The sequence below is a fragment of the Arachis stenosperma genome, chromosome 3 (genome assembly GCF_014773155.1).
Source record: "Arachis stenosperma cultivar V10309 chromosome 3, arast.V10309.gnm1.PFL2, whole genome shotgun sequence".
Lineage (NCBI taxonomy): Eukaryota > Viridiplantae > Streptophyta > Magnoliopsida > Fabales > Fabaceae > Arachis > Arachis stenosperma.
This window is the reverse complement of record NC_080379.1, coordinates 144,681,760-144,753,848: the sequence shown is the minus strand read 5'-3', so window position 1 is coordinate 144,753,848 and position 72,089 is coordinate 144,681,760. Positions and strand designations below refer to the sequence as shown.

General features: G+C 39.7%; 3 non-coding genes across 3 annotated transcripts; 1 reads left to right on the top strand and 2 right to left on the bottom strand.

Annotated features, from left to right (window-relative positions):
- Window positions 1-10,657: 10,657 nt before the first annotated feature.
- LOC130971509 (small nucleolar RNA R71) lies at window positions 10,658-10,765 on the top strand. The gene has a single exon (XR_009082724.1). It is a non-coding gene; the product is annotated as a small nucleolar RNA R71 (small nucleolar RNA).
- Window positions 10,766-24,995: 14,230 nt separating this feature from the next.
- LOC130972056 (small nucleolar RNA R71) lies at window positions 24,996-25,103 on the bottom strand. Its single transcript, XR_009083257.1, has one exon. It is a non-coding gene; the product is annotated as a small nucleolar RNA R71 (small nucleolar RNA).
- Window positions 25,104-32,035: 6,932 nt separating this feature from the next.
- On the bottom strand, window positions 32,036-32,143 carry LOC130972734 (small nucleolar RNA R71). The gene has a single exon (XR_009083897.1). It is a non-coding gene; the product is annotated as a small nucleolar RNA R71 (small nucleolar RNA).
- Window positions 32,144-72,089: the final 39,946 nt, after the last annotated feature.

The following is a 72,089-nucleotide window of genomic DNA, read 5'->3' as shown; positions in this document are numbered from 1 at the left end:
GCAGAGGGGGAGAAGAGAGAGACGGTGCGGTGGGTGCCACTGCCACCGTTGCCGCCGTTGCTACCCGAAGGGAGAAGAAGGGATCTATTCGCACCGTCACCACGCGGTTGTTGAGCCGTGCTGTCGCCGCCATTGTCGTCCTGTCCCTAGAGCCTGAGCCGCGCATCTGCCACCACCATGAAGCCGCCATTTGAATCGCAATCAGGAAAGGGAGAAGGTGCGAGCCGTGGCCGAAGGGGAGAAGGCGCCGTGTGGGAGCTGCGCTGCCGTCACCATTGCTGAGCCTCAATGTTGTTGTTGAGCTGCTCTCACGCACCGTGGCTGAGCTCCGCCACTCCCTGTTCCTCGGGCCAGTGGAGTTGCTGCTACCGCCATCAAGAGAGATGCACAAGAAGGAGTCCGACGTGCGTGAAGAAGGAGGATGAGATGGTTTTTGTTACTGCCACCTTCCTCCACCACTGCTAGGGTTCGCCGCCGGCGCGCGGTTGAAAGGAAGGCCGTCCAGTCACACTGAGCAGGAGAGACAGAGAGATCTGAAGGTGTGCTGGGATCCCAACCACCGTGCCCTGCCGCCGTTTGCGTTGCCGGCGCCGCCTCGGTCGGAACTGCCACCGTCAGAAAAGGGTTCTGGTCGCCAGGAGTGGTACTGTGACTCCCGGAACTACCACCGGAGCTTCTAGCTACTTCTGCCGTCGCTGGAAAAGTTGCCGGTAAGGGTTTCATTTGAGGTTTCTGCCTTTTTGGTTTTCGAGATGGTTTTGATGCTGCGCAGTTTTTATAGTTGATCCACCGGAGCTTCTGGCCGCCGCCGGAGTTGTTGTCGGGGCCGGTTCGAAATCGTAACTCCTTCGTATTGTTATTACAGTAAGAAATTATGTTTCGAAAAGTCTCGCGTTAGTTTTCAGTTGTGTTTGATTAATAAATGAGTTTTGATAACGTGGGATCGAGTCTTTATTATTATATGTTGCGATTAGTGTTGCTATGGTTATTGCAAAAGTGGCTGGGAGCTAAGGTTTTGGTTCCCATCAGTTTGGTTTGAGGCGGAAAGGGCTTGATGAGGCATTTAGGTTATAGATTTGCATTTTGAGGTAGGGGTACTTTCCAAAAACTATACTTTATGTATTGGAATTATTACATATGGATACTAATGTGAGAAAATGTGTATTTGGTGATTGTATCGGCCTTATGTATGGTTTGAATTGTCTCGATTAATTATGAACGTTTGTTTGTTGGATTTGTTGTGTGGTTTTGTGAAATGAAATGCTTTTGAAGTTGATTCTTTTAAAGCTTTGAAATCGAGTTTAATCCATTGAGGATTGATTTGAGTTAACTTTCTTGAGAATGTGAAAAATAGAATACACTCTTGAATTCAGTCTGGTTTGCTTTAAATGATCTAGTTTGATAAATGATTATTGCTGAACCGTTTCTTTAAAGCTTTAGAAATGAGTTTATTCGGCTGATAATGATTTGATTTTAGAACGATTTTCTTGAAATATGGAATTGAAATGATTGTTGGATTTTGGCTTGCCTTAGATTGATTTTGAAATTTGGACTGCTGAAATGGATGGTGAAACGGTTTAGTTGGGACCCGAACCGGGTGGCAAAGTCCAAGTTTTAGGGGAGATGCTGCCGAAATTTCTATAAAATCCGAGTCCTTATTGAAATGTTGTTTGGAAAAATGATGAGTTAAAGACTTCTACTATTTTATTTGAATTATCAAGAAAATGATTATTCATGCTTTGAAATGAATTATTAAAGAGGAAATTGTGATTTAGTCTTGCTTCTTAAGAAAGGCATTATATCTCTTTCAGGAGAAAGTTATTTAGATGAAACTTATGTTTTAAAGCTGTTTTAAATGTGACAGGGGCAATGCCTTTGAATTTGACTTGAGGGTTTCAATTAGAGGAGTTTCAATGACTTCGAAAGAACCTGAATGTCTATTGACAAGTTTCATTTTAAAATGTTTTGAGAAAGGTTTTAAGTACTCTTTGAATTCTGTATTCTTGCAAGACTAAAACAATTTTGAACGGTTGAAACGTTCTAGAATTTATCATGGGGTTGAAGTTGGTTTTGCCTAAGTAAAGGAAATGGCTTTGTAAGAAGTAAATGATTATGTGACTCGGTTTGGCTTAGATCCTATTTTATTACTCAAATAAAAAAGCCAAGGTTTTAATGATTTTAAATGAATTTGGCAAAATGAGTTATGTTATTCTCCCCTAAAGACTTTGGACTCTGCCGAGAAACTTTGTTATAAAATCCCATCGTTGGGTGGATGATTTTGATTGTTTCAAAGTGAATCTTTAACTTTTCATGGTTATGGAAGTTTTGGAAAGAGGATGCCGAGAGTGGCATTGTTTTAAAAGGGGAATTCACCTTGAGTAAAAGTGGCTTATGAGTCTGAGATGATTTGAGAAATGAGATCTTTAAAGCCAAGGCTGAAAAGAGTTGAAACTCGATTTCAAAATGAAATAAATTTGAGAAAAAGTGATTTATGGCTTAAATGCCAATTTTATGAATTTAATGATGTTGAATGGTGGAAGTGATGTTTTGTTTAGGCTTGAATGGCTGTGTATGATTATGAATATTGGCTGGTTCTGGATTGAACCGTGAGCCGGAATAACTGTGTATGATATGAATATTGGCTTGTTCTGGATTGAACGGTGAGTTGAAATGGTTGTGTATGATATGAATATTGGCTGGTTCTGGATTGAACCGTGAGCCGGATGGCTGAGATGGATGTGGATCCATGGCTGAGAACGAATGCATGTATATGCTGAATTATTGATAATTGTGATTTGCACTTCTACTATCAGAGGCACGAGATCCCTAGGAGAAAGCAGTGGCTAGCCACCACGTGCTCCAGGTGGAGGCTTGAGACTCTGCTGACCCTATGTCGTAAGTGTGGCCGGGCAATGTGAAAGTCCCGGATGAGCTTGCCCCTGTAAATATTCACCAATGAAGGTGATGGATATGGATAACTCGAGTTGGGGATACGCGACAGAGGGACAGTCCAAAGGTTAGCTACCAGGAGTTGTCAGGTTGGCTTTATAACTGACAGATGATATCATCAGCCACTAGGAACATGCATGCATCATATGCATCTATGTGACATTGTTTAGGTGTGCATATTATTCTTGGTTTGCCTCTGTGATTAACTGCTAATTGTTCTACTTGCTGTAATTGTTTGTTTGTGCTTGAACTTCCTATCTGTGTTTGTAACTGGGACTCTATTGGATTGTGGTGAATGGTTGATGGTTGGATCGTTTGGGCCTAGGGCCGTGGTTCAAATGAGATGGACCGATGGTTGGTTTTGGTTTTGTGTTTCTGGTTTTGAAGAATATGAAAAGGCTATTTTGGTTCAATATAGATAAACTTTTTTGAAAGGCTTTTGAGTTTTTGAGAATTGAACGGTTCCTCTTTCAGAAAATATTTCCGACTTTACTTTTATTGTAAATCATTGTTTTTGAAAAGAGGCATAAGATGGTTATTAATCACTGGTACGGTTTATCTTCATGTATCCTATTACAGTAATTCCCAAAAACCCTCTACTAAGAACCCTTTCGAGGATAATGTTCTCACCCCCCTACTTTTTTCCCCTTTCAGGACATGGGTGCAGAAGTCACGAAGAGTTTATTTAGTTGTTGTGGAAATGCTCTGTGTTACTTTAGATTATTATTTATTGTACCCTTGCCTTTTTCTTGATATATTTTGTAAGAGAGATAGGGATTGTTTTGGTTAATGTCTATAATATTATTTATATATGTATGTATATATATGGATGTACTCTTTATGAGTTTCTATAAGTTGTATGGTATGTATGGATGTACGTTGTATAGGAAAAGTATTTTCGGGAGCGGTTTTGCGGTTTAAAGTTTTAAACAGGTTCATATTTTAGTATTAAATAGTAAAAGTGTCGTCGTAATGTTCGCGCTATCAGAGTCGCGCAGCCGGAAGCGTGAGCTTTGGTAGTTAGGGTGTTACATTATGGTATCAGAGCGATCCTTCCTGTAGAGCCTGAGGAATGGACCGACTATGCTTCAATTGCATACTCTGAGCGTTTGTCATGTACTAAGTCTTGTCAAATGATGATGATTAGAGCTTTATGCACATGACGGTCTATTGATTAACGCTGTTAGTCTTGCATTGCATAATTCTTGGTATTAAGTTTGGCCGGCTTAATACTAGTGAATTTTGTATATGAAAGCACTAATGGGTTATCATAGATGATATACGAGTTTTGAGTAAAGCGAATCGCAGGTTTTAGGAGTGTTAGAAACTATTTCTCGAGGCTATTCAGTTGTGTATCTTGGATTTTGTTCGAGTCGACCTGTTCTTTCATATCCTAACTTGAAGTTTTTGTTTGCTAATCCCCCTAAAAAGTAGTTTGCTTTTTCAACTCTATTCTCCTATTCATATGCATTCTTGTTTGATCTTAAGTGCATATGTGGTGCGCGAAATTGTGATCACTACACAACTTTGCACAACTAACTAGCAAGTGCACTGGGTCGTCCAAGTAATACCTTACGCGAGTAAGGGTCGATCCCACGGAGATTGTTGGTATGAAGCAAGCTATGGTCACCTTGTAAATCTTAGTCAGGCAGACTCAATTGGGTATAGATGATGAATAAAACATAAAGATAAAGATAGAGATACTTATGTATATCATTGGTAAGAACTTCAGATAAGCGTATGAAGATGCTTTCCCTTCCGTCTCTCTGCTTTCCTACTGTCTTCATCCAATCCTTCTTACTCCCTTCCATGGCAAGCTTATGCAAGGGTTTCACCGTTGTCAGTGGCTACCTCCCATCCTCTCAGTGAAAACGTTCCTATGCTCTGTCATAGCATATGGCTAATCATCTGTCGGTTCTCGGTCAGGCCGGAATAGAATCCAGTGATTCTTTTGCGTCTGTCACTAACGCCCCGCCTGCTAGGAGTTTGAAGCACGTCACAGTCATTCAATCATTGAATCCTACTCAGTATACCACAGACAAGGTTAGACCTTCCGGATTCTCTTGAATGCCGCCATCAGTTCTTGCCTATACCACGAAGATCCCGATTAAAGAATCCAAGAGATAAACACTAGAGCCTCATATGCTTGTAGAACAAGAGTGGTTGTCAGTCACTTTGTTCATGAGTGAGAATGATGATGAGTGTCACGGATCATCACATTCATCAAGTTGAAGAACAAGTGATATCTTGGACAAAGAACAAGCGAAATTGAATAGAAGAACAATAGTAATTGCATTAATACTCGAGGTACAGCAGAGCTCCACACCTTAATCTATGGTGTGTAGAAACTCCACCGTTGAAAATACATAAGAACAAAGTCTAGGCATAGCCGTGAGGCCAGCCTCCCAAAGAGGGTTCAATCATAAAAACATGATCAAAAGATCTCCAGATTGAAAGATCTAAGATTGAAAGATTTAAGATTGAAAGATCTAAATACAATAGTAAAAGGTCCTATATATAGAAAACTAGTAGCCTAGGGTGTACAGAGATGAGTAAAAGACATAAGAATCCACTTCCGGGCCCACTTGGTGTGTGCTTGGGCTGAGCATTGAAGCATTTTCGTGTAGAGACTCTTCTTGGAGTTAAACGCCAGCTTTTATGCCAGTTTGGGCGTTTAACTCCCATTTAGGTGCCAGTTCCGGCGTTTAACGCTGGGAAATCTGAAGGTGACTTTGAACGCCGGTTTGGGCCATCAAATCTTGGGCAAAGTATGGACTATCATATATTGCTGGAAAGCCCAGGATGTCTACTTTCCAACGCCGTTGAGAGCGCGCCAAGTGGGCTTCTGTAGCTCCAGAAAATCCACTTCGAGTGCAGGGAGGTCAGAATCCAACAGCATCTGCAGTCCTTTTCAGTCTCTGGATCAGATTTTTGCTCAGGTCCCTCAATTTCAGCCAGAAAATACCTGAAATCACAGAAAAACACACAAACTCATAGTAAAGTCCAAAAAAGTAAATTTTAACTAAAAACTAATAAAAATATACTAAAAACTCAACTCAAACTACTAAAATCATACTAAAAACAATGCCAAAAAGCGTACAAATTATCCGCTCATCACAACACCAAACTTAAATTGTTGCTTGTCCTCATGCAACTGAAGATCAAATAAGATAAAAAGAAGAGAATATGCAATGAACTCCAAAAACATCTATGAGGATCAGTTTTAATTAGATGAGCGGGGCTTTTAGCTTTTTTGCCTCTGAACAGTTTTGGCATCTCACTCTATCCTTTGAAATTCAGAATGATTGGCTTCTTTAGGAACTCAGAATCCAGATAATGTCATTGATTCTCCTAGCTAAGTATGATGATTCTTGAACACAGCTACTTCATGAGTCTTGGCCGTGGCCCAAAGCACTCTGTCTTCCAGTATTACCACCGGATACATACATGCCACAGACACATAATTGGGTGAACCTTTTCAGATTGTGACTCAGCTTTGCTAGAGCCCCCAATTAGAGGTGTCCAGGGTTCTTAAGCACACTCTTTTTGCCTTGGATCATAACTTTATTTCTTTCTTTTTCTTTTCTTTTTCTCTCTTTTTTTTCGTTTTTCTCCTTCTTTTTTTTTTTGTATTCACTGCTTTTTCTTGCTTCAAGAATCATTTTTATGATTTTTCAGATCCTCAGTAACATGTCTCTTTTTTCATCATTCTTTCAAGAGCCAACATTCATGAACCACAAATTCAAAAGACATATGCACTGTTCAAGCATACATTCAGAGAACAAAAGTATTGCCACCACATCAAAATAATTAAACTGTTATAAAATTTAAAATTCATGCAATTCTTATCTTTTTCAATTAAGAACATTGTTTATTCAAGAAAGGTGATGGATTCATAGGACATTCATAACTTTAAGGCATAGACACTAATGATCATAAGACACAAACATGGATAACATAAGCATGAAAATTTCGAAAAAACAGAAAACTAAAGAACAAGGAAATTAAAGAACGGGTCCACCTTAGTGATGGCGGCTTGTTCTTCCTCTTGAAGATCCTATGGAGTGCTTGAGCTCCTCAATATCTTTTCCTTGTCTTTGTTGCTCCTCTCTCATGATTCTTTGATCTTCTCTAATTTTATGGAGGAGGATGGAATGTTCTTGGTGCTCCACCCTTAGTTGTCCCATGTTGGAACTCAATTCTCCTAGGGAGGTGTTTAGTTGCTCCCAATAGTCTTGTGGAGGAAAGTGCATCCCTTGAGGCATCTCAGGGATCTCATGATGAGAGGGGTCTCTTGTTTGCTCCATCCTTTTCTTAGTGATGGGCTTCTCCTCATCAATGAGGATGTCTCCTTCTATGTCCACTCCAACTGAATAACAGAGGTGACAAATGAGATGAGGAAAGGCTAACCTTGCTAAGGTAGAAGACTTGTCCGCCACCTTATAGAGTTCTTGGGCTATAACCTCATGAACTTCTACTTCCTCTCTAATCATGATGCTATGGATCATGATGGCCCGGTCTAGAGTAACTTCGGACCGGTTGCTAGTGGGAATGATTGAGCGTTGGATAAACTCCAACCATCCTCTAGCCACGGGTTTGAGGTCATGCCTTCTCAATTGAACCGGCTTCCCTCTTGAATCTCTCTTCCATTGAGCGCCCTCTTCACATATGACTGTGAGGACTTGGTCCAACCTTTGATCAAAGTTGACCCTTCTAGTGTAAGGATGCTCATTTCCTTGCATCATGGGCAAGTTGAATGCTAACCTTACATTTTCCGGACTAAAATCCAAGTATTTCCCCCGAACCATAGTAAGCCAATTCTTTGGATCCGGGTTCACACTTTTATCATGGTTCTTGGTGATCCATGCATTGGCATAGAACTCTTGAACCATCAAGATTCCGACTTGTTGAATGGGGTTGGTAAGAACTTCCCAACCTCTTCTTCGGATCTCATGTCGGATCTCCGGATATTCACTCTTTTTGAGTGAAAAAGGGACCTCGGGGATCACCTTCTTCAAGGCCACCACTTCATAGAAGTGGTCTTGATGCACCCTTGAGATGAATCTCTCCATCTCCCATGACTCGGAGGTGGAAGCTTTTGCCTTCCCTTTCCTCTTTCTAGAGGTTTCTCCGGCCTTAGATGCCATAAATGGTTATGGAAAAACAAAAAGCAATGCTTTTACCACACCAAACTTAAAAGGTTTGCTCGTCCTCGAGCAAAAGAAGAAAGAAGAGAGTAGAAGAAGAAGAAATGAGGAAGAAGGGAATGGCTTTGTGTTCGGCCAAAAAGGGGGAGAAGTGTGTTTAGGTTGTGTGAAAATGAAGGGGTGAAGAAGGGTTTATATAGGAGAGGGGGGCTCATGGTTCGGTCATGTATGGGTGGGTTTGGGAGGGTAAGTGGTTTGAATTTGAATGGTGAGGTAGTTGGGGTTTTATGAAGGATGGATGTGAGTGGTGAGGAGAAAGATGGGATTTGATAGGTGAAGGGTTTTTGGGGAAGAGGTATTGAGGTGATTGGTGAATGGGTGAAGAAGAGAGAGAGTGGTGGGGTTGGTGGGAATCCTGTGGGGTCCACAGATCCTGAGGTGTCAAGGAAAAGTCATCCCTGCACCAAATGGCATGCAAAATCACGTTTTGAGCCATTTCTGGCGTTAAACGCCGGGCTGGTGCCCATTTCTGGCGTTTAACGCCAGGTTCTTGCCCTTTTCTGGCATTTAACGCCAGTCTGGTGTCCCTTTCTGGCGTTAAACGCCCAGAATGGTGCCAGACTGGGCGTTAAACGCCCACCTGCTAGCCTCACTGGCGTTTAAACGCCAGCAAGTTCTCCTCCAGGGTGTGCTGTTTTTCTTCCTGTTTTTCATTCTGTTTTTGCTTTTTCAATTGATTTTGTGACTTCTTATGATCATCAACCTACAAAAAATAAAATAACAAAAGGAAATAGATAAAATATAATATTGGGTTGCCTCCCAACAAGCGCTTCTTTAATGTCAGTAGCTTGACAGAGGACTCTCATGGAGCCTCACAGATACTCAGAGCAATGTTGGAACCTCCCAACACCAAACTTAGAGTTTGAATGTGGGGGTTCAACACCAAACTTCGAGTTTGGTTGTGGCCTCCCAACACCAAACTTAGAGTTTGACTGTGGGGGCTCTGCTTGACTCTGATTTGAGAGAAGCTCTTCATGCTTCCTCTCCATGGTGACAGAGGGGTATCCTTGAGCCTTAAACACAAAGGATTCTTCATTCACTTGAATGATCAGTTCACCTCCATCAACATCAATCACAGCCTTTGCTGTGGCTAGGAAGGGTCTGCCAAGGATGATAGATTCATCCATGCATTTCCCAGTCTCTAGGACTATGAAATCAGTAGGGATGTAATGGTCTTCAACTTTTACCAGAACATCCTCTACAAGTCCATAAGCTTGTTTTCTTGAGTTGTCTGCCATCTCTAGTGAGATTCTTGCAGCTTGCATCTCAAAGATCCCTAGCTTCTCCATTACAGAGAGAGGCATGAGGTTTACACTTGACCCTAAGTCACACAGAGCCTTCTTGAAGGTCATGGTGCCTATGGTACAAGGTATGGAAAACTTCCCAGGATCTTGTCTCTTTTGAGGCAATTTCTGCCTATACAAGTCATCCAGTTCTTTGGTGAGCAAAGGGGGTTCATCCTCCCAAGTCTCATTTCCAAATAACTTGTCATTTAGCTTCATGATTGCTCCAAGGTATTTAGCAACTTGCTCTTCAGTGACATACTCATCCTCTTCAGAGGAAGAATACTCATCAGAGCTCATGAATGGCAGAAGTAAGTCCAATGGAATCTCTATGGTCTCATTTTGAGCCTCAGATTTCCATGGTTCCTCTTTGGGGAACTCGTTGGAGGTCAGTGCACGCCCATTGAGGTCTTCCTCAGTGGCGTTCACTTCCTCTCCCTCCTCTCCAAATTCGGCCATGTTGATGGCCTTGCACTCTCCTTTTGGATTTTCTTCTGTATTGCTTGGGAGAGTACTAGGAGGGAGTTCAGTAACTTTCTTGCTCAGCTGTCCCACTTGTGCCTCCAAATTCCTAATGGAGGATCTTGTTTCAGTCATGAAACTTTGAGTGGTTTTGATTAGATCAGAGACCATGGTTGCTAAGTCAGAGGGGTTCTGCTTAGAATTCTCTGTCTGTTGCTGAGAAGATGATGGAAAAGGCTTGCTATTGCCAAACCTGTTTCTTCCACCATTATTGTTGTTGAAACCTTGTTGAGGTCTCTCTTGATTCTTCCATGAGAAATTTGGGTGATTTCTCCATGAAGAATTGTAGGTGTTTCCATAGGGTTCTCCTAGGTAATTCACCTCTTCCATTGAAGGGTTCTCAGGATCATAAGCTTCTTCTTTAGATGAAGCATCCTTAGTACTGCTTGGTGCATTTTGCATTCCAGACAGACTTTGAGAAATCAAATTGACTTGTTGAGTCAATATCTTGTTCTGAGCCAGAATGGCATTCAGAGTATCAATCTCAAGAACTCCTTTCTTCTGACTTGTCCCATTGTTCACAGGATTCCTTTCAGAAGTGTACATGAATTGGTTATTTGCAACCATTTCAATTAGCTCTTGAGCTTCTGTAGGCGTCTTCTTCAGATGAAGAGATCCTCCAGCAGAGCTATCCAAAGACATCTTGGATAGTTCAGAGAGACCATCATAGAAAATACCTATGATGCTCCATTCAGAAAGCATGTCAGAAGGACATTTTCTGATCAGTTGTTTGTATCTTTCCCAAGCTTCATAGAGGGATTCTTCATCCTTCTGTTTGAAGGTTTGGACTTCCACTCTAAGCTTACTCAATTTTTGAGGTGGAAAGAACTTTGCCAAGAAGGCATTGACTAGCTTTTCCCATGAGTCTAGACTTTCTTTAGGTTGTGAGTCCAACCATGTCCTAGCTCTGTCTCTTACAGCAAAAGGGAATAGCATAAGTCTGTAGACCTCAGGGTCAACCCCATTAGTCTTGACAGTGTCACAGATTTGCAAGAATTCAGCTAAGAACTGATGAGGATCTTCCAATGGAAGTCCATGGAACTTGCAATTCTGTTGCATTAGAGAAACTAATTGAGGCTTAAGCTCAAAGTTGTTTGCTCCAATGGCAGGGATAGAGATGCTTCTCCCATAGAAGTCGGGAGTAGGTGCAGTAAAGTCACCCAGCACCTTCCTTGCATTGTTGTTGTTTTCGGCTGCCATGTGTTCTTCTTCTTTGAAGAATTCGGTTAGGTCCTCTACAGAGAATTTTGCCTTGGCTTCTCCTAGCTTTCGCTTCAAGGTCCTTTCAGGTTCAGGGTCAGCTTCAACAAGAATGCCTTTGTCTTTGTTCCTGCTCATATGAAAGAGAAGAGAACAAGAAAGTGTGGAATCCTCTATGTCACAGTATAGAGATTCCTTGAGGTGTCAGAGGAACAGAAAAATAGAAAGAAGAGGTAGAAGAATTCGAACTTAATTAGATAGAGTTCGAATTGTGCATTGAGAAGGAGTGGTACTCCATAAATAGAAGGATGTGGGAAGAGAGGAAGAAATTTTCGAAAATTAAGTGAAATATTTTGAAAACATTTTTTGAAAAACTCTAATTGATTTTCGAAAATCAAGAGTGGGAAAAAAAATCAAGTAATTTTTTTGAAAAAGATTTTTGAAATTAGAAATCAAAAAGATATGATTAAAAACTGTTTTGAAAAAGATGTGATTAAAAAGATATGATAAAAAAAATCATGCTTTTAAAAAGATATGATTGAAAAGATATGATTTGAAAACAATTTTAAAAAGATTTGATTTTAAAAATTAATGACTTGCCTAACAAGAAAAGATATGATTCAAACATTAAACCTTTCTCAACAGAAAAGGCAACATACTTAGAATGTTCAATCAAATCATTAATTGTTAGTAAGTATCTTTGAAAAAGGAAAGAAATTGATTTTGAAAACATTTGATTGAAAAGATATGATTTGAAAAAGATTTGATTTTGAAAAACTTTGAAAACTTGAAAAAAAATTGATTTTGAAAACAAAATCCTCCCCCTTGTGCCATCCTGGCGTTAAACGCCCAGAATGGTATCCATTCTGGCATTTAACGCACAAAATGCTACCTTTTTGGGCGTTAAACGCCTAACCAGGTACCCTGGCTGGCGTTTAAACGCCAGTCTGTCCTTCTTCACTGGGCGTTTTGAACGCCCAGCTTTTTCTGTATAATTCCTCTGCAGTATGTTCTGAATCTTCAATTCTCTGTATTATTGACTTGAAAAGACACAAATTAAAAATATTTTTGGACTTTTAATAATGAGGAATAATCAAAATGCAACTAAAATCAAATAACAATGCATGCAAGACACCAAACTTAGCAGTTTGTATACTATTGACACTAACAAAATGAGAATGCATATGAGAAACAACAAAACACTCAAGTCAAGAGAATTCAAAGATCAGAGCAATGAAATCATCAAGAACATCTTGAAGATTAATGAAGACACATGAATGCAAGAAGAATAGAAACATGCAATTGACACCAAACTTAAAATGAGACTCTATACTTAAACAAGAAATATTTTTTTGGTTTTTATGATTTTGTAATAATTTTTTTTTGTTTTTTTCGAAAATTATATGAAAGTAGAAAATAAAGGTTTCAGAATTCTCAATTTGGATTCCAGGAATCATTGCAATGTTAGTCTAAGACTCCGGTCCAGGAATTAGACATGGCTTCACAGCCAGCCAAGCTTTCAAAGAAAGCTTCGGTCCAAAACACTAGACATGGCCAATGGCCAGCCAAGCCTTAGCAGATCATTGCTCCAATAGCAAGATTGATAGAAATCAACAAGATCTTGTGATGATAGGTTGAAACCTCGGTCCAATAAGATTAGACATGGCTTCTCAGCCAGCCAGACTTCAACAGATCATCATGAAACACTAGAATTTATTCTTAAGAACTCTGAAAAAAAAAATACCTAATCTAAGCAACAAGATGAACCGTCAGTTGTCCATAATCAGACAATCCCCGGCAACGGCGCCAAAAACTTGGTGTTGTTGCCGGATCAAAACTTAGCACTGTTATTGCAGGGAACAAATGCGAAACAGTAGTTAGGACATTTAATTCCCCGGCAACGGCGCCAAAAACTTGGTGCGCGAAATTGTGATCACTACACAACTTTGCACAACTAACCAGCAAGTGCACTGGGTCGTCCAAGTAATACCTTACGCGAGTAAGGGTCGATCCCATGGAGATGGTTGGTATGAAGCAAGCTATGGTCACCTTGTAAATCTTAGTCAGGCAGACTCAATTGGGTATAGATGATGAATAAAACATAAAGATAAAGATAGAGATACTTATGTATATCATTGGTAAGAACTTCAGATAAGCGTATGAAGATGCTTTCCCTTCCGTCTCTCTGCTTTCCTACTGTCTTCATCCAATCCTTCTTACTCCCTTCCATGGCAAGTTTATGCAAGGGTTTCACCGTTGTCAGTGGCTACCTCCCATCCTCTCAGTGAAAACGTTCCTATGCTCTGTCACAGCATATGGCTAATCATCTGTCGGTTCTCGGTCAGGCCGGAATAGAATCCAGTGATTCTTTTGCGTCTGTCACTAACGCCCCGCCTGCTAGAAGTTTGAAGCACGTCACAGTCATTCAATCATTGAATCCTACTCAGAATACCACAGACAAGGTTAGACCTTCCGGATTCTCTTGAATGCCGCCATCAGTTCTTGCCTATACCACGAAGATCCCGATTAAAGAATCCAAGAGATAAACACTAGAGCCTCATATGCTTGTAGAACAAGAGTGGTTGTCAGTCACTTTGTTCATGAGTGAGAATGATGATGAGTGTCACGGATCATCACATTCATCAAGTTGAAGAACAAGTGATATCTTGGACAAAGAACAAGCGGAATTGAATAGAAGAACAATAGTAATTGCATTAATACTCGAGGTACAGCAGAGCTCCACACCTTAATCTATGGTGTGTAGAAACTCCACCGTTGAAAATACATAAGAACAAGGTCTAGGCATAGCCGTGAGGCCAGCCTCCCAAAGAGGGTTCAATCATAAAAACATGATCAAAAGATCTCCAGATTGAAAGATCTAAGATTGAAAGATTTAAGATTGAAAGATCTAAATACAATAGTAAAAGGTCCTATATATAGAAAACTAGTAGCCTAGGGTGTACAGAGATGAGTAAAAGACATAAGAATCCACTTCCGGGCCCACTTGGTGTGTGCTTGGGCTGAGCATTGAAGCATTTTCGTGTAGAGACTCTTCTTGGAGTTAAACGCCAGCTTTTATGCCAGTTTGGGCGTTTAACTCCCATTTAGGTGCCAGTTCCGGCGTTTAACGCTGGGAAATCTGAAGGTGACTTTGAACGCCGGTTTGGGCCATCAAATCTTGGGCAAAGTATGGACTATCATATATTGATGGAAAGCCCAGGATGTCTACTTTCCAACGCCGTTAAGAGCGCGTCAATTGGGCTTCTGTAGCTCCAGAAAATCCACTTGGAGTGCAGGGAGGTCAGAATCCAACAGCATCTGCAGTCCTTTTCAGTCTCTGGATCAGATTTTTGCTCAGGTCCCTCAATTTCAGCCAGAAAATACCTGAAATCACAGAAAAATACACAAACTCATAGTAAAGTCCAGAAAAGTGAATTTTAACTAAAAACTAATAAAAATATACTAAAAACTCAACTCAAACTACTAAAATCATACTAAAAACAATGCCAAAAAGCGTACAAATTATCCGCTCATCAATATGCTTGTTTGAAATCCTTGTTGTATATATCTTTTTCTGTTTGAGTTCTTCTTGATTCATGTGTTCTTTGATACAGCTTTGAACTGGTCTTAATGCGCGGTGCTTTTAACTCCAGATTCTTAGCCATTATTAGAGAAATTGTTGATTCAGTTTTTCTCTTATTTGACAGTGAGCACAGCCAATTTTGAGATTTTATGAAAATTGCTGTTGAATAGATATATACTTATCTATACATGAAATTTTGAAGATTACTCATACTGCTTAGCAACTATCTATTTTTAATACCTCGCCTGTATTTTTACTGGTATATAGAACTGCATTTACCTTAAATTATAATTTGACTTTCTAGTAATTTTACTATAGTTCCAATGCACACTTCATTTGATTATGTATTTGGGGGTATTTTTCAAAATTCTAGAAAGAAAGGATTTTTTTGCTCTTGCCTCGATTGAGTTTCGTTTGATAAACTTCACCTAACTTATTTTGATTTGAGCTTGATTTAGCATACCACATTGTTTATGCCATTACTGTTTCTTTTGAAAATGTTGGACTCATAGCTTTCTCCTTATGAACGGACTAAAGTCTCTCTTAAGTCTTCCATCTCCATGAATGTCATACTTGACTTTGTTTTTAACTAATCTTTTACATTTTGTGAACATTACCATTGATCTTAGTTTTTCTTCTCTGGTGAATCTCATTCTTATATGAGTCAGTTTGATTCGTTTCAAATTAGTGCATCGTTTATTCTCTCATTATCTCTACAAGAGTTTTTAGTCAAATATTTATCCTTGAGAAATTACTAATGGTTGAGTTGTCTTTTTCTATGACTTTTGTATTCTTTTGAATCAATTGAAAGCTTGTTTGATGTCTCATGCCTAGTGGATCTTGTTTGAGCTATCTTGGTTTAAGATCCTTTCTTGCATGGCTTGACTTCTTTTTAGTACATCTTAAACTTCTTGAATGTTCTTCTGAGATGGTGATTTCAAGAACACTTTTGGAGTCTTATTTTGAACCTTTTAAAGAAGTTTTGAATTCTCTTGTAAGAAGTTTTAAACGGAATTTGTTTTCTGTTGCTTGATTGAGATTGAAACCATTATTCAATTTTGGTGAAGTTAATTTAAAGTTGGCATGTGCTATTCTAAATGAGGTTTTGGAAAGCTTCCTTGTTTAGTAGAAATGTAACACCCTACCATACAGAGTGTTATGCTTAAGTCATAATTCAGAGATGGCAAGGTATTACGACCTCTAAAATAAAAATTTAGTACGTATAGTAGTATGAATGATTGATTATAACTAGGAGCCTTTGTAGAAAAAGGGGTAAACAAAAACCGCAACTCAAAAGCGCATCACTTCGATCGATAACGTAACGAACAAGGATAAGCCAACGCGAGATTGTATATATACAAGGGAGTGTCAAAAACAGGAATATCAAGACTCAAGATCCGGCTGCGAAGATAACCGGTCCGAGCATAACAATATATACATATGATAAAATAAGGAAAACCCCAAAGGAAACCCAAAGGGACACAAATACATAAAACCTATTCTCCAAAATCTCCCATAAGAGGAGTCATCACAGTTTGTATTATTTAATGGAGATAAAAGTATCTAAGCACAACATATAAACCAAAAACATAGTCCTGAGGACAAAGGATCTTCGCAAATCTAGAAGTCTCCAGCATGCCTCAGCGGGAAACCTCACGTACTGCATCTGAAAACCACAAAATCCGCATGGGTGAGAACCAGAGGTCTCCAACATGGTAACAGCTTCCACATATATAATACATAATAATAGAGGAAAGCCAAAGGCAATCCTAGAACTTCCTCCAGATAATATCAAAGCTTATAAACAAGCTAAACCGTATAAGGGCATCTGACTAAAGATTCTTCAGTCTAACTAATACTTCCCTTTCCAATTCCTTCAAACCTCCCAACCACCAGCAAGAGTATATTATAGCAAACACAATTATATCAGACAAAGAATATACAAATAGGAGCAGTTAAGACATTTAGACAATTAGCAAGTAATATGTAGTCAAATAGGCAATCTCAAACAATTCACATAGTATGCATATGATGAATGCCTGTCCCTAGTGGCCGATGATATCACCTTGTCGGTTATAGAGCCAACCCGACAAGTCCTGGTCGCTAACCATTGGACTGTCCCTCTGTCGTGCATCCCCAACTCGAGTTATACTCGTTATAAACTTGATCATAAACATGATCCATATCCATCACCCTCACTGGTGAATATTTCGGGGGCGAGCTCATCCGGGTCTTTCACAGTGTCCGGCCACACTTACGACATAGGGTCAACAGAGTCTCGAGCCTCCACCTGGAGCACGTGGTGGCTAGCCACTGCTACTACCCAGGGAAACTCGTATCTCTGATAATGGAAGTGCAAATCTCAATTGTCAATAATTCAGCATAAACATGCATGAATTCTCATCCATGGATCAACATCCATATCAGCTATTCCGGCTCACGGTTCAATCCAGAACCAGCCAATATTCATAGCATACACAGCTATTCCGGCTCACGGTTAAATCCATAACCAGCCAATATTCATAGCATACACAGCTATTCCGGCTCACGGTTAAATCCATAACCAGCCATTTCATTAACAATTACAGCCTTTCGGCCCATGGCATAACAAGCACTTCCACCACCATCCTCCGCATCTCACATAATCATCTTTGATCCTCATTGATCATTCATTTTTCCCTTGCTTCACTCGCAAGTTACTTCATTCACTAGCTCCTTTTCTAATAGCTAGGCATATCATAATGATTCAAGACATACATGGTGAGATCGGAGGCTTAGAAGTATGAGATTTGGCTTTTAAAACTCAAAAATCAACTTTGGGATGAAAACAGGGCCACGCGTACGCGCACTCCACGCGCACGCGCGGATGGCCTCAAAAACTCATCGACGCGCAAGCGTCATGCACGCTAACGCGTGGATTACAAACTTGCCAATCGACGCGCACGCGTCAACCACGCGTACGCGCGGGTGTTCTCGTGCCCCAGGCACAACACCGGCACAGTTCTGGCATAACTCTCTGTAAAATGGCTGGGCATTGGGTGCAGCACAATCGGCGCGCTCGCGCACATCATGCGCACGCGTGGATAGCACTTCTCGGAAGATCGGCGCGCACGCGCCAGGTGCGCCCACGCGCAAGGGGTCATTCTGCTAAAAATTTTCTAAGTTAAAAAGCTGCAGAATTCACCAATTTAACCCCAATCTTCCAACGGACATAACTTCCTCATTTTAAATCGTTTTTCACCCGTTCTTCAAACGGCACGGACATCCCGGATCCAATTTCATTTCTAAAAAGGTTTGGTACAAAACAGAGATCCGTAGTCCAAGTTATGTCCCGTCAAAGTATGCCCAAAAACCATATTTTCATACAAAACCACAATATGCCATTTTCAAAACAAACCATTTTCAACTCTTTTCAAAATCAATCAAAACATGCCAATTCCATCCCTTTTCTTTGAAATCAATCAAATGTATCAAATTCAACATCAAGCCTCCTCAACTCACACATTGACACATAACCACAATTTACCAAAATCACTATCTCATCATTTTACCCCACTTCACCCAAGTGGCTCAAACTCAAACACATTGACATATCATATACTATTCCTCATGCCAATTCTCAACAACACCAATTCCAATAAATCATTATTGTACACAATCAACATCATACTCACCATCAACATGGTTCAACCCACAATTCAACCATAACCAATCATCAAGCATATATCACAACATGCATATCTCTCATACATCATACCACCAAGGCATCAATAATCATCATCACATATATGACCACATTATATATCTCAATCATTCAACAACATCAACAATTCAATGCCTATCTTAGGGCCTCTAGCCTAAGTATTTCCTACCACATTACATATTAGATACGGGAAACCGAAACCATACCTTAGCCGAATTTCCCAAGCTCCACCGGAGCACTTCCAAATCACTTATCCACAAGCTCTCAAGGCCTCAACACCTCCAAGAACAGATTTTTCACCACCAAACCCTTTCCAAGCTTTTCAATATCACCAATCAAGCTCCAATATTCACATATATACAACCTAAGCCACAATCATCATACCCATACACAACATCTCAAAACCCAAACATCATAAAATCACAAAATCACACTAGGGTTGAGAGTCTTACCACACCCAAGGTCCAAGGAGACAAGATTAACCTTCTCCTTCAAGAGAGTTGGGTCCTATAACATCAAAGAACCCAAAATCTCAACATTTTTGCTCATAAAACTCGAAAACAAGGTTGGAATTTCGAAGAGCAAAACGTGGCTTACCTCAAGATTAATTGTATGGGTTTTGTAGAGCTCTCCGCGGTGAACGCGTGGCCGCAAACAGAGCGGCAATCGGAGCTCTAGATCAAAAGTTATGGTGGTTTGAAGATCAAGTGAGAGATAGAGGTTTGAGAGAGTGTTCTTCCCCCATCCCTCTACTTTTCAGCGTGTTTTTGAGTGTTGTGAGGAGAGAGAGTGCTAAAAACTAGGGTTTTGGTTAAGTTATGTTGGGCCAAGGGCCCACTTTGGGTCCGGTTGGCCCGGTCTGGCCCGTTCGGTCCAATCTTGGTCCGAATTCTATAAAATTGGTACCGAAATTCTCGTCTCAGTCTCCTCTATCACATTTAGCCATAAAAATCACATTTTAGGCTTTCTAGAATAAATTCTCATTTATGGGTTAATTAGCCGTTAATTAACCGGGTTTTACATTCTACCCACCTAATTGGGAATTTTGCCCACAAAATTCAAATGCAATTACCTGAGAATAAATGCGGATAATCCGTTCGCATCTCCGACTCAAGTTCCCAAGTGTGTTCCTCAACACCGCCTCGACTCCATGCCACTTTTGATGAGCCTTTAGGAGTTCGGACTTAAAGTCACTTGAGATTTCTAATCGGCTCAAACACAAGGTTCCGGATACTTCTTGAGTACCAATTTTCAGACTCTCGAATCCCTTGAGCAACTTCTCCTCTTGGAGCATCATCCAAGCCGCATATAATGACTTCCGACTCAACGCATCCGCCACTACGTTTGCCTTTCCCGGATGGTAATGCAACTCAAAGTCGTAGTCCTTCAACAATTCCATCCACCTTCTCTGCCTCATATTAAGCTCTTTCTGATCAAAGAGGTACTTCAAGCTCTTATGATCAGAGAAAACTTGGAACTTAACCCCATAGAGATAATGCCTCCACACCTTCAAGGCAAACACAACCGCAGCGAGTTCCAAATCGTGCGTAGGGTAACTAACTTCATGAGGTCTCAACTGTCGTGAGGCATACGCCACCATATTACGATGCTGCATCAGCACGCACCCTAAACCCTTCAATGAGGCATCACAATACACCTCAAATGGCTCATTCGGCTCGGGTAACACTAACACAGGTGCGGTGGTCAACTTTTTCTTCAATGTCTGAAAGCTCTCCTCGCATTCAGGAGTCCAAACAAACGGAGTGTCTTTGCGGGTTAACTTTGTCATTGGTAACGCTATCTGTGAAAAGCCCTTGATAAACCTTCTGTAATAGCCAGCTAAACCCAGAAAACTCCTTATCTCTGTTATGGTGGTTGGTTGTTTCCAATCCATCACAGCCTCCACCTTAGTTGGATCTACGGCTATTCCCTTCTTACTCACCACGTGACCCAAAAACTTCACCTCACTCTTCCAAAATTCACACTTAGACAGTTTTGCATAGAGTTTCTTCTCCTTCAGAATCTGCAACACGGTCCTCAAGTGTTCCGCATGCTCCTCCTCGGTCTTGGAATAAATCAGTATGTCATCGATGAAGACAACAACGAATTTATCCAGAAACGGACGGAAAACTCTATTCATGTAATCCATGAATATCGCAGGAGCGTTCGTCAACCCAAAAGACATCACAGTGTACTCGTAATGACCATAACGAGTCCTGAAAGCGGTCTTAGGGATATCCTCACCCCTCACCCTTATCTGGTGATAACCAGATCGCAAATCAATCTTGGAGAAAACTCCAGCTCCTTGTAACTGATCCATGAGATCATCAATTCTCGGCAATGGGTACTTATTCTTTATTGTAACCTTGTTCAGCTGCCTGTAATCCACACAGAGCCGCATACTCCCATCTTTCTTCTTCACCAGTAACACTGGAGCACCCCATGGAGAGACACTTGGCCGTATAAAGTTCTTTCCCAACAAATCCTCTAACTGAGACTTTAGTTCGTTCATTTCTAACGGTGACATTCTATAAGGAGCACTTGAGATTGGTCCCGCCCCGGGCACCAATTCAATAGCAAACTCAACCTCTCGGTTAGGTGGTGATGAGCGGATAATTTGTATACTTTTTGGCATTATTTTTAGTATATTTTTAGTATGATCTAGTTAGTTTTTAGTATATTTTTATTAGTTTTTAATTAAATTTCACTTTTCTGGACTTTACTATGAGTTTGTGTGTTTTTCTGTGATTTCAGGTATTTTCTGGCTGAAATTGAGGGACCTGAGCAAAAATCTGATCCAGAGACTCAAAAGGACTGCAGATGCTGTTGGATTCTGACCTCCCTGCACTCGAAGTGGATTTTCTGGAGCTACAGAAGCCCAATTGGCGCGCTCTTAACGGCGTTGGAAAGTAGACATCCTGGGCTTTCCAGCAATATATAATAGTCCATACTTTGCCCAAGATTTGATGGCCCAAACCGGCGTTCAAAGTCACCTCAAGGAATTCCAGCGTTAAACGCCGGAACTGGCACCTAATTGGGAGTTAAACGCCCAAACTGGCACTAAAGTTGGCGTTTAACTCCAAGGAGAGTCTCTACACGAAATTTCTTCATTTCTCAGCCCAAACACACACCAAGTGGGCCCGGAAGTGGATTTTTATGTCATTTACTCACCTCTGTACTAGTTTTCTATAAGTAGGACCTTTTACTATTGTATTAAAAATCTTTTGGACATCTAGTTCTTAGATCATTGGGAGGCTGGCCTCACGGCCATGCCTAGACCTTGTTCTTATGTATTTTCAACGTGGAGTTTCTACACACCATAGATTAAGGTGTGGAGCTCTGCTGTACCTCGAGTATTAATGCAATTACTATTGTTCTTCTATTCAACTCCGCTTGTTCTTTTACCAAGATATCACTTGTTCTTCAACTTGATGAAGATGATGATTGACACTCATCATCATTCTCACCTATGAACAAGGTGACTGACAACCATTCTTGTTCTACAAGCATTCGAGGCTTGGTGAATATCTCTTGGATTTCTGATTGCATGATGCATGGTTGATCGCCTGACAACCGAGTGCTCGCCTGACAAACGAGCCAGCCATTCCGTGAGATCAGAGTCTTCGTGGTATAGGCAAGAACTGATGGCGGCATTCAAGAGAATCCGGAAGGTCTAACCTTGTCTGTGGTATTCTGAGTAGGATTCAATGATTGAATGACTGTGACGTGCTTCAAACCTGTAACCTACTGGGCGTTAGTGACAGACGCAAAAGAGTGATTCTATTCCGGTAGAGGAGGGAACCAAACCGGTGATTGGCAGCACTGTGACAGAGTGTGTGCATTAGCTTTCACTGCGTGGATGGGAGGTAGCTGCTGACAACAGTGAAACCTTACACGAGCTTGCCATGGAAAGGAGTAAGAAGGATTGGATGAAGGCAGTAGGAAAGCAGAGAGACGGAAGGGAAGGCATCTTCATACACTTGTCTGAAGCTCTTACACCAATGATATACATAAGTATCACTATCTTTATCTTCTATGTTATTTTCGTTCATCATCATATACATTTGAGTTTGCCTAACTAAGATTTACAAGATGACCATAGCTTGCTTCAATGCTAACAATCTCCGTGGGATCGACCCTTACTCACGTAAGGTATTACTTGGACGACCCAGTGCACTTGCTGGTTAGTTGTGCGAAGTTGTGTAATGCCATGGAATTGAACCACCAAGTTTTTGGAGTTCATGACCAGGGATTATGAGAGTTGTGAAGTTGTATTGATCACAATTTCGTGCACCAAGTTTTTGGCGCCGTTGCCGGGGATTGTTCAAGTTTTGAGCAAGCTTTTGGTAACAATGCCTGGGATTGTTCTAGTTTGGACAACTGACGGTTCATCTTGTTGCTTAGATTAGGTATTTATTTTTTTCGAAATTCTTGAAGATGAATTCTAGAGTTTCATGATGATTTGTTGAAATCTGGCTGGCTGAGAAGCCATGTCTAATCTGATTGGACCGAGGTTTCAACTTATCACCACAAGAGCTTGTTGATTCTCATCAATTTTGCTCTTGGAGCAGTGATCTGCTAAGGCTTGGCTGGCCTCTGGCCATGTCTAGTGTTTTGGACCGAAGCTTTCTTTGAAAGCTTGGCTGGCTGTGAAGCCATGTCTAATTCCTGGACCGGAGTCTTAGACTAGCATTGCACTGATTCCTGGAATTCTCATCAAGGATTTTGATACCTTTTCCCACTTAATTTTTGAAAAACACAAAAAAAAAAAATTTACAAAATCATAAAAACCAAAAATATTTGATGTTTCATGCTTAAGTCTAGTGTCTCATCTTAAGTTTGGTGTCAATTGCATGCATTCATTCATGTGTCTTAAGGATCCTCAAGTAATTCTTGATGATTTTTGTGTTCTAATCTTTGAATTCTATTGACTTGAAGCATTTTGTGTGTCTCATATGCATTCTCATATTGTTAGTGTCAGTAGTATACAAACTGCTAAGTTTGGTGTCTTGCATGCATTGTTAATTGATTCCTTTTGCATTTTGATTATTAAAAATCCAAAAATATTTTTAATTTGTGTCTTTTCAAGTCAATGATACAAAGAATTGAAGATTCAGAACATACTGCAGAGGAATTATACAGAAAAAGCTGAGCATTCAAAAATGCCCAGTGAAGAAGGCAGACTGGCGTTTAAACGCCAGCCAGGGTACTTGGTTGGGCGTTTAACGCCCAAAGAGGTAGCATTTTGGGCGTTAAACGCCAGAATGTATACCATTCTGGGCGTTTAACGCCAGGATGGTGCTAGGGGGAAGATTCTGTTTTCAAAATCAACTTTTTTTTCAAGTTTTCAAAATCAAATCTTTTTCAAATCATATCTTTTCAATCAAAATGTTTTCAAAATCAATTTCTTTCCTTTTTCAAAGATACTTCCTAACAATTAATGATTTGATTGAACATCTCAAATTTGTTTCCTTTTCTGTTGAGAAAGGTTTAATGTTTGAATCATATCTTTTCTTGTTAGGCAAGTCATTAATTTTAAAATCATATCTTTTCAAATTGTTTTCAAATCATATCTTTTAAAATTGTTTTCACATCATATCTTCTCAATCACATCTTTTTAAAACCATAACTTTTCAATTAAATCTTTTTAACCACATCTTTTTCAAAATAGTTTTCAATCAAATCTTTTTAATTTCTAATTTCAAAATCTTTTTCAAAAATCACTTGGTTTCTTTTCCACTTTGATTTTCGAAAATCAATTAATGTTTTTCAAAAATGTTTTCAAAATATTTTAATCAATTTTCGAAAATCTTCTTCCCTCCTTCCCACATCCTTCTATTTATGGAGTACCACTCCTTCTAAATGCACAATTCGAACCTTATCTAAGTAAAGTTCGAATTCTTCTTCTCCTTCTTCTTTCTATTTCTCTTTTCCTCTGACACCTCAAGGAATCTCTATACTGTGACATAGAGGATTCCACATTTTCTTGTTCTCTTCTCTTTCATATGAGCAGGAGCAAGGACAAAGGCATTCTTGTTGAAGCTGACCCTGAACCCGAAAGGACCTTGAAGAGAAAGCTAAGAGAAGCCAAAGCACAACTCTCTTTAGAGGACCTGACCGAATTCTTCAAGGAAGAAGAAGATATGGCAGCCGAAAACAACAATAATGCAAACAATGCAAGGAAGGTGCTGGGTGACTTCACTGCACCTACTCCTGATTTCTATGGGAGAAGCATCTCTATCCCTGCCATTGGAGCAAACAACTTTGAGCTTAAGCCTCAATTAGTTTCTCTAATGCAACAGAATTGCAAGTTCCATGGACTTCCAATGGAAGATCCTCATCAGTTCTTAGCTGAATTCTTGCAAATCTGTGACACAGTCAAGACTAATGGGGTTAACCCTGAGGTCTACAGACTGATGCTATTCCCTTTTGCTGTAAGAGACAGAGCTAGAATATGGTTGGATTCTCAACCTAAAGAAAGCCTGGACTCTTGGGAAAATCTAGTCAATGCCTTCTTGGCAAAGTTCTTTCCACCACAAAGATGGAGTAAGCTTAGAGTGGAAGTCCAAACCTTCAGACAGAAGGATGGAGAATCCCTCTATGAAGCTTGGGAAAGATACAAACAATTGATCAGAAGATGTCCTTCAGACATGCTTTCTGAATGGAGCATCATAGGTATTTTCTATGATGGTCTCTCTGAACTGTCCAAGATGTCCTTGGATAGCTCTGCTGGAGGATCTCTTCATCTGAAGAAGACGCCTGCAGAAGCTCAAGAATTGATTGAAATGGTTGCAAATAACCAATTCATGTACACTTCTGAAAGAAATCCTGTGAACAATGGGACTAGTCAGAAGAAAGGAGTTCTTGAGATTGACACTCTGAATGCCATATTGGCTCAGAACAAGATATTGACTCAACAAGTCAACTTGATTTCTCAAAGTCTGTCTGGAATGCAAAATGCACCAAGCAGTACTAAGGAAGCTTCATCTGAGGAAGAAGCCTATGATCCTGAGAACCCTTCAATGGAAGAGGTGAATTACCTAGGAGAACCCTATGGAAACAACTACAATTCTTCATGGAGAAATCACCCCAATTTCTCATGGAAGAATCAAGAGAGACCTCAACAAGGTTTCAATAACAATAATGGTGGAAGAAACAGGTTTAGCAATGGCAAGCCTTTTCCATCATCTTCTCAGCAACAGACAGAGGGTTCTAAGCAGAATACTTCTGACTTAGCAACAATGGTCTCTGATCTAATAAAGACCACTCAAAGTTTCATGAATGAAACAAGGTCCTCCATCAGAAATTTGGAAGGACAAGTGGGTCAGCTGAGCAAGAAAGTTACTGAACTCCCTCCTAGCACTTTCCCAAGTAATACAGAAGAAAATCCAAAAGGAGAGTGCAAAGCCATAGACATGGCCGAATATGGAGAGGAAAGAGAGGAGGAGGACGCCACTGAGGAAGACCTCAGTGGGCGTGTACCAATCTCCTCTGAGTTCCTCAATGAGGAACAATGGGAATCTGAGGCTCAAAATGAGACCATAGAGATTCCATTGGACTTACTTCTGCCATTCATGAGCTCTGATGAGTATTCCTCCTCTGAAGAGGATGAGTATGTCACTGAAGAGCAAGTTGCTAAATACCTTGGAGCAATCATGAAACTGAATGACAAGTTATTTGGAAATGAGACTTGGGAGGAAGAACCACCTTTGCTCACCAAAGAACTGGATGACTTGTCTAGGCAGAAACTGCCTCTAAAGAGGCAAGATCCTGGGAAGTTTTCTATACCTTGTACCATAGGCACCATGACCTTCAAGAAGGCCTTGTATGACTTAGGGTCAAGTGTAAACCTCATGCCCCTCTCTGTAATGGAGAAATTAGGGATCCTTGAGGTGCAAGCTGCAAGAATCTCATTAGAGATGGCAGACAATTCAAGAAAACAAGCTCATGGACTTGTAGAGAATGTTTTGGTGAAGATTGAGGACCATTACATCCTACTGACTTCATAGTCCTAGAGACTGGGAAGTGCATGGATGAATCCATCATCCTTGGCAGACCCTTCCTAGCCACAGCAAAGGCTGTGATTGATGTTGATAGAGGAGAGTTGATCATTCAAGTGAATGAAGAATCCTTGGTGTTTAAGGCCCAAGGACATCCCTCTATCATCATGGAGAGGAAGCATGAAGAGCTTCTCTCAAAACAGAGCCAAGCAGAGCCCCCACAGTCAAACTCTAAGTTTGGTGTTGGGAGGCCACAACCAAACTCTAAGTTTGGTGTTAAACCCCCACATTCAAACTCTAAGTTTGGTGTTGGGAGGTTCCAACACGGTTCTGAGTATTTCTGAGGCTCCATGAGAGTCCTCTGTCAAGCTAATGACATTAAAGAAACGCTTGTTGGGAGGCAACCCAATGTTTTATAGTTAACTATTTTCTTTTGTTATTTTATCTTTTTTGTAGGTTGATGATCATAAGAAGTCACAAAAACAATGAAAAAAGCAAAAAACAGAATGAAAAACAGGAAGAAAAACAGCACACCCTGGAGGAGAAGAAGCTGGCGTTCAAACGCCAGTAATACTAGCTATTGGGCGTTTAACGCCCAGTCTGGCACCATTCTGGGCGTTTAACGCCAGAAAGGGGCACCAGACTGGCGTTAAACGCCAGTAAAGGGCAACAACCTGGCGTTAAACGCCAGGAATGGGCACCAGCCCGGCGTTTAACGCCAGAAATAGCTCAAAACGTGATTTTGAGCAACATTTGGTGCAGGGATGACTTTTCCTTGACACCACAGGATCTGTGGACCCCACAGGACCCCACCACCACTCTCTCTCTTCTTCCCCCATTCACCAATCACCTCAATACCTCTTCCCCAAAAACCCTTCACCTATCAAATCCCATCTTTCTCTTCACCACTCACATCCATCCTTCATAAATCCCCACCAACCTCACCCTTCAAATTCAAACCACTTTCCCTCCCAAACCCACCCTCCATGGCCGAACCATTACCCCCCCTCTCTCCTATAAATACCCTTCTTCACCCCTTCATTTTCACACAACCTAAACACCCTTTCTTACCCTTCTTGGCCGAACACACCACCTTCCCCCTCTTCCTCATCTCTTCTTCTTCTACTCTCTTCTTTCTTCTTTTGCTCGAGGACGAGCAAACATTTTAAGTTTGGTGTGGTAAAAGCGTTGCTTTTTCATAACCATCATGGCATCCAAGGCCGGAGAAACCTCTAGAAAGAGGAAAGGGAAGGCAAAGGCTTCTACCTCCGAGTCATGGGAGATGGATAGATTCCTCTCAAGGGTGCATCAAGACCACTTCTATGAAGTTGTGGTCTTAAAGAAGGTGATCCCCGAAGTCCCCTTTTCACTCAAAAAGGGTGAATATCCGGAGATCCGCCATGAGATCCGAAGAAGAGGTTGGGAAGTACTTACCAACCCCATTCAACAAGTCGGAATCTTGATGGTTCAAGAGTTCTATGCCAATGCATGGATCACCAAGAACCATGACCAAAGTGTGAACCCGAATCCAAAGAATTATCTCACTATGGTTCGGGGGAAATACTTGGATTTTAGTCCGGAGAGTGTGAGGGTGGCGTTCAACTTGCCCATGATGCAAGGAGATGAGCATCCTTACACTAGAAGGGTCAACTTTGATCAAAGGTTGGACCAAGTCCTCACAACCATATGTGAAGAGGGCTGATGAGCGGATGATTTGTATGCTTTTTGGCATTGTTTTTAGTATGTTTTTGATATGATCTAGTTAGTTTTTAGTATATTTTTATTAGTTTTTAGTTAAAATTCACTTTTCTGGACTTTACTATGAGTTTGTGTGTTTTTCTGTGATTTCAGGTATTTTCTGGCTGAAATTGAGGGACCTGAGCAAAAATCTGATCCAGAGACCAAAAAGGACTGCAGATGCTGTTGGATTCTGACCTCCCTGCACTCGAAGCGGATTTTCTGGAGCTACAGAAGCCCAATTGGCGCGCTCTCAACGGCGTTGGAAAGTAGACATCCTGGGCTTTCCAGCAATATATGATAGTCCATACTTTGCCTAAGATTTGATGGCCCAAACCGGCGTTCAAAGTCACCTCAAGAAATCCCAGCGTTAAACGCTGGAACTGGCACCCAAATGGGAGTTAAACGCCCAAACTGGCACCAAAGCTGGCGTTTAACTCCAAGAAGAGTCTCTACACGAAATTTGCTTCATTGCTCAGCCCAAGCACACCAAGTGGGCCCGGAAGAGGATTTTTATGTCATTTACTCATTTCTGTACACCTTAGGCTACTAGTTTTCTATAAGTAGGACCTTTTACTATTGTATTTATCATCGGGGGGGATTATTTTAGATCCTTTGATCATTGGGAGGCTGGCCTCACGGCCATGCCTAGACCTTGTTCTTATGTATTTTCAACGGTGGAGTTTCTACACACCATAGATTAAGGTGTGGAGCTCTGCTGTACCTCGAGTATTAATGCAATTACTATAGTTCTTCTATTCAATTCCGCTTGTTCTTTTACCAAGATATCACTTGTTCTTCAACTTGATGAAGGTGATGATTGACACTCATCATCATTCTCACCTATGAACAAGGTGACTGACAACCACTCTTGTTCTACAAGCATTTGAGGCTTAGTGAATATCTCTTGGATTTCTGATTGCACGATGCATGGTTGATCGCCTGACAACCGAGTGCTCGCCTGACAAACGAGCCAGCCATTCCGTGAGATCAGAGTCTTCGTGGTATAGGCAAGAACTGATGGCAGCATTCAAGAGAATCCGGAAGGTCTAACCTTGTCTGTGGTATTCTGAGTAGGATTCAATGATTGAATGACTGTGACGTGCTTCAAACCTGTAACCTACTGGGCGTTAGTGACAGACGCAAAAGAGTGATTCTATTCCGGTAGGGGAGGGAACCAAACCGGTGATTGGCAGCACTGTGACAGAGTGTGTGCATTAGCTTTCACTGCGCGGATGGGAGGTAGCTGCTGACAACAGTGAAACCCTACACGAGCTTGCCATGGAAAGGAGTAAGAAAGGATTGGATGAAGGCAGTAGGAAAGCAGAGAGACGGAAGGGAAGGCATCTTCATACGCTTGTCTGAAGCTCTTACACCAATGATATACATAAGTATCACTATCTTTATCTTCTATGTTATTTTCGTTCATCATCATATACATTTGAGTTTGCCTGACTAAGATTTACAAGATGACCATAGCTTGCTTCAATGCTAACAATCTCCGTGGGATCGACCCTTACTCACGTAAGGTTTATTACTTGGACGACCCAGTGCACTTGCTGGTTAGTTGTGCGAAGTTGTGTAATGCCATGGTATTGAGCCACCAAGTTCTTGGAGCCATTACCGGGGATTATTTGAGTTGTGAAAAAGTATTGTTCACAATTTCGCGCACCAAGTTTTTGGCGCCGTTGCCGGGGATTGTTCAAGTTTTGAGCAAGCTTTTGGTAACATCAGTGCCAAGATCCGGCAACAACATCAAGTTTTTGGTGTTATTGCCGGGGATTGTTCTTGTGTATGGACAACTGACGGTTCATCTTGTTGCTTAGATTAGGTATTTTTTTTTCAGAATTCTTTAAGGATGAATTCTAGTGTTTCAAGGTGATGTTCTTATCATCACCAAAGCTGATTGATCATCATCAATTTAGCTCTTGAATGCAATGTTCTGCTGAAGCTTAGCCGGCCATGTCTAATTCCTTTAGACTAAAGCTTTAGACTAACATTGCATGATTCCTGGAATTCTCATTAAGAATTTTGATACCTTTATTTTCTTCTTCCACTTAATTTTCGAAAAAACCAAAAAAATTACAAAATCATAAAAAAACCAAAAATATTTCTTGTTTAAGTCTAGTGTCTCATTTTTAGTTTGGTGTCAATTGCATGTTTCTGTTCTTCTTGCATTTTTCGAATTTATGCATGTGTCTTCATCAATCTTCAAGTTGTTCTTGATGATCTCCTTGTTTTGATCTTTGAATTCTATTGACTTGATTGTTTTGTTGTTTCTCATGTGCATTCTCATCTTGTTAGTGTCAGTAGTATACAAACTGCTAAGTTTGGTGTCTTGCATGCATTGTTACTTGATTTTAGTTGCATTTTGATTATTCCTTATTATTAAAAATCCAAAAATATTTTTAATTTGTGTCTTTTCAAGTCAATAATACAGAGAATTGAAGATTCAGAACATACTGCAGAGGAATCACACAGAAAAAGCTGGGCATTCAAAAATGCCCAATGAAGAAGACAGACTGGCGTTTAAACGCCAGCCAGGGTGCCTGGCTGGGCGTTTAACGCCCAAAAGGGTAGTAGTTTGGGCGTTAAACGCCAGAATGTGCACCATTCTGGGCGTTTAACGCCAGGATGGCACAAGGGGGAAGATTTTGTTTTCAAAATCAAATTTTTTTTCAAGTTTTCAAAGTTTTTCAAAATCAAATCTTTTTCAAATCATATCTTTTCAATCAAATGTTTTCAAAATCAATTTCTTTCCTTTTTCAAAGATACTTACTAATAATTAATGATTTGATTGAACATTTTTTGCCTTTTCTGTTGAGGAAGGTTTTATGTTTGAATCATATCTTTTCTTGTTAGGCAAGTCATTAATTTTTCAAATCATATCTTTTAAAATTGTTTTCAAATCATATCTTTTTAATCACATCTTTTTAAAACCAATCATATCTTCTTAACCACATCTTTTTCAAAATAGTTTTCAATCAAATCTTTTTTATTTCTAATTTAAAAATCTTTTTCAAAAATCACTTGATTCTTTTTCTATTCTTAGTTTTCGAAAATCAATTAAGTGTTTTTCAAAATGTTTTCAAAATCTTTTACTTAATTTTCGAAAATTACTTCCCTTCTTCTCACATCCTTCTATTTATGAACTAACACTATTCCTTAATGCAAAATTCGAACTCCATCTTCTTTGATAAGTTCGAATTTTCTACCTCTGTCTTCCATTTTTCTTCCTCTGACACCTCAAGGAATCTCTATACTGTGACATAGAGGATTCCATATTTTCTTGTCCTCTTCTCTTTCATATGAGCAGGAGCAGAGACAAAGGCATTCTTGTTGAAGCTGACCCTGAACCTGAGAGGACCTTGAAGCGAAAGCTAAGAGAAGCTAAGGCACAATTCTCTGTTGAGGACCTGACCGAATTCTTCAAAGAAGAAGAACCCATGGCAGCCGAAAACAACAACAATGTCAACAATGCAAGGAAGGTGCTGGGTGACTTTACTGCACCTACTCCCGACTTCTATGGGAGAAGCATCTCTATCCCTGCCATTGGAGCAAACAACTTTGAGCTTAAGCCTCAGTTAGTTTCTCTAATGCAACAGAATTGCAAGTTCCATGGACTTCCAATGGAAGATCCTCATCAGTTTTTAGCTGAATTCTTGCAAATCTGTGACACAGTCAAGACTAATGGGGTTGACCCTGAGGTCTACAGACTGATGCTATTCCCTTTTGCTGTAAGAGACAGAGCTAGGACATGGTTGGACTCACAACCTAAAGAAAGCCTGGACTCTTGGGAAAAGCTAGTCAATGCCTTCTTGGCAAAGTTCTTTCCACCTCAAAAATTGAGTAAGCTTAGAGTGGAAGTCCAAACCTTCAGACAGAAGGATGGTGAATCCCTCTATGAAGCTTGGGAAAGATACAAACAATTAATCAGAAAATGTCCCTCAGACATGCTTTCTGAATGGAGCATCATAGGTATTTTCTATGATGGTCTCTCTGAACTATCCAAGATGTCTTTGGATAGCTCTGCTGGAGGATATCTTCACTTGAAGAAGACGCCTACAGAGGCTCAAGAACTAATTGAAATGGTTGCAAATAACCAATTCATGTACACTTCTGAAAGGAATCCTGTAAACAATGGGACTAATCAGAAGAAAGGAGTTCTTGAGATTGATACTCTGAATGCCATATTGGCTCAGAATAAAATATTGACTCAACAAGTCAATTTGATTTCTCAAAGTCTGTCTGGAATGCAAAATGCACCAAGCAGTACTAAGGAAGCTTCATCTGAGGAAGAAGCTTATGATCCTGAGAACCCTTCCATGGAAGAGGTGAATTACCTAGGAGAACCCTATGGAAACACCTATAATTCTTCATGGAGAAATCACCCAAATCTCTCATGGAAGAATCAAGAGAGACCTCAACAAGGTTTCAATAACAATAATGGTGGAAGAAACAGGCTTAGCAATAGCAAGCCTTTTCCATCATCTTCTCAGCAACAGACAGAGAGTTCTAAGCAGAACACTTCTGACTTAGCAACAATGGTCTCTGATCTAATAAAGACCACTCAAAGTTTCATGAATGAAACAAGGTCCTCCATCAGAAATTTGGAAGGACAAGTGGGTCAGCTGAGCAAGAAAGTTACTGAACTCCCTCCTAGCACTCTCCCAAGTAATACAGAAGAAAATCCAAAAGGAGAGTGCAAAGCCATAGACATGGCCGAATATGGAGAGGAAAGAGAGGAGGAGGACGCCACTGAGGAAGACCTCAGTGGGCGTGTACCAATCTCCTCTGAGTTCCTCAATGAGGAACAATGGGAATCTGAGGCTCAAAATGAGACCATAGAGATTCCATTGGACTTACTTCTGCCATTCATGAGCTCTGATGAGTATTCTTCCTCTGAAGAGGATGAGTATGTCACTGAAGAGCAAGTTGCTAAATACCTTGAAGCAATCATGAAGCTAAATGACAAGTTATTTGGAAATGAGACTTGGGAGGATGAACCACCTTTGCTCACCAAAGAACTGGATGACTTGTCTAGGCAGAAACTGCCTCAAAAGAGGCAGGATCCTGGGAAGTTTTCTATACCTTGTACATAGGCACCATGACCTTCAAGAAGGCCTTGTGTGACTTAGGGTCAAGTGTAAACCTCATGCCCCTCTCTGTAATGGAGAAATTAGGGATCTTTGAGGTACAAGCTGCAAGAATCTCATTAGAGATGGCAGACAATTCAAGAAAACAAGCTCATGGACTTGTAGAGAATGTTTTGGTGAAGATTGAAGACCATTACATCCCTACTGACTTCATAGTCCTAGAGACTGGGAAGTGCATGGATGAATCCATCATCCTTGGCAGACCCTTCCTAGCCACAGCAAAGGCTGTGATTGATGTTGATGGAGGTGAACTGATCATTCAAGTGAATGAAGAATCCTATGTGTTTAAGGCTCAAGGATATCCCTCTGTCACCATGGAGAGGAAGCTTGAAGAGCTTCCCTCAAATCAGAGACAAATAGAGCCCCCACAGTCAAACTCTAAGTTTGGTGTTGGGAGGCCACAACCAAACTCTAAGTTTGGTGTTGAACCCCCACATTCAAACTCTAAGTTTGGTGTTGGGAGGTTTCAACATTGCTCTGATCATTTGTGAGGCTCCATGAGAGTCCTCTGTCAAGCTAATGACATTAAAGAAGCGCTTGTTGGGAGGCAACCCAATCTTTTATAATTAACTATTTCCTTTTGTTATTTTATCTTTTTTGTAGGTTGATGATCATAAGAAGTCACAAAATCCATTGAAAAAGCAAAAACAGAATGAAAAACAGGAAGAAAAACAGCACACCCTGGAGGAAGAACTCACTGGCGTTTAAACGCCAGTGAGGCTAGCAGTTGGGCGTTTAACGCCCAGTCTGGCACCATTCTGGGCATTTAACGCCAGAAAGGGGCACCAGACTGGCGTTAAACGCCAGAAAAGGGCTAGAACCTGGCGTTAAACGCCAGAAATGGGCACCAGCCCGGCCTTTAACGCCAGAAATAGCTCAAAACGTGATTTTGAGCAACATTTGGTGCAGGGATGACTTTTCCTTGACACCTCAGGATCTGTGGACCCCACAGGATCCCCACCAACCCCACCACTCTCTCTCTTCTTCTTCTCCCATTCACCAATCACCTCAACATCTCTTTCTCTTCACCACTCACATCCATCCTTCATAAACCACCACTTCTCCCCCTTTTTGGCCGAACCACAAAGCCATCTCCCTCTCCCCCATTTCTTCTTCTTCTACTCTCTTCTTTCTTCTTTTGCTCGAGGACGAGCAAACCTTTTAAGTTTGGTGTGGTAAAAGCATTGCTTTTTGTTTTTCCATAACCATTTATGGCATCCAAAGCCGGTTCAACTGAGAAGGCATGACCTCAAGCCCATCACTAAGAAGAAGATGGAGCAAACAAGAGACCCCTCTCATCAAGAAATCCCTGAGATACCTCAAGGGATGCACTTTCCTCCACAAGACTACTGGGAGTAAATTAACACCTCCCTAGGAAAATTAAGTTCTAACATGGGACAACTAAGGGTGGAGCACCAAGAACATGCCATCCTCCTCCATGAAATTGGAGAAGATCAAAGGATCATGAGAGAGGAGCAACAAAGACAAGGAAGAGACATTGAGGAGCTCAAGCACTCCATAGGATCTTCAAGAGAAAGAAAGAGCCGCCATCACTAAGGTGGACCCGTTCTTTAATCTCCTTGTTCTTTATTTTTCTGTTTTTTGAATTTTAGTGCTTTATGTTTATCCATGTTTGTGTCTTATGATCATTAGTGTCTTAGTGTCTATGCCTTAAAGCTATGAATATGAATCCATCACCTTTCTTAAAAGAAAACTATTTTTATCACAAAAGAACAAGAAGTACAGGATTTCAAATTCATCTTTAAAACTAGCTTAATTAGTTTGATGTGGTGGCAATGCTTTTGTTTTCTGAATGTATGCTTGAACAGTGCATATGTCTTTTGAATTTGTTGTTCATGAATGTTGGCTCTTGAAAGAATGATGAAAAAGGATACATGTTATTGAGGATCTGAAAAATCAATAAAATGATTCTTGAAGCAAGAAAAAGCATTGCTATTCAAAAAAAAAAAAACCGAAAAAAAAGAGAAAAAAAGAAAACGAAAAAAAAAAAAAAATAATAATAATAATAAGAGTGTGATCCAAGGCAAATAAGAGTGTGCTTAAGAACCCTGGACACCTCTAATTGGGGACTTTAGCAAAGCTAAGTCACAATCTGAAAAGGTTCACCCAATTATGTGTCTGTGGCATGTATGTATCCGGTGGTAATACTGGAAAGACAGAGTGCTTTGGGCCACAGCCAAGACTCAATAAATAGCTATGTTCAAGAATCATCATACTTTACTAGGAGAATCATTAACACTATCTGGATTCTAAGTTCCTAAAGAAGCCAACCATTCTGAATTTCAAAGGATAGATTGAGATGCCAAAACTGTTCAGAGGCAAAAAGTTAAAAGCCCCGCTCATCTAATTAATACTGATCTTCACAGATGTTTTTGGAATTCATTGCATATTCTCTTCCTTTTATCTTATTTGATTTTCAGTTGCTTGGGGACAAGCAACAATTTAAGTTTGGTGTTGTGATGAGCGGATGATTTGTATGCTTTTTGGCATTGTTTTTAGTATGTTTTTGATATGATCTAGTTAGTTTTTAGTATATTTTTATTAGTTTTTAGTTAAAATTCACTTTTCTGGACTTTACTATGAGTTTGTGTGTTTTTCTGTGATTTCAGGTATTTTCTGGCTGAAATTGAGGGACCTGAGCAAAAATCTGATCCAGAGACCAAAAAGGACTGCAGATGCTGTTGGATTCTGACCTCCCTGCACTCGAAGCGGATTTTCTGGAACTACAGAAACCCAATTGGCGCGCTCTCAACGGCGTTGGAAAGTAGACATCCTGGGCTTTCCAGCAATATATGATAGTTCATACTTTGCCCAAGATCTGATGGCCCAAACCGGCGTTCAAAGTCACCTCAAGAAATCCCAGCGTTAAACGCTGGAACTGGCACCCAAATGGGAGTTAAACGCCCAAACTGGCACCAAAGCTGGCGTTTAACTCCAAGAAGAGTCTCTACACGAAATTTGCTTCATTGCTCAGCCCAAGCACACACCAAGTGGGCCCGGAAGAGGATTTTTATGTCATTTACTCATTTCTGTACACCTTAGGCTACTAGTTTTCTATAAGTAGGACCTTTTACTATTGTATTTATCATCGGGGGGGATTATTTTAGATCCTTTGATCATTGGGAGGCTGGCCTCACGGCCATGCCTAGACCTTGTTCTTATGTATTTTCAACGGTGGAGTTTCTACACACCATAGATTAAGGTGTGGAGCTCTGCTGTACCTCGAGTATTAATGCAATTACTATAGTTCTTCTATTCAATTCCGCTTGTTCTTTTACCAAGATATCACTTGTTCTTCAACTTGATGAAGGTGATGATTGACACTCATCATCATTCTCACCTATGAACAAGGTGACTGACAACCACTCTTGTTCTACAAGCATTTGAGGCTTAGTGAATATCTCTTGGATTTCTGATTGCACGATGCATGGTTGATCGCCTGACAACCGAGTGCTCGCCTGACAAACGAGCCAGCCATTCCGTGAGATCAGAGTCTTCGTGGTATAGGCAAGAACTGATGGCAGCATTCAAGAGAATCCGGAAGGTCTAACCTTGTCTGTGGTATTCTAAGTAGGATTCAATGATTGAATGACTGTGACGTGCTTCAAACCTGTAACCTACTGGGCGTTAGTGACAGACGCAAAAGAGTGATTCTATTCCGGTAGGGGAGGGAACCAAACCGGTGATTGGCAGCACTGTGACAGAGTGTGTGCATTAGCTTTCACTGCGCGGATGGGAGGTAGCTGCTGACAACAGTGAAACCCTACACGAGCTTGCCATGGAAAGGAGTAAGAAAGGATTGGATGAAGGCAGTAGGAAAGCAGAGAGACGGAAGGGAAGGCATCTTCATACGCTTGTCTGAAGCTCTTACACCAATGATATACATAAGTATCACTATCTTTATCTTCTATGTTATTTTCGTTCATCATCATATACATTTGAGTTTGCCTGACTAAGATTTACAAGATGACCATAGCTTGCTTCAATGCTAACAATCTCCGTGGGATCGACCCTTACTCACGTAAGGTTTATTACTTGGATGACCCAGTGCACTTGCTGGTTAGTTGTGCGAAGTTGTGTAATGCCATGGTATTGAGCCACCAAGTTCTTGGAGCCATTACCGGGGATTATTTGAGTTGTGAAAAAGTATTGTTCACAATTTCGCGCACCAAGGGCGCACAATGGAAGCAAGATTCAAGAGGCAAGCCGGTTCAATTAAGAAGGCATGACCTCAAACCCGTGGCTAGAGGATGGTTAGAGTTCATACAACGCTCAATCATTCCCACTAGCAACCAGTCCGAAGTTACCATAGACCGGGCCATCATGATCCATAGCATCATGATTGGAGAAGAAATAGAAGTTCATGAGGTTATAGCCCAAGAACTCTACAAGGTGGCGGACAAGACCTCCACTTTGGCAAGGTTAGCCTTTCCTCACCTCATTTGTCACCTCTGTTATTCAGTTGGAGTTGACATAGAGGGAGACATCACCATTGATGAGGATAAGCCCATTACCAAGAAAAGGATGGAGCACACAAGAGACCCCTCTCATCATGAGATCCCTGAGATGCCTCAAGGGATGCACTTTCCTCCACAAAACTATTGGGAGCAACTAAACACCTCCCTAGGAGAATTAAGTTCCAACATGGGACAACTAAGGGTGGAGCATCAAGAACACTCCATTCTCCTCCATGAAATTAGAGAAGACCAAAGAATCATGAGGGAGGAGCAACAAAGACAAGGAAGAGACATTGAGGAGCTCAAGCACTCCATAGGATCTTCAAGAGCAAGAAAGAGCCGCCATCACTAAGGTGGACCCGTTCCTTGATTTCCTTGTTCTTTATTCTTCTGTTTTTCGATTTTTATGCTTATGGTTATCCATGTTTGTGTCTTGTGATCATTAGTGTCTTAGTGTCTATGCCTTAAAGTTATGAATGTCCTATGAATCCATCACCTTTCTTGAATAAAAACGTGCTTAATTGAAAAGGAAAGAATTGCATGAATTCTGAATTTTATAATAGTTTAATTATTTTGATGTGGTGGCAACACTTTTGTTCTCTGAATGTATGCTTGAACAGTGCATATGTCTTTTGAATTTGTGGTTCATGAATGTTGGCTCTTGAAAGAATGATGAAAAAGGAGACATGTTACTGAGGATCTGAAAAATCATTAGAAATGATTCTTGAAGCAAGAAAAAGCAGAAAAAAAAAATTTTCGAAAAAAAAAAAGAAGAAAAAAAAAAGAGAGAAAGAAAGAAATAAAGTTGTGATCCAAGGCAATAAGAGTGTGCTTAAGAACCCTGGACACCTCTAATTGGGGACTTTAGCAAAGCTGAGTCACAATCTGAAAAGGTTCACCCAATTATGTGTCTGTGGCATGTATGTATCCGGTGGTAATACTGGAAGACAGAGTGCTTTGGGCCACAGCCAAGACCCAATAAATAGCTATGTTCAAGAATCATCATACTTTACTAGGAGAATCATTAACACTATCTGGATTCTAAGTTCCTAAGGAAGCCAATCATTCTGAATTACAAGGGATAGAGTGAGATGCCAAAACTATTCAGAGACAAAAAGTTAAAAGCCCCGCTCATCTAATTAATACTGATCTTCATAGATGTTTTTGGAATTCATTGCATATTCTCTTCTTTTTATCTTATTTGATTTTCAGTTGCTTGGGGACAAGCAACAATTTAAGTTTGGTGTTGTGATGAGCGGATAATTTGTATACTTTTTGGCATTATTTTTAGTATATTTTTAGTATGATCTAGTTAGTTTTTAGTATATTTTTATTAGTTTTTAATTAAATTTCACTTTTCTGGACTTTACTATGAGTTTGTGTGTTTTTCTGTGATTTCAGGTATTTTCTGGCTGAAATTGAGGGACCTGAGCAAAAATCTGATCCAGAGACTCAAAAGGACTGCAGATGCTGTTGGATTCTGATCTCCCTGCACTCGAAGTGGATTTTCTGGAGCTACAGAAGCCCAATTGACGCGCTCTCAACGGCGTTGGAAAGTAGACATCCTGGGCTTTCCAGCAATATATAATAGTCCATACTTTGCCCAAGATTTGATGGCCCAAACCGGCGTTCAAAGTCACCTCAAGGAATTCCAGCGTTAAACGCCGGAACTGGCACCTAATTGGGAGTTAAACGCCCAAACTGGCACTAAAGTTGGCGTTTAACTCCAAGGAGAGTCTCTACACGAAATTTCTTCATTGCTCAGCCCAAACACACACCAAGTGGGCCCGGAAGTGGATTTTTATGTCATTTACTCACCTCTGTACTAGTTTTCTATAAGTAGGACCTTTTACTATTGTATTAAAAATCTTTTGGACATCTAGTTCTTAGATCATTGGGAGGCTGGCCTCACGGCCATGCCTAGACCTTGTTCTTATGTATTTTCAACGGTGGAGTTTCTACACACCATAGATTAAGGTGTGGAGCTCTGCTGTACCTCGAGTATTAATGCAATTACTATTGTTCTTCTATTCAACTCCGCTTGTTCTTTTACCAAGATATCACTTGTTCTTCAACTTGATGAAGATGATGATTGACACTCATCATCATTCTCACCTATGAACAAGGTGACTGACAACCATTCTTGTTCTACAAGCATTCGAGGCTTGGTGAATATCTCTTGGATTTCTGATTGCATGATGCATGGTTGATCGCCTGACAACCGAGTGCTCGCCTGACAAACGAGCCAGCCATTCCGTGAGATCAGAGTCTTCGTGGTATAGGCAAGAACTGATGGCGGCATTCAAGAGAATCCGGAAGGTCTAACCTTGTCTGTGGTATTCTGAGTAGGATTCAATGATTGAATGACTGTGACGTGCTTCAAACCTGTAACCTACTGGGCGTTAGTGACAGACGCAAAAGAGTGATTCTATTCCGGTAGGGGAGGGAACCAAACCGGTGATTGGCAGCACTGTGACAGAGTGTGTGCATTAGCTTTCACTGCGCGGATGGGAGGTAGCTGCTGACAACAGTGAAACCTTACACGAGCTTGCCATGGAAAGGAGTAAGAAGGATTGGATGAAGGCAGTAGGAAAGCAGAGAGACGGAAGGGAAGGCATCTTCATACACTTGTCTGAAGCTCTTACACCAATGATATACATAAGTATCACTATCTTTATCTTCTATGTTATTTTCGTTCATCATCATATACATTTGAGTTTGCCTGACTAAGATTTACAAGATGACCATAGCTTGCTTCAATGCTAACAATCTCCGTGGGATCGACCCTTACTCACGTAAGGTATTACTTGGACGACCCAGTGCACTTGCTGGTTAGTTGTGCGAAGTTGTGTAATGCCATGGAATTGAACCACCAAGTTTTTGGAGTTCATGACCAGGGATTATGAGAGTTGTGAAGTTGTATTGATCACAATTTCGTGCACCAGGTGGAAACTCATCAATATCATCGGGAAACACCTCCGGAAACTCACACACAACCGAAATCCGTTCCAACCTTTGATCATCTCCCGAAACGCCCGCGGTTAACAACATGATACCCTGACATTCGGTTCCGGAACAGTTCACCATCATCGAATTCAAGTAATAATTATTCACCACGACCGGCCCTTCTGTATCTTCCGGCATAAAGTACACCGACTTTGTAGAACAATCAAGCAGAACATGGTTCTTAGATAACCAATCCAATCCCAAGATAAGATCAAGACCGATCATCGGCAAGCAGATTAAATTATGAACAAAATCACGCTGCTTGAACCTAAAAGAAACTTCCGGGCATCCTAGCCTAGTTACCGTAGCTTCATGGGTAGCATTGTACACCCTTAGATCATAACCTAAAGTTACAATCTTCAACCCTAACTCATGGGCTTTCTCAAATGCAATGAATGAATGTGATGCTCCCGAATCAAATAAAGCATTTAAAGTTTGACCAGCTAATTCACAGTTACCTCGAATGAGTGTCTCAGATCCCTCAGCACCTATAGCTGAAGTGGTGAACACTCGTCCAGTCTGTTGTGCCTTCCCAGCACCTTGTTTCTGCCTCTCCGGACAATTGGCGGCTTTATGCCCCGCCTTTCCACAGTTATAGCACAAACCCCATCCGGCCTTGCATGGTGCTCCCGAATGGTGATTCCCACACCTAGTGCAAGCTTGATCATTCTGAGGCTGCTTCCCAAACTTCTTTCCTTGGGAGTTGTTGTTATTGGGCCTCCTGAAAGAGCCTCCCCTCTTGAAAGACGGACCCCTAGGTGCAAAGCTCTTCCCTCGGTTCTGTGGGAATGATCCTTTGTGACCCCCTTTCTCAGCGGTTGCCCTTTTCACACACTCTTCAGCAACCCTACACTTGTTCACCAATTCGGAGAAAGTCCTAATCTCCATTGGTCCCACTGAACTGAAGATATCACTCCGGAGTCCTCCTTCATACTTAACACACTTCCATTCCTCATATTCCACCGGAGTCCCTTGGCACATACGAGAGAACCTGAACAGCTCCTCAAACTTGTCAGTATACTCTGATATGGACATAGTACCCTGCTTCAGCTGTAACAATTCAAGTTCCTTAGCCGTCCTAGCAGAAGTCGGAAAGTACTTCTTATAGAACTCTTCTTGAAAGACATTCCAGGTGATATAGTCATCACCCTGCTGCAAAAGACGTCGGATGCCCTGCCACCAATGCGACGCTTCACCGGTGAGCATATAGGTGGCAAACTCGACACACTGTCCTTCAGGTACCACTTGTGCTTGCAGTGCTCGCTCTATAGCCTGAAACCATGTATCAGCCTCAGTCGGGCTAGTAGTTCCCTTGAACTTAGACGGATTAACCTTCAAAAAGTTTGCCAAGGTCATCGGACCTTGAACTCCACCTCCATCATTACCATGGTTGTTCATCTGTTGACCAAGAGCCTCAGCAGTGGCTTGCATAGCAGCAGCCATATTCTCCAACGCAGCCATAAAGTTCACTGGGTCATTAGGGTTATTCTCCGGTGCACGAGCATTCGTACGACCTCTCACACTACCTCTACCGCGTCCACGAGGCGCCATCTGGTTCCTATACACACCCAACAATCGATATTAAGTTGATCAGTCTCAATATCGGAAGTCTAGTGCTCCAAAGTCCCAAATGCATGCTCATGAACGTTTATACCAATTATATCGAGCAGATATACTAATAGCACATAACACACACACAGAGAATGCACAGAAGCATAATCAGTCCATCCCTCAGGCTCTACAGGAACGAACTGCTCTGATACCATAATGTAACACCCTACCATACAGAGTGTTATGCTTAAGTCATAATTCAGAGATGGCAAGGTATTACGACCTCTAAAATAAAAATTTAGTACGTATAGTAGTATGAATGATTGATTATAACTAGGAGCCTTTGTAGAAAAAGGGGTAAACAAAAACCGCAACTCAAAAGCGCATCACTCCGATCGATAACGTAACGAACAAGGATAAGCCAACGCGAGATTGTATATATACAAGGGAGTGTCAAAAATAGGAATATCAAGACTCAAGATCCGGCTGCGAAGATAACCGGTCCGAGCATAACAATATATACATATGATAAAATAAGGAAAACCCCAAAGGAAACCCAAAGGGACACAAATACATAAAACCTATTCTCCAAAATCTCCCATAAGAGGAGTCATCACAGTTTGTATTATTTAATGGAGATAAAAGTATCTAAGCACAACATATAAACCAAAAACATAGTCCTGAGGACAAAGGATCTTCGCAAATCTAGAAGTCTCCAGCATGCCTCAGCGGGAAACCTCACGTACTGCATCTGAAAACCACAAAATCCGCATGGGTGAGAACCAGAGGTCCCCAGCATGGTAACAGCTTCCACATATATAATACATAATAATAGAGGAAAGCCAAAGGCAATCCTAGAACTTCCTCCAGATAATATCAAAGCTTATAAACAAGCTAAACCGTATAAGGGCATCTGACTAAAGATTCTTCAGTCTAACTAATACTTCCCTTTCCAATTCCTTCAAACCTCCCAACCACCAGCAAGAGTATATTATAGCAAACACAATTATATCAGACAAAGAATATACAAATAGGAGCAGTTAAGACATTTAGACAATTAGCAAGTAATATGTAGTCAAATAGGCAATCTCAAACAATTCACATAGTATGCATATGATGAATGCCTGTCCCTAGTGGCCGATGATATCACCTTGTCGGTTATAGAGCCAACCCGACAAGTCCTGGTCGCTAACCATTGGACTGTCCCTCTGTCGTGCATTCCCAACTCGAGTTATACTCGTTATAAACTTGATCATAAACATGATCCATATCCATCACCCTCACTGGTGAATATTTCGGGGGCGAGCTCATCCGGGTCTTTCACAGTGCCCGGCCACACTTACGACATAGGGTCAACAGAGTCTCGAGCCTCCACCTGGAGCACGTGGTGGCTAGCCACTGCTACTACCCAGGGAAACTCGTATCTCTGATAATGGAAGTGCAAATCTCAATTGTCAATAATTCAGCATAAACATGCATGAATTCTCATCCATGGATCAACATCCATATCAGCCATTCCGGCTCACGGTTCAATCCAGAACCAGCCAATATTCATAGCATACACAGCTATTCCGGCTCACGGTTAAATCCATAACCAGCCAATATTCATAGCATACACAGCTATTCCGGCGCACGGTTAAATCCATAACCAGCCATTTCATTAACAATTATAGCCTTTCGGCCCATGGCATAACAAGCACTTCCACCACCATCCTCCGCATCTCACATAATCATCTTTGATCCTCATTGATCATTCATTTTTCCCTTGCTTCACTCGCAAGTTACTTCATTCACTAGCTCCTTTTCTAATAGCTAGGCATATCATAATGATTCAAGACATACATGGTGAGATCGGAGGCTTAGAAGTATGAGATTTGGCTTTTAAAACTCAAAAATCAACTTTGGGATGAAAACAGGGCCACGCGTACGCGCACTCCACGCGCACGCGCGGATGGCCTCAAAAACTCATCGACGCGCAAGCGTCATGCACGCTAACGCGTGGATTACAAACTTGCCAATCGACGCGCACGCGTCAACCACGCGTACGCGCGGGTGTTCTCGTGCCCCAGGCACAACACCGGCACAGTTCTGGCATAACTCTCTGTAAAATGGCTGGGCATTGGGTGCAGCACAATCGGCGCGCTCGCGCACATCACGCGCACGCGTGGATAGCACTTCTCGGAAGATCGGCGCGCACGCGCCAGGTGCGCCCACGCGCAAGGGGTCATTCTGCTAAAAATTTTCTAAGTTAAAAAGCTGCAGAATTCACCAATTTAACCCCAATCTTCCAACGGACATAACTTCCTCATTTTAAATCGTTTTTCACCCGTTCTTCAAACGGCACGGACATGCCGGATCCAATTTCATTTCTAAAAAGGTTTGGTACAAAACAGAGATCCGTAGTCCAAGTTATGTCCCGTCAAAGTATGCCCAAAAACCATATTTTCATACAAAACCACAATATGCCATTTTCAAAACAAACCATTTTCAACTCTTTTCAAAATCAATCAAAACATGCCAATTCCATCCCTTTTCTTTGAAATCAATCAAATGTATCAAATTCAACATCAAGCCTCCTCAACTCACACATTGACACATAACCACAATTTACCAAAATCACTATCTCATCATTTTATCCCACTTCACCCAAGTGGCTCAAACTCAAACACATTGACGTATCATATACTATTCCTCATGCCAATTCTCAACAACACCAATTCCAATAAATCATTATTGTACACAATCAACATCATACTCACCATCAACATGGTTCAACCCACAATTCAACCATAACCAATCATCAAGCATAAATCACAACATGCATATCTCTCATACATCATACCACCAAGGCATCAATAATCATCATCACATATATGACCACATTATATATCTCAATCATTCAACAACATCAACAATTCAATGCCTATCTTAGGGCCTCTAGCCTAAGTATTTCCTACCACATTACATATTAGATACGGGAAACCGAAACCATACCTTAGCCGAATTTCCCAAGCTCCACCGGAGCACTTCCAAATCACTTATCCACAAGCTCTCAAGGCCTCAACACCTCCAAGAACAGATTTTTCACCACCAAACCCTTTCCAAGCTTTTCAATATCACCAATCAAGCTCCAATATTCACATATATACAACCTAAGCCACAATCATCATACCCATACACAACATCTCAAAACCCAAACATCATAAAATCACAAAATCACACTAGGGTTGAGAGTCTTACCACACCCAAGGTCCAAGGAGACAAGATTAACCTTCTCCTTCAAGAGAGTTGGGTCCTATAACATCAAAGAACCCAAAATCTCAACATTTTTGCTCATAAAACTCGAAAACAAGGTTGGAATTTCGAAGAGCAAAACGTGGCTTACCTCAAGATTAATTGTATGGGTTTTGTAGAGCTCTTCGCGGTGAACGTGTGGCCGCAAACGGAGCGGCAATCGGAGCTCTAGATCAAAAGTTATGGTGGTTTGAAGATCAAGTGAGAGATAGAGGTTTGAGAGAGTGTTCTTCCCCCATCCCTCTACTTTTCAGCGTGTTTTTGAGTGTTGTGAGGAGAGAGAGTGCTGAAAACTAGGGTTTTGGTTAAGTTATGTTGGGCCAAGGGCCCACTTTGGGTCCGGTTGGCCCGGTCTGGCCCGTTCGGTCCAATCTTGGTCCGAATTCTATAAAATTGGTACCGAAATTCTCGTCTCAGTCTCCTCTATCACATTTAGCCATAAAAATCACATTTTAGGCTTTCTAGAATAAATTCTCATTTATGGGTTAATTAGCCGTTAATTAACCGGGTTTTACAAGAAACCGGTTTGTTTGTAACGCACCACTTATTTCCTTACCAGGTGTAAGCAAAATTTTACCTCAGAATTTCTTTTCTAAAGAGAGTTTAACCTCCTCTTTTGTCCTTGCTATAAATGTTAAACACGCTTGTTGAATATGGGCTTTGAGAATTTTTGAACAAGCATTCGATTTTCTTCCGAGTTTTATGAATTACTTTTGGTTAGGTTGTGCATCTAATTATCTTTCTAAAATATTTAAGGAAATATTTTAGCCTTTAGCCAAACTTGTGTGCACCTTGTTTTTAAAATTCTGCATGATCTATTTCAACATAAAGTTGTATTACAGCAAAGCCACATTATTGCTTTTGTTATTCTCTTGGAAAATATTTGTTACTTAACCTTTCTTCTAAATTGTGAAGTGATTTTTCCGCAAGTTTTCAATTCTTTTGTGAACAGTGCATTCGGAAGTATTTTTAATCATGCTCTTGAGTTCTATGAGCTTCGTCTTGGGTTCGAAATCTTCTCTTCTACAAACCTCATGCTTCTTCGACTCAGCTTGAATTTGTTTCAAAATAATGCACTGAATTTTCTTCTTATTGGTCCTGTTGGATTTCTTTGATACAAGGGTTATCTTTGAAGTTGTCAATCGATTTATTTCTAGTAAACTTCATTGGTTGAGCGTCTTTGTTTACCTGGATTGGATACATTCTCTCAAATCTATGAGTATTATTCTTGAAATGTGTCCCTCCTTTCTGAATCTTGTATCCTTCTGAGTAGACTCAAGAAATAGTTTGATATCACGTGCGACTTGTAGACGTAGTAACGCGATGCGTTAGTTCTTTAAGATGTGATATGTGTATATGGAAACTGGAGCGGTAGGTGTGCAACGTTATGAGTTGTGGGTGTTTTGTTCCTTGCGGACGGGTTTGTGATCGTTAGGCTTATGGTCGGATATGGGGATTGTAAAGTGCTTGATGGGGTGGGAAGGTTGAAGCTTTGAGGTTGAGATGAGATTAGTGTACGGATGTTGAGCACGTCGTTGTAACCTCATCCTGTTTTATAACCTTCAATGCCTTGCCTTACTATCACATGTTGACCCATGTCACCTTTTGCATTGAGCCTACCTTGTAATGTTTACTTTGCACTCACACTTCTACCTTTGCATCCTTATGCATATGATATTCAAAGTATTTGAAAATCCGTATATATATATATATATATATATATATATATATATATATATATATATATATATATATATATATATATATATGTTTATACGTTGAGACATTTTTGCTTCTTCCTTAAATGTGTTCAAGGGTGAACTGTTATGAAATTTCTTTCGTTTTGAATTCCATTAAAGTTAGTCTTTCCTTAGGAGTTGACTAGGACTTGAGGACTCAAATTGATTATTTCCACTTGACTTTCCTTCATAGTTAGAGGTTGACTAAGTAGAGCAATGGACAATTCTTGTCACAATTGAGGATGATAATGAGGATAGGACTTCTAATTCTCATACCTTGCCAAGAGCTTTCTTTGTTGTTAGTTTATTTCCTTTGCCATTTACATTTCTTGTTCCTTAATCCAAAACCCCAAAATATACATCTCATAACCAATAACAAAAATACTTCCCTGTAATTCCTTTGAGAGACGACCCGAGATTTGAATATTTTGGTTATTTTTATTGGGGTTTGCTACATATGACAACCAAATTTTTGCATGAGAGGATTATTTGTTGGTTTAGAAACTATACTTGCAACGAGATTTCTATTGTGAAATTTTATACCAATCAAAAAATCCATTCATCACAAAGCCACCATGAAGTCGTAATGAACTCATCCTGTAAGACCCAGAACTTTTGAAAAGTCTTATTATAATCAAGTCTCAAATCATATGGTTATTTATAGCCTTAATTTCAGAAATTGTTTTATTAAAGATAATTAAGGCAAGTTTTGATTTATTGAATTTGAGATAAGTTATGGTTATTAACCAATTTTACAATTATTGGATTATTTTCTATATTTAAATCATATAGTTGGTAGTTGTGAAATAAAAAGGATTTTTATATGATTTTGGACTAAATAATTAATATTTTAGAATATTGATATTACTATTTTGGAAAATGAAGAAATTAAGTATATTATTTCTACTTATTTGGTGGGGACATTTTATTGAAAATAATTTATAAAATTGATGAGCAAATAGTATTTTTATACATTATTATTGTTGGATTAGAATTTATTTCTAATTACTATATTATCCCCAATTTTAGGTGAAATTACCATAATTCCCTTAACCCTAATTTTGCTAAACCCATTCCCTTCCATCATTCCTCCACGCTGCGCAGCCCAACCCCTTTCCTCACTGCTTTCACTGCGCAGCAACAACAACACACAAATTTCCTTTGTGTTCCGTGAAAGAAAAATGAAACCGAAGGGGGAGTGGGGTGAGGAATCCATGGAGAAAGAAGGAGAGGGGGGAGAAGAGAGAGGTGGCGCAGTGGGTGCCACTGCCACTGTCGCCGACGTTGCTAGCCGAAGGGAAAAGAAGGATCTGTTCGCATCGTCACCACGCAGTTGCTGAGCCGTGCCATCACCGCCATTGTCGTCCTGTTCCTGGAGCCTGAGCCGCGCATCTGCTACCACCATGAAGCCGCCGTTTGAATCGCGATCAAGAAAGGGAGAAGGTGTGAGCCGTGGCCGGAGGGGAGAAGGCACCGTGTAGGAGCTGCACCGCCGTCACCATTGCCGAGCCTTAGTATTACTGTTGAGCTGCTCTGCCGTACCGTGGCTGAGCTCCGCCACTCCCTGTTCCTCGGGCCGATGGAGTTACTGCTACCGCCATCAAGAGAGATGCACGAGGAGGAGTGGTGCACGAAATTGTGATCATCAATGGCGCCATCAACATGGTACGCTCAATTGCAATCTCAATTCTTTATCACAACTTCGCACAACTAACCAGCAAGTGCACTGGGTCGTCCAAGTAATAAACCTTACGCGAGTAAGGGTCGATCCCACGGAGATTGTTGGTATGAAGCAAGCTATGGTCACCTTGTAAATCTCAGTCAGGCAGATTCAAATGGTTATGGATGATTTATGAATAAAACATAAAACAAGGATAGAGATACTTATGTAATTCATTGGTGAGAATTTCAGATAAGCGTATGGAGATGCTTTGTCCCTTCCGTTTCTCTGCTTTCCTACTGTCTTCATCCAATCCTTCTTACTCCTTTCCATGGCAAGCTGTATGTTGGGCATCACCGTTGTCAGTGGCTACAGTCCCGTCCTCTCAGTGAAAATGTTCAACGCGCTCTGTCACAGCACGGCTAATCATCTGTCGGTTCTCAATCAGGTTGGAATAGAATCTAGTGATTCTCTTGCGTCTGTCACTAACGCCCAGCCTTCAGGAGTTTGAAGCTCGTCACAGTCATTCAATCATTGAATCCTACTCAGAATACCACAGACAAGGTTTAGACCTTCCGGATTCTCTTGAATGCCACCATCAATTCTAGCTTATACCACGAAGATTCCGATTAAGGAATCCAAGAGATAAACATTCAAGCCTTGTTTGCTTGTAGAACGGGAGTGGTTGTCAGGCACACGTTCATAAGTGAGAATGATGATGAGCGTCACATAATCATCACATTCATCAAGTTCTTGAGTGCGAAAGAATATCTTGGAATAAGAATAAGCTGAATTGAATAGAAGAACAATAGTAATTGCATTAATACTCGAGGTACAGCAGAGCTCCATACCTTAATCTATGGTGTGTAGAAACTCCACCGTTGAAAATACATAAGAACAAGGTCTATGCATGGCCGTGAGGCCAGCCCCCATGATCTAAGAACTAGACGTCCAAAGATGATCCTAAGATCTAAAATGATCAAAAGATGAAAATACAATAGCAAAAGGTCCTATTTGTAGAGAACTAGTAGCCTAGGGTTTACAGAAATGAGTAAATGACATAAAAATCCACTTCCGGGCCCACTTGGTGTGTGCTTGGGCTGAGCATTGAAGCATTTTCGTGTAGAGACTTTTCTTGGAGTTAAACGCCAGCTTTTGTGCCAGTTTGGGCGTTTAACTCCCATTCTTGTGCCAGTTCCGGCATTTAACGCTGGGCAGTTTTGAGCTGATTTGGAATGCCAGTTTGGGCCATCAAATCTCGGGCAAAGTATGAACTATTAAACATTTCTGGAAAGCCCAGAATGTCTACTTTCCAACGCAATTGAGAACACGCCAATTGGGCTTCTGTAGCTCCAGAAAATCCACTTTGAGTGCAGGGAGGTCAGAATCCAACAGCATCTATAGTCCTTTTTAGCCTCTGAATCAGATTTTTGCTCAGGTCCCTCAATTTCAGCTAGAAAATACCTGAAATCACAGAAAAACACACAAACTCATAGTAAAGTCCAGAAAAGTGAATTTTAACTAAAAACTAATAAAAATACAATAAAAACTAACTAAAACATATTAAAAACATACTAAAAATAATGCCAAAAAGTGTATAAATTATCCGCTCATCACAACACCAAACTTAAATTGTTGCTTGTCCCCAAGCAACTGAAAATCAAATAAGATAAAAAGAAGAGAATATGCAATGAATCCCAAAAACATCTATGAAGATCAGTATTAATTAGATGAGCGGGGCTTTTAGCTTTTTGCCTCTGAATAGTTTTGGCATCTCACTCTATCCTTTGAAATTCAGAATGATTGGCTTCTATAGGAACTCAGAATCCAGATAGTGTTATTGATTCTCCTAGTTAAGTATGATGATTCTTGAACACAGCTACTTTATGAGTCTTGGCCGTGGCCCAAAGCACTCTGTCTTCCAGTATTACCACTGGATACATACATGCCACAGACACATAATTGGGTGAACCTTTTCAGATTGTGACTCAGCTTTACTAGAGTCCCCAATTAGAGGTGTCCAGGGTTCTTAAGCACACTCTTTTTGCCTTGGATCACAACTTTATTTTTTTCTTTTTCTTTTTTTTCCCTTTTTTTTCGTTTTTTTTTTGAATATTCACTGCTTTTTCTTGCTTCAAGAATCATTTTTATGATTTTTCAGATCCTCAGTAACATGTCTCCTTTTTCATCATTCTTTCAAGAGCCAATCATTCATGAACAACAAATTCAAAAGACATATGCACTGTTCAAGCATACATTCAGAAGTTAAAGTATTGCCACCACATCAAAACAATTAATCTGTTATAAAATTCAAAATTCATGCAATTCTTCTCTTTTTCAATTAAGAACATTTTTTATTTAAGAAAGGTGATGGATTCATAGGACATTCATAAATTTAAGGCATAGACACTAAGACACTAATGATCATGAGACACAAACATAGATAAACATAAGCATGAAAATTCGAAAATAAAGAACAAGAAAATTAAAGAACGGGTCCACCTTAGTGATGGCGGCTTGTTCTTCCTCTTGAAGATCTTATGGAGTGCTTGAGCTCCTCAATGTCTCTTCCTTGCCTTTGTTGCTCCTCTCTCATGATTCTTTGATCCTCTCTAATTTCATGGAGAATGATGGAATGTTCTTGGTGCTCCACCCTTAGTAGTCCCATGTTGGAACTCAATTCTCCTAGGGAGGTGTTGATTTGCTCCCAATAGTTTTGTGGAGGAAAGTGCATCCCTTGAGGTATCTCAGGGATTTCATGATGAGTGGGATCTCTTATTTGCTCCATCCTTTTCTTAGTGATGGGCTTGTTCTCATCAATGAGGATGTCTCCCTCTATGTCAATTCCAACTGAATAATAGAAGTGACAAATGAGATGAGGAAAGGCTAACCTTGCCAAGGTAGAGGACTTGTCCGCCACCTTATAAAGTTCTTGGGCTATAACCTCATGAACTTCTACTTCTTCTCCAATCATGATGCTATGAATCATGATGGCCCGGTCTATAGTAACTTCGGACCGGTTGCTTGTGGGAATGATTGAGCGTTGGATAAACTCCAACCATCCCCTAGCCACGGGCTTGAGGTCATGCCTTCTTAGTTGAATCGGCTTCCCTCTTGAATCTCTCTTCCATTGAGTGCCCTCTTCACAAATGTCTGTGAGGACTTGGTCCAACCTTTGATCAAAGTTGACCCTTCTAGTGTAAGGGTGTTCATCTCCTTGCATCATGGGCAAGTTGAATGCCAACCTTATATTTTCCGGACTGAAATCTAAGCATTTCCCCCGAACCATTGTAAGCGAATTCTTTGGGTTCGGGTTCACACTTTGATCATGGTTCTTGGTGATCCATGCATTGGCATAGAACTCTTGAACCATTAAGATTCTGACTTGTTGAATTGGGTTGATAAGAACTTTCCAACCTCTTCTTCAGATCTCATGTCGGATCTCCAGATATTCACTCTTTTTGAGTTTGAAAGGGACCTCGGGGATCACCTTCTTCAAGGCCACAACTTCATAGAAGTGGTCTTGATGCACCCTTGAGATGAATCTCTCCATCTCCCATGACTCGGAGGTGGAAGCTTTTGCCTTCCCTTTCCTCTTTCTAGAGATTTCTCCGGCCTTAGGTGCCATAAATGGTTATGGAAAAACAAAAAGCAATGCTTTTACCACACCAAACTTAGAAGGTTTGCTCGTCCTTGAGTAAAAGAAGAAAGAAGAGAGTAGAAGAAGAAGAAAATGGAGGAGATGGAGGAGGCTTTGTGGTTCGGCCAAGGGGGAGAAGTAGTGTGTAGGTTGTGTGAAAATGAAGGGGTGAAGATGGGTTTATATAGGAGTGGAGAGAGGGGTATGGTTCATTTATGAATGGGTGGGTTTGGGAGGGAAAGTGGTTTGAATTTGAATGGTGAGGTAGGTGGGGTTTTATGAAGGATGGATGTGAGTGGTGAAGAGAAAGATGGGATTTGATAGGTGAGGGGTTTTTGGGGAAAAGGTGTTGAGGTGATTGGAGAATGGGTGAAGAAGAGAGAGAGAGAGTGGTGGGGTAGGTGGGGATCCTGTGGGGTCCACAGATCCTGAGGTGTCAAGGAAAATTCATCCCTGCACCAAGTGGCGAGCAAAAGTACTCTTTATGCCAATTCTGGCGTTAAACGCCGGGCTGGTGCCCATTTCTGGCGCTTAACGCCAGCTTCTTGCCCTTTCCTGGCATTTAACGCCAGTCTGGTGCCCCTTTCTGGCGTTAAACGCCCAGAATGGTGCCAGACTGGGCGTTAAACGCCCATTTGCTGCCCTTACTGGCGTTTAAACGCCAGCAAGGTTTTCCTCCAGGGTGTGCTATTTTTCTTTCTGTTTTTGCTTTTTCAATTGATTTTGTGACTTCCCATGATCATCAACCTATAGAAAACATAAAATAACAAAGAAAAATAGATAAATATAACATTGGATTGCCTCCCAACAAGCGCTTCTTTAATGTCAGTAGCTTGACAGTGGGCTCTCATGGAGCCTCACAGATACTCAGAGCAATGTTGGAACCTCCCAACACCAAACTTAGAGTTTGAATGTGGGGGTTCAACACCAAACTTAGAAGTTGGTTGTGGCCTCCCAACACCAAACTTAGAGTTTGACTGTGGGGCTCTGTTTGACTCTGTTTTGAGAGAAGCTCTTCATGCTTCCTCTCTATGGTGACAGAGGGATATCCTTAAGCCTTAGACACAAAGGATTCTTCATTCACTTGAATGATCAATTCTCCTCTGTCAACATCAATCACAGCCTTTGCTGTGGCTAGGAAGGGTCTGCCAAGGATGATGGATTCATCCATGCACTTCCCAGTCTCTAGGACTATGAAATCAGCAGGGATGTAATGGTCTTCAACCTTTACCAGAACATCCTCTACAAGTCCATAAGCTTGTTTTCTTGAATTGTCTGCCATCTCTAGTGAGATTATTGCAGCTTGTATCTCAAAGATCCCTAGTTTCTCTATTACAGAGAGAGGCATGAGGTTTATACTTGACCCTAAGTCACACAGAGCCTTCTTAAAGGTCATGGTGCCTATGGTACAAGGTATTGAGAACTTCCCAGGGTCCTGTCTCTTTTGAGGTAATTTCTGCCCAGTCAAGTCATCCAGTTCTTTGGTGAGCAAAGGGGGTTCATCCTCCCAAGTCTCATTACCAAATAACTTGTCATTTAGCTTCATGATTGCTCCAAGGTTTTTAGCAACTTGCTCTTCAGTGACATATTCGTCATCTTCAGAGGAAGAATACTCATCAGAGCTCATGAAAGGCAAAAGTAAATCCAATGGAATCTCTATGGTCTCATTATGAGCCTCAGATTCCCATTGTTCCTCATTAGGTAACTCATTGGAGGCCAGTGGACGTCCATTGAGGTCCTCCTCAGTGGCGATCACTGCCTCTTCCTCCTCTCCAGGTTCGGCCATGTTGATGACCTTGCACTCTCCTTTTGGATTCTCTTCTGTATTGCTTGGAAGAGTACTAGGAGGGAGTTCAGTAATTTTCTTGTTCAGCTGTCCCACTTGTGCCTCCAAGTTTCTAATGGAGGACCTTGTTTCAGTCATGAAACTTTGAGTGGTTTTGATTAGATCAGAGACCATGGTTGCTAAGTCAGAGTGGCTCTGCTTAGAATTTTCTGTCTGTTGCTGAGAAGATGATGGAAAAGGCTTGCCATTGCTAAACCTGTTTCTTCCACCATTATTGTTGTTGAAACCTTGTTGAGGTCTTTGTTGATCCTTCCATGAGAGATTTGGATGATTTTTCCATGAAGAATTATAGGTGTTTCCATAGGGTTCTCTCATGTAATTCACCTCTTTCATTGAAGGGTTCTCAGGATCATAAGCTTCCTCTTCAGATGAAGCGTCCTTAGTACTGCCTGGTGCAGCTTACATTCCAGACAGACTTTGAGAAATCAAATTGACTTGCTGAGTCAATATTTTGTTCTGAGCTAATATGGCATTCAGAGTATCAATCTCAAGAACTCCTTTCTTCTGATTCGTCCCATTGTTCACAGGATTCCTTTCAGAAGTGTACATGAATTGGTTATTTGCAACCATTTCAATGAGTTCTTGAGCTTCTGCAGGCGTCTTCTTCAGATGAAGAGATCCTCCAGCAGAGCTGTCCAATGACATCTTGGACAGTTCAGAAAGACCATCATAGAAGATACCTATGATGCTCCATTCAGAAAGCATGTCAGAAGGACACTTTCTGATCAACTGTTTGTATCTTTCCCAAGCTTTATAGAGGGATTCACCTTCCTTCTGTCTGAAGGTTTGGACTTCCACTCTAAGCTTACTCAATTTTTGAGGTGGAAAGAACTTTGCCAAGAAGGCATTGACTAGCTTTTCCCAAGAGTTCAGGCTTTCTTTAGGTTGTGAGTCCAACCATATCCTAGCTCTGTTTCTTACAGCAAAAGGGAATAGCATAAGTCTGTAGACCTCAGGGTCAACCCCATTAGTCTTGACAGTGTCACAGATTTACAAGAATTCAGCTAAAAACTGATAAGGATCTTCCAATGGAAGTCCATGGAACTTGCAATTCTGTTGCATTAGAGAAACTAATTGAGGCTTAAGCTCAAAGTTGTTTGCTCCAATGGCAGGGATAGAGATACTTCTCCCATAGAAGTCGGGAGTAGGTGCAGTAAAGTCACCCAGCACCTTCATTGCATTGTTGGCATTGTTGTTGTTTTCGGCTGCCATGGGTTCTTCTTCTTTGAAGATTTCTGTTAGGTCCTCTACAGAGAGTTGTGCCTTACCTTCTCTTAGCTTTCGCTTCAAGGTCCTTTCAGGTTCAGGGTCAGCCTCAACAAGAATGCTTTTGTCTTTGCTCCTGCTCATATGAAAGAGAAGGGAACAAGAAAATATGGAATCCTCTATGTCACAGTATAGAGATTCCTTGAGGTGTCAAAGGAAAAGAAAAATAGAAGGAAGAGGTAGAAGAGTTCGAACTTATCAAGAAAGATGGAGTTCGAATTGTGCATTGAGGAGGAGTGTTAGTCCATAAATAGAAGGATGTGAGAAGAAGGGAAGAAATTTTCGAAAATTAAGTAAAAGATTTTAAAATCATTTTGAAAAATACTAATTGATTTTCGAAAACTAAGAGTGGAAAAGAAATAAAGTGATTTTTGAAAAAGATTTTGAAATTAGAAATTAAAAAGATATGATTGAAAACTATTTTGAAAAAGATGTGATTAATAAGATATGATTGAAAAGTTATGGTTTTAAAAAGATATGATTGAAAAACAATTTAAAAAGATTTGATTTTAAAAATTAATAACCTGCCTAACAAGAAAGATATGATTCAGACATTAAACCTTTCTCAACAGAAAAGGCAACATACTTGAAATGTTGAATCAAATCATTAATTGATAGCAAGTATTTTTGAAAATGGAAAGAAATTGATTTTGAAAACATATGATTGAAAAGATATGATTTGAAAAAGATTTGATTTTGAAAATTTTGAAAACTTGAAAAAAAATTTGAGTTAAAAAACAAAATCTTCCCTCTTGTGCCATCCTGGCGTTAAACGCCCAGAATGGTGCACATTCTGGCTTTTAACGCCCAAAACACTACCCTTTTGGGCGTTAAACGCCCAGCCAGGCACCCTGGCTGGCGTTTAAACGCCAGTTTTCCTTCTTCACTGGGCGTTTTGAACGCCCATCTTTTTCTGTGTAATTCCTCTGCTGAATGTTCTGAATCTTCAATTCCCTGTATTATTGACTTGAAAAGACACAAATTGAAAATTTTTTTGGATTTTTAATAATGAGAAATAATCAAAATGCAACTAAAATCAAATAAACAATACATGCAAGACACCAAACTTAGAAGTTTGTATACTATTGACACTAACAAAATGAGAATGCACATGAGAAACAACAAAACACACAAGATAAGAGAATTTAAAGATCAGAACAAGGAAATCATCAAGAACATCTTGAAGATCAATGAAGACACATGAATGAATTCGAAAAATGCAAGAAGAACAGAAACATGCAATTGACACCAAACTTAAAATGAGACACTAGACTCAACAAGAAACATAAAATATTTTTGGTTTTTATGATTTTGTAAATTTTTTTGGATTTTTCGAAAATTAAGTGGAAAAGAAAATAAAGATATCAAAATTCTTAAGGAGAATTCCAGGAATCATGCAATGTTAGTCTAAAGCTTTAGTCTAAAGAAATTAGACATGGCTAGCCAAGCTTCAGCAGGACATTGCATTCAAGAGCTAAATTGATGAGAATCAATCAGCTTTGGTGATGATAAGAACATCACCTTGAAACACTAGAATTCATTCTTAAGAACTCTGAAGAAAAATACCTAATCTAAGCAACAAGATGAACCGTCAGTTGTCCAAACTCAAACAATCCCCGGCAACGGCGCCAAAAACTTGGTGCACGAAATTGTGATCATCAATGGCGCCATCAACATGGTACGCTCAATTGCAATCTCAATTCTTTATCACAACTTCGCACAACTAACCAGCAAGTGCACTAGGTCGTCCAAGTAATAAACCTTACGCGAGTAAGGGTCAATCCCACGGAGATTATTGGTATGAAGCAAGCTATGGTCACCTTGTAAATCTCAGTCAGGCAGATTCAAATGGTTATGGATGATTTATGAATAAAACATAAAACAAGGATAGAAATACTTATGTAATTCATTGGTGAGAATTTCAGATAAGCGTATGGAGATGCTTTGTCCCTTCCGTCTCTCTGCTTTCCTACTGTCTTCATCCAATCCTTCTTACTCCTTTCCATGGCAAGCTGTATGTTGGGCATCACCGTTGTCAGTGGCTACAGTCCCGTCCTCTCAGTGAAAATGTTCAACGCGCTCTGTCACAGCACGGCTAATCATCTATCGGTTCTCAATCTGGTTGGAATAGAATCCAGTGATTCTTTTGCGTCTGTCACTAACGCCCAGCCTTCAGGAGTTTGAAGCTCGTCACAGTCATTCAATCATTGAATCCTACTCAGAATACCACAGACAAGGTTTAGACCTTCCGGATTCTCTTGAATGCCGCCATCAATTCTAGCTTATACCACGAAGATTCCGATTAAGGAATCCAAGAGATAAACATTCAAGCCTTGTTTGCTTGTAGAACGGGAGTGGTTGTCAGGCACGCGTTCATAAGTGAGAATGATGATGAGCGTCACATAATCATCACATTCATCAAGTTCTTGAGTGTGAATGAATATCTTAGAATAAGAATAAGCTGAATTGAATAGAAGAAAAATAGTAATTGCATTAATAATCGAGGTACAGCAGAGCTCCACACCTTAATCTATGGTGTGTAGAAACTCCACCGTTGAAAATACATAAGAACAAGGTCTAGGCATGGCCGTGAGGCCAGCCCCCATGATCTAAGAACTAGACATCCAAAGATGATCCTGAGATCTAAAATGATCAAAAGATGAAAATACAATAGCAAAAGGTCCTATTTGTAGAGAACTAGTAGCCTAGGGTTTACAGAAATGAGTAAATGACATAAAAATTCACCTCCGGACCCACTTGGTGTGTGCTTGGGCTAAGCATTGAAGCATTTTCGTGTAGAGACTTTTCTTGGAGTTAAACGCCAGCTTTTGTGCCAGTTTGGGCGTTTAACTCCCATTCTTGTGCCAGTTCCGGCGTTTAACGCCGGGCAGTTTTGAGCTTATTTGGAACGCCGGTTTGGGCCATCAAATCTCGAGCAAAGTATAAACTATTATATATTGCTGGAAAGCCCAAGATGTCTACTTTCCAACGTAGTTGAGAGCGCGCCAACTGGGCTTATGTAGCTCTTTAAAATCCACTTTGAGTACAGGAAGGTCAGAATCCAACAACATCTGTAGTCCTTTTCAGCCTCTGAATCAGATTTTTGCTCAGGTCCCTTAATTTCAGCCAGAAAATACCTGAAATCACAGAAAAACACACAAACTCATAGTAAAGTCTAGAAAAGTGAATTTTAAATAAAAACTAATAAAAATACAATAAAAACTAACAAAAACATACTAAAAACATACTAGAAACAATGCCAAAAAGCGTATAAATTATTCGCTCATCAAGGAGTCCGATGTGCGTGAAGAAGGAGGCTGAGATGGTTCTCGTCACTGCCACCTACCTCCGCCACTCCCTGTTCCTCGGGCCGGTGGAGTTGCTGCTACCGCCATCAAGAGAGATGCACGAGGAGGAGTCTGACGTGCGTGAAGAAGGAGGCTGAGATGGTTCTCGTCACTGCCACTACCTCCGCCACTACTAGGGTTCGCCGCCGGCGCCCTGTTGAAAGGAAGGCCATCCAGTCACACCGAGCAGGAGAGACAGAGAGATTTGAAGGTGTGCTGGGAGCCCAACCACCGTGTCCGGCTGCCGTTCACGTTGCCGGCGCCGCCTCGGTCGGAACTTCCATCGTCAGAAAAGGGTTCTGGTCACCAGGAGTGGTTCTGCAACTCCTGAGACCACCACCGGAGCTTCTGGCTACTTCTGCCATCGCCGGAAAAGTTGCTGGTAAGGGTTTCATTTGAGGTTTCTGCCTTTTTGGTTTTTGAGATGGTTTTGATGCTGCGCAGTTTTTATAGTTGATCCATGGTACGCGGAATTTTGATCATCAATGGCGCCATCAACATGGTACGCTCAATTGCAATCTCAACTCTTTATCACAACATCGCACAACTAACCAGCAAGTGCACTGGGTCGTCCAAGTAATAAACCTTACGCGAGTAAGGGTCGATCCCACGGAGATTGTTGGTATGAAGCAAGCTATGGTCATCTTGTAAATCTCAGTCAGGCGGATTCAAATGGTTATGGAGGATTAATGACTAAATGATGAATAAAACATAAAGATAGAGATACTTATGTAGTTCATTGGTGAGAATTTCAGATAAGCGTATGGAGATGCTTTGTCCCTTCCGTCTCTCGGCTTTCCTACTGTCTTCATCCAATCCTTCTTACTCCTTTCCATGGCAAGCTGTATGTTGGGCATCACCGTTGTCAATGGCTACAGTCCCGTCCTCTCAGTGAAAATGTTCAACGAGCTCTGTCACAGCACGGCTATTCAGCTGTCGGTTCTCGATCATGTCGGAATAGAATCCAGTGATTCTTTTGCGTCTGTCACTAACGCCCCACAATCGCGAGTTTGAAGGTCGTCACAGTCATTCAATCCTTGAATCCTACTCAGAATACCACAGACAAGGTTTAGACCTTCCGGATTCTCTTGAATGCCGCCATCAATTCTAGCTTATACCACGAAGATTCTGATTAAGGATACCAAGAGATAAACATTCAAGCCTTGTTTGCTTGTAGAATGGAAGTGGTTGTCAGGCACGCGTTCATAAGTGAGAATAATGATGAGCGTCACATAATCATCACATTCATCATGTTCTTGGGTGCGAATGAATATCTTAGAACAAGAACAAGCTGAATTGAATAGAAGAACAATAGTAATTGCATTAATACTCGAGGTACAGCAGAGCTCCACACCTTAATCTATGGTGTGTAGAAACTCCACCGTTGAAAATACATAAGAACATGGTCTAGGCATGGCCGAATGGCCAGCCTCCCAAAACGTGATCAAAAGACTCCAAATGATCAAGGATCCAAAGATTCAAAGATCTAAAGATGAAAATACAATAGTAAAAGGTCCTATTTGTAGAGAACTAGTAGCCTAGGGTTTACAGAAATGAGTAAATGACATAAAAATTCACTTCCGGGCCCATTTGGTGTGTGCTTGGGCTGAGCATTGAAGCATTTTCATGTAGAGACTTTTCTTGGAGTTAAACGCCAGCTTTTGTGCCAGTTTGGGCGTTTAACTCCCATTCTTGTGCCAGTTCCGGCGTTTAACGCCGGGTAGTTTTGAGCTGATTTGGAACGCCGGTTTGGGCCATCAAATCTTGAGCAAAGTATGGACTATTATACATTGCTGGAAAGCCCAGGATGTCTACTTTTTAACGCCGTTGAGGGCGCGCCAATTGGGCTTCTGTAGCTCCAGAAAATCTACTTTGAGTGCAGGAAGGTCAGAATCTAACAGCATTTGCAGTCCTTTTCAGCCTCTGAATCATATTTTTGCTCAGGTCCCTCAATTTCAGCCAGAAAATACCTGAAATCACAGAAAAACACACAAACTCATAGTAAAGTCCAGAAAAGTGAATTTTAACTAAAAACTAATAAAAATATACTAAAAACTAACTAAAACATACTAAAAACAATGCCAAAAAGCGTATAAATTATCCGCTCATCACACATCCTCAGGGATTATTCCCTCCGTCTTCCGGAAGTTCTATTCACCCTCTTCATTGATGTACCCTAACACTAGTTCATTGAGTTGCTCTGCATTCAATGCATTAGTTGCCTTGTGGTATAAACAACCCTCCTTTCGGATCCATCTATCAAACCAGCGAAGTTTTATACCCATTACCAATCATGTTGTTACAGTTCTCCATCACAACAGGCTATAACTTCACAAGCTCCTTCCAAAGAGGGGAATCATTTTGCATGATTTAGATCTCCCCTCTCTCTGTTCTACCCTCAATATATCTATGATGCATAACCTTTGCCATCAAAATTTCTGGTTTTGTAATTACTCTCCATATTAGTTTCATTAAGAACGCATCATTCACCTTTTGTGTATGCTTAATCACATTCCACCTTGCCTCTTTAAAAGACATAGGATATCTCAATTTATGCGGTGTAGTTTTCTTTGATTTTGGGTCTTTTTCCAAATGAATTCCCTTTGCATTCTTTCCAATTGAGTGCATATTCCTCTCGGCATCTTAGTATGTCACATTTCAAATTTTGCAATCGGGTTCATAACCGCTTTTGTGAGTGTGATTCTCCCCGCCAATAACAAGAAATTGGCTTTCCAACCTTTCAATTTTTCTTGCACTCAATCTATGATGTTCTTGAACCTCTATTATCCTTTTCTACAATTCGTGAAAGATTGCCCTGAGGTATTTGCCAAGAGTTGGTTGCTCTTTATACTGACAGCCATTTATAATGCTTCTTCTATTATCATTCTTTATATTGCTAGAGAACACAACCGCAGTTTTTGCCACACTAATCTTTAATCCCAAAATATCACAAAATTTATTCAAACAACCTTGCATCTACTATATCTGTTCTCGCGTTGCTTCTGTAAAAACTAATAGATTATCGGCGAAGAGTAAATCAGAGATGCTAGGACCTTCTTCCCACCTTTATGGGGTTCCAAGTTCCCTTATTACACCTTTTCTCAATCATTTATGAAAGCCTATCAATAGCAATCACAAAAAGGTATAGAGAGATGTGGTCTCCTTGTCGAACTCCTCGACTCGAATTAAAGCTTTTTGTTCTCCCCCCATTCCAGAGAATGTTGGACAACACTAAAGCCACACAAGTCATGATAATGTTAGTGAGATATTCCCTAATCCCAAAATGCAGCAGGCAGTCCCTTAAGCAACTCCATCTGAGACGGTCATACGCCTTCTCAAGGTTATAGAGCGATTTTTTCATCACATGAGTGATCTCCTTTGTTATCATGGTGTTGTCTTGTATTTGATGCCTTGGAACTGGCTTAGTATGGGGTGATTCTATTATTAACAGCTGGTTTCAACCTATCGACTATTATTTTAGAAATACACTTAAAGCTCACATTACAAAACAAAATTGGTCTGAACTGAAAAATTGCATCTGAGATCTTTACTTTAGGAATCAGTGTGATTAGTGATGCATTGAGGTCTTCAATTTTATTTGGGTTGCTCCAAAATCTCTACACAAAGTCAATTACACTCCGTCCCACCACTTCTCAATTCTCCTTAAAGAAAATAGATGGAAACCCATCCAATCCAAGTGCTTTAAAGGATCTAATATTGAAAATGGCACCCTTTATGTCCTTCGTCGATAGAGCAGTAGCCAGCCTATCTCTAATATAATTATCCAGGTTTGGATAGAAACAATCAACATCCATCTTACAAGGATTTATCTCTTTTACCTTGTACAAGTCTTGGAAGAACTCCATAACATGGTCCACCAGCTCTTTTTGTTTCAAGATCCACTCCCCATCTCTATTTTTAAGTTTTAAGATACGATTTTTTCTTCTTCTCATAATGATTTTTATATGATATTACTTCATGTTCCTGGCACCATCAAGCAACCACTGTTCCCTTGATTTTTGCTTGCACATTGTCTCTTCTTTGTCAAGTAATTCCTCTAACTCCTTACTCAGCTCCACTTCCAGTTCCTCCAAAAATTTGTTCCTCCCATAAGATGATGCTTTCTAAATTCCATCAATTTGAGCCAAAATTCTTCTTTTTCGGTTCGTTATGTGACCAAACATATCCTTATTCCATCTGAGAAGTTATTGCGTAAAGTTAATCAAGGATCTGTCTTCGTGATAGTTATAATTCTACTTTTGTTTGACAAAATTCTTAAAGTCAGGGTACAAGCTCCACGTTGCCTCATAACAAAAAGGCTTCTCCCCCACTCTACTCTCTAAAGGCTGGGTGGTGATTAGAATTGGATGGTGGTCTAACTTTATTCTAGCTAAAACATCGACTCTCGCTTTATTAAATCTCAGCCTCCAGTCAACATTTGCTAGAGCCTGATCTAGTCTTTTGAAAACCCTTTCCAAATGTCCCATTTAGTCCATTGTCATGTAAATCTAGCACCCACAGCTCCTAAATCAATCATAGAGAACTCATTCACCCAATTTTTGAATCTTTGACACACATTAGTATCCACTCTGCCTCTTCCTTTCTTTTTGGAAGGTTCAGCAATGTCATTAAAGTCTCCTACCATAAGCCCCTATTGCTGGTTGTTTCTAGAAACTCTAATGAGGTCTCTTCAGAGTTCTCTTCTTCTATTCTCCTAAGGGCTTGCATGAACTACAGTTAAAATCCATTCCTTTTCATCACCTCTTTTTACGGTCATACGAACATATTGGATTTTAGATTCAATAACATTAATACTAATAGTAGGATCCCTCCAAAGCACCCATATACCGCCGTTATACCCTGAGGCTTCCTCTTTGTACCAAAAATCAAACCCAAACTTTCTTATAACCCTATTTTCCACATCTCCACTATAATAAGTTTCTAACAAAATCACCACATGGGGTCTATACATGTTTATCATATCTCTAAGAGTATGGCCAAAAGCATCACTAACCGCCCCTTTACAATTCTAGGACATAATTATCATATGGCTAAAAAGAAAGGGGTAGCTTACCAGCCTAGATGGTGCTGTGCATAGCACCCTACTCCTGGTTCCCATCATTCCCATTAGAATTCTCTGACTCTCTTCCATATTCACTTGGAGATTATCCTCCATATTGTTGTTGCCACAAAGGTCTCTCTACTCCTCGTACCGCCTCATCACTTCCATCATTATATCTGAATCGATAGAATGCAAATCAGGCAGTTCTGGTTCTGGGTCTCCCATCTCTTTCATGTTCACATCTGCCTATATTATTTCTGGAACAATATCCTCCTCCATTTCGATTCCTTAGGTGTTATTTCTAGTGTTTGGCATGGTTAGTGTCAAGGTTGGAGTTGGATTGGTATTGTTTAATGTTGGTATTGGTGTATCATTAGAGTTCTAGTTTGGTATCTTTATTGGTGTGCTTTGAGAGTCATGGCTTACTAGGATCAGATGGTTGTTCTTCTCATGGATCATAGAAATGGTCATTTGGTTTGAAGATGGGCTATTGTGAGCGCTTTTAGTTTTTGGGTTGGATTTGGGCTTTTTTAGGTACTTTGGATTGTGCTAACTTTATTAAATTAGCTATTGGGTTTGCTTATATGGTTCAGCTGAGATTCCTATGCTTTTTGTATTAGCTGGTTGGGCTATGTGGGGAACGTTGGGCAGGGCTGTTGAGGCATTTCCGAACTTGTTTTTCCTTGAGCACCATTAAATTGCTTTTGGGGAACATTTTCTGTTATCAAATGATTTGAATTTTTTTCTTTTTTTGTCCTATGATTCTCTCCATCCATATCACACAGTACATGATATCTTGTACCGCCTTCTCCATGAACGTTCTTTTTGCTTTAATTGCTTGTTTGGCACGTGTTGTCCTCTGCACCATCATCCATGGCCCATACCAATTATCCTCTACCTCCATTACTCTTTTACCCTTATCACTTTTATTATCTCCAAGATTGTCCTTATCACTTTAGATGTTTCATTTTCCTGGTTTTTCAGCCATGCTACCTTCTCCAACAACTGATACCGCTGCACCTTTCTCTACCGTCCCTTTGTTCTTAGGGAAACTTGCTTTTTTATGGCCTATTATGTCACAAGAGAAGCAAATATTGTATAAACCTTTATACTCCACCATGTATTTGGCTCCATTGATAAAGTAATGAGACATAAGGGGTTCTATAAGATCTAGTTGAATGCATAACCTTGCAAATTTTTTTCTTGTCTTACCTACTGTGTTAACATCTACCTTTAATGTTGTTTCCACCACATTACCTATCTGTTTGAGCATGTGTTCTTCATAGTATTCAATGGCTAACCTCGGTAACCTTATCCAAGATGCGATAGTATCTATGGTAGCTTCTGCTTGGTTAAAGTTTGGTTTCCAGGTTAGATGGCTAGGTAGTGATAAAAAATTCTGCATGGTCCTCCAGTCAAGGCAAAGTCTAGATCTTCTTGTGAGTAGAAATTCACAGTGAAAAACTCATTCCCTATGTCTATCACATCCATACTACCTTGTTTCTCCCACATAGCCTCCACCTTCTACTAAGTACCGACAGTTAGGGGTTGCAATGGGACGGGTAGGGACAAATTTTTGCCCTACCCGTCTCCCCCACCCTACAATAACCCGCATCGAACACGTCTTGCTTCTACTCGCAGGTAGTAAAAAGTTAAACTCTAACCTGCCCTATAATTATTAAAATCCAACAAATAAAATTAAATTTTAAAATTTATATAATCATCATTATATACATAATATAAATTAAAGTAAAAATTTAAATGATACAATATTATTAATCATTTTACTAATTATTTTATATATATTACATATATTATATATTAAAAGTATGTATATACATATATATATATATATATATATACATATATATACATGTATATATATGTATATATACTAGGGCGGGTTTAACCTAAACCCGATCTCGTCCCGCCTCGCCTAAGAACCCGTTTCGTTAAAAACCCTCCCCGAGCAGATAGAGGCGAAGTGAGTTCGGATAGTGTTGCCACCCCTACCAACAGTGAGATGCATTGCCCTAGCAACTTCACAATTAAAGCTTCCCATCATGGATTCCTAAGAGTCTTTATATGGCTGCCTCATTGATAACAAAGTTAAAAATACCATCTACCCGTTCAACTCTAATATCTAGCTTTTGGTTCCTTTCACCTTCTCTTACATTCTGGCCTTCTGTCTCTTGTACTTCCTCGGACTCCATATGCTCTTCCTCTAAGGAGGAAAAGCTGTCGTCTTCCTCCATTTCCATCATTGTTACCGGCTTTCTTCCTCCCTTAAACACTTCGCTGAACGATCTTAGTGGTGGAGCAGAGTTTGCATATTATATCACCTCTTCTCCCATCCATTCTTCTTCCCGTGGCACCAATGACGAGCTTCCCGTAAAATCCGGTCCTTCTTCATCCCTTCTTACATTCTTTCCCTCCCTTTCACTAAGTTCACTTTCAGTACCTTGTATTTGCCTTGGTTTATAAGCTAGTGAGTGAACCCCACGAACAAAACTAACTCTCATGGTGGTGACTCAGTGTCTCAGTCACAGTCTCAAACTCACAAACGTATGGAGAGGAAAAACAAATTTATCGCATGAAAATATTCAGCTTGCAGGGTTTAACTTTTTCATGATATCTCTATTCTAAACCTGATTCCTCTTTAATGCCATCTTTGCTAGCCAATTGGTCTCTTCTCTCTTCTTTTTATTACAAGTAAAAGTTAGCCAGAGTCATACTTTTTTTTTTGTTTATTTTCCACGGTATCCCCAACCCGACAGGTCAAGGACTAATCCGTCGCGGATCATTTAAGGGTCTGTCGTTGGCCAATGGGTTGCTGCATGCACAAGGCGGAAGTCGAACCCCGACACTTGCTTGAGTCATACTTTATCCTTGCTATTAGTAGATACCGGATCTACTGTTTACTGAATGGGCTAGGTTTGATAAATGGTAAGGGCCTTTAAGTCTTTTGGGTTCTTACAATTGGTTGATTGGGCTGGATTTGGTTGGGTTGATATTCTTCCCAGAACAAATGAGTTCTACTATTACTTTAGGATATTGGGCCAAAAGTTTTTTATTTAGATAAACGCCTAATAATTATCTATGGATTTGTGGAGGTCGTCTTGTTGTTGAATGGACTTTTAAGACTTAGGCCTGCTACTATAGTATGCATATTTTCCTTGGAAAATAAATCATTTAGATATTTTCTGTTTTGCTTTTTGTTAATGTGAAAATCGTAAACATATTTGTCTCCATGATTATCTTTATACTTTTTAATTTCTCATTACAACTTTGACTTCTACATTTTTAATGTTATGTACTTTTGTTTACGCAAACAATCAATGTCATCTTTTACAATATACAAAAGAAATAAATTGTACAATTTACAAACTATAAATATATCATGTGTACTCTCACCTAATTTTTTTAAATAAAAATGTCAATAATATATTTTTAGGCTCAGCATTTTTAATATTGTAGAGAAATGTATATTTTTCTCCATTATTTTTATATGTGTATTTAACATTAGGGCAATTTACTCAAATAAATAAAGTTGGTGAAATGTTTACTTAAATACACAAAATACAAACATGCTACGTGTATGTGCAATTTCCACTTTTTATGTAATCCGTGGGAAGCAACCACGGTTTCTAATTTCTGCATAAACCGTGGTGGCTGCCAGGACGGATTATGATTGTTTTGTGTTGTGTGTAAACCGTGGCAAGTGGCAACGGTTTACGAAGAAAAGAATCAAGTCATAAACCGTGGCAGACTCCCACAGTTTATGAAAATGGTATATTAAGCGTAAACCTCTGTAGCCTCCCACGGTTTATATGTTAGTGGCTATAAATACATAATTCGTTGAAGAAAAATAATTTTAAGAGAATTTAACTAATTGATTTCGTTGATGAATTTTTTTGTCAAGGATAAAAAATTTGACTAGCTAATTGTATTCAAAGGATGAAATTCAATTTCTTACTCTTGGTCAAATGACCACTTCAAGTTGATTAGTAATATTTTATAAATAAATATTTTAATTATTTTATTTATTGAAATAGGTATTTGATATTTTTAAGTTTCGTTATATAGTTTATTTACCTTATAAATGAAATTATTATACATATATTTCGTTAAAATAAGACACGTTTTTATTTGACTTTATTTTATTTATAAATGATGTATATAAAATAAAAAAATATACATATCTCATTTAAGGTGTAAAATAGACAAATTCATAATTATTAAGATACGTGTATTATTATAAAAAATTTACGATTAAAATAATATTCAAAATATTGTGATTTAAATTAAATATATTTATATCTTTTATATTTTAAATTTTTTTTTAATTTAAATAGCTCATCCTTAATTCCAATGCGTGTATTTAAACAGTACTCCAAATCTTTAAAAAAAAAATTAAATCATATTCTAAAGTTTTTATTAATAATAAAATATAATATCTAATATTTTTAAAATATAGTATATAATACAATATAGTTAACAGGAGTACTAATACATAAGCCCCCGACAGCCGTGGAAGATACTACCCATATCTAATATGATTTTTAAATCGTGGAAAATACTACCCACATTTATTTTAATCGTAAATTTTTTATAATAATATACGTATCTTAATAATTATGAATTTGTCTATTTTACACCTTAAATGAAATATGTATATTTTTTTATTTTATATACATCGTTTATAAATGAAATAAAGTCAAATAAAATCGTGTCTTATCTTAACGAAATATATGTATAATAATTTCGTTTATAAAGTAAATAAACTATATAACGAAACCTAAAAATATTAAATACCTATTTTAATAAATAAAATAATTAAAATATTTATTTATAAAATATTACTAATCAACTTGAAGTGGTCATTTGACCAAGAGTAAGAAATTGAATTTCATCCTTTGAATACAATTAGCTAGTCAAATTTTTTATCCTTGACAAAAAATTCATCAACGAAATCAATTAGTTAAATTCTCTTAAAATTATTTTTTTTCAAAGAATTATGTATTTATAGCCAATAACATATAAACCGTGGAAGGCTACAGAGGTTTACGTTTAATATACCATCTCCATAAACCGTGGGAGCCTGCCACGGTTTATGACTTGATTCTTTTCTTCGTAAACCGTTGTCACTTGCCACGGTTTACACACAACACAAAACACTCATAATCCGTCCCTGGCAGCCACGGTTTATGCAGAAATTAGAAACCGTGGTTGCTTCTCACGGATTACATAGAAAGTAAAAATTGCACATATACGTAGCAAATTTCTGTTTTGTGTATTTGAGTAAACATTTCACCAACTTTATTTATTTGGGTAAATTGCCCTTAACATTATTATAGAAAAAACTTTTACTTTTTAAAAGATGAAAAACGTCACTATCATATTATGTGTTTTAAATTTTTTAAATTAGTTAAAATCATATTATGAAAAAAAAATTAAAATTTTGAAGTTGAAAATGGCAAAGCCGTTTTGCATAAGGCATTTTTTTTAATTAAAAAAGAGAAAACGACAATGCCGTGTTGTTTGATATACGAGGGAGTTTAAAAAGTTAAACCTGGTTAAAACGGTATTAACATTTTGTAGAGAAAACAAAAATGCCATTAACGTTTTATATTGGCACAAATAAAAAATATAAAATTAACTATAAAAATAAACCTTGGTGTTTATGAAACACTTCGAGGAGAGTAGAAAAAAACAAGAAGAAGTTGTTCTTCATTCTAAGATTTTGAGAGAACTCTTTAAAATTTTGAGTTGCTTTACATATTAAGAGTGAAAAAATTTGTGAGTAAATATAATAAGGGTATAAAATGAAGGGTTATATTGGTTTAAAAATATACTATAATAATTAGATTTTGTCTCATATATATAAGGGTGTGAGTTTTTTTATGTGAGAATTTATGTGTTATTATTTTTTTTGTTTAATTACTCTGTTGGTTCCTATAATTTTGTAAAATTTTTAATTAAGTTCATATACTTTTTTTTTTTTTAATTGAGTTCTTACACTAAATTTTTTTTAGTTGAATCCCTATATTTTTTTTTCTTTTTTATTTGGGTCCTTATACTAATTTTTTCTTTTTTTTTAGTTGGGTCCTTATACATTTAAGCCAATTACTACTAAGAGGGACCTAATTGAAAAAAAAAATTTGATGCAGGGGCCAATAAAAAGAAAAAAAGTATACGGACCTAATTAAAAATTTCGCGAAATTATAGAGGCCAACAGAGTAATTAAACCTTTCTCTTTCAATAACATATGAAGAATTTAATAGCGTACTTTCTCAAAGTGTATATCATGCTGAAGAGACTGACAAATTTTTTTGTAGAAACAGCCTGTGTTAGTATTTGATAGATTCGTTTAATTTCAAGAAATGTTTTCGACCTATCATCAAATCAGAGCACAAGCCTCTCTTATTGAGTTATATGTTGAGTTTGAAAAAATCGATGATGTTGATTTTCGAAACCCAACATAGACTGGATGGCTATAAGCCTATAATACTGAAAGCGATGAAGAGTTTGAAAGTAATTATGAAATTGTTGCTCCAGCTTAAGATGTGGAGGAAGATCAAATACAATAGCAAACATGCATCCATTGAAAAGTCATTTTTTATGCGTAGTTTGAATCTTGATGTCATGTATGTACCGAAATTTTTTAAATATGCTAATATAAAAAATTTTATTGTTATTGTTGTTGTTGTTGTTATTGTTGTTGTTACGATAACAATTATTATTATTATTATTATTATTATTATTATTATTAGAATAGTATTTAGATTTATTTTGTTTTATTATTGGTACAACTTCCGCTATTGTCGCTGAATTCGTCGTTGGAATGAATTTTTACTCTAAAAAGACTGTTACTACGCTAGTTAAAGAGTATACTATTTGAAGGGGAGTTGATTACAGGGTGTATGAATAAGAAGTTTCAGAACTACTGACATTCTATGTTAAATGCGTACAATATGGAACAAGCTATGATTGACTTATTAAAGTTAGTCTTATGAAAAAACAGTATTGTTAGGTGATAAAGAGGTACAATGGTAATCACACGTTCACTACCATTTCTTAAGATCATGCTAAACAGAACTCTGATACAATTGTAGAAACGATAAAGCTATTAGCTGAGGCCGACCCGTCCATAAGGTAAAATCTATCATTACTGAAGTGCAGTCGAAGTTCAACTACACGATAAGTTATCATAAAGCATGGTTGGTCAAACAAATGACAGTTGAAAAAATATTTGGTAGGTGAAAAACTTTATATGAAGTTTTGCCCACATAGTTTGAAGCAATGGTTGCAAAATAAACATTAATAGTTATTGAGTATAAAACTGCATATAGCTACCAAAAGAGGCCCTATTAACGGCATCCATATTCAAGTTCACTGATGAGCGGATAATTTATACACTTTTTGGCATTGTTTTTAGGTAGTTTTTAGTAAGTTCAAGCTACTTTTAGGGATGTTTTCATTAGTTTTTATGTTAAATTCATATTTCTGGACTTTACTATGAGTTTGTGTGTTTTTTTGTGATTTCAGGTAATTTCTGGCTGAAATTGAGGGACCTGAGCAAAACTTTGAAAAGGAGGCAAACAAAGGACTGCTGATGCTGTTGGAATCTGACCTCCCTGCACTCGAAATAGATTTTCTAGAGCTACAGAACTCCAAATGGTGCGCTCTCAATGGCGTTGGAAAGTAAACATCTAGGGCTTTCCAGCAATATATAATAGTCTATACTTTATTCGGGAATTGACGACGCAAACTGGCGCTCAACGCCAGTTCCATGCTGCTGTCTGGAGTAAAACGCCAGAAACACGTCACGACCCGGAGTTAAACGCCCAAAACACGTTA